The 56,100-nt window shown below is 37.9% G+C and overlaps 2 protein-coding genes across 3 annotated transcripts in view; one reads left to right on the forward strand and one right to left on the reverse strand.

The window, feature by feature from the left end:
- The first annotated feature begins 36,259 nt into the window (after positions 1 to 36,259).
- Positions 36,260 to 49,151, forward strand: rab4b (RAB4B, member RAS oncogene family). 2 transcript variants are annotated; one of them, XR_005281940.1, is made up of 8 exons: positions 36,260 to 36,434; positions 40,158 to 40,238; positions 41,425 to 41,539; positions 42,212 to 42,274; positions 44,699 to 44,853; positions 44,984 to 45,079; positions 45,194 to 45,368; positions 45,448 to 49,151. XR_005281940.1 is itself a non-coding variant. In XM_038298592.1 (7 exons), exons 1-7 carry the CDS (start codon positions 36,419 to 36,421, stop codon positions 45,307 to 45,309), a joined length of 642 nt encoding a protein of 213 aa, XP_038154520.1. In that variant the 5' UTR covers positions 36,260 to 36,418; the 3' UTR covers positions 45,310 to 49,151. The 2 variants fall into 2 exon arrangements, 1 of the variants encoding a protein (XP_038154520.1); XM_038298592.1 differs by having other exon boundaries at positions 45,194 to 49,151.
- A 1,717-nt stretch (positions 49,152 to 50,868) lies between these two features.
- Positions 50,869 to 56,100, reverse strand: part of ap2s1 (adaptor related protein complex 2 subunit sigma 1) — a 5,353-nt gene continuing 121 nt past the window's right edge. Inside the window, exons 1-5 of the mRNA XM_038298604.1 lie at positions 56,059 to 56,100; positions 55,447 to 55,596; positions 53,967 to 54,080; positions 52,832 to 52,891; positions 50,869 to 52,192 (exon numbers count right to left, since the gene is read on the reverse strand). The exon at positions 56,059 to 56,100 is cut by the window's right edge and continues 121 nt beyond it. Of these exons, the coding sequence (XP_038154532.1) occupies positions 52,091 to 52,192; positions 52,832 to 52,891; positions 53,967 to 54,080; positions 55,447 to 55,596; positions 56,059 to 56,061 (429 nt within the window). The 5' untranslated portion in view covers positions 56,062 to 56,100 and the 3' untranslated portion in view covers positions 50,869 to 52,090. The remainder of the gene's footprint in view (positions 52,193 to 52,831; positions 52,892 to 53,966; positions 54,081 to 55,446; positions 55,597 to 56,058) is intronic.

Genomic DNA, 56,100 nt, shown 5'->3' on the forward strand with positions numbered 1-56,100 from the left:
ATATAGAAAATGGGTCATGCCAGTTCATACCAGGGAGCACTTTTTTTTTTTTAAAAAGCTTTCTCCACTACTTTGGAGGAGGTATGTTAAACATTGAAAGCTTTTTTCCTTTTTAATCTTAACATTATAGACAGTTGACAGTTCCTTGCTTAATGATTTTTAGCCCATTTTAAGCTCGCTTTTTATGTTATATTTTAGGAAAACTTTGTTTTTTGTTTGTTTTTTTTTTCTAAAATGATGAAGAATTTGGATAACTTTAGTGTTATCAAACTAAACACAACTGGAAGTTCATTTATGAACTATAAGCAGTTTGATCCATATATCAAATAAATAAGCAGTTTGATCCATATATCAAATAAATAATTCATTCAAAGGACCAGTATTCCGTAAAGTTTTTTTTCTATCTTTGTTGCTCTCTTTTTCCCTGTAAGTCCTCATGAACCACCAAGAATTTTATTGGAAGTTTCTCTGTCAGTACCTAAAGTTAGTGTCAAGGCTCAGAACAGAGGACTCGATATTCAAGGCAGACAGACAATATGATTACTCAAAAAGCATTAGTTATAAAAAACGATCTGCTGTAGCAGCGGCTAGGGCATCTAAGTTACGAACTTTTGGTTTAACAATTCAGTCTGTGCCAAGAGAACAAGGTAGGATCCAGCCGGTGTGCTGCCAACAGGATGCGATGGACGCTGCACAGAGAGTCCCAGACGCTGTATCCCCAGAGGACGGAGAACAAGCAGAAGACCAGATCCGGAGAGACGATGGAGGGCAGGAAAATCCAAAGGGCGAAGCCAAAGCCGGGGTCGAGGACATGCTCAGGATTCAGAACCAGGAGATCAGAAGTCAGAAGGGGTTCCGAAGGGATATCCAAGTCGGTGCAGTTACAAATTAGCAAACAGGCAGAATCCAGCAGGAGTCCAAAGACTAGTCAGGCAAACAGATCAGAGGGAACAAGCATGCTCAGAGGTTGAGAGGCAGAACAGGAACTCAGAAATAATCGGGCCCTGATGACTTTTAGAAGGTAGTTTAAATAAAGGCAGGAGCAGGTGAATCAAATGAGCAATAATCAAAGCCGGGCAGAGTTAGACAGTTGAATAAAATGAATAATTAATCCAGTCATTAGTGCCAAGATCATGACAGTTACAGCTAAAACTCAAGATAAAGAAACATATATTCAGGTCTGATTTGGACTCATCTTCATATCCTCTATCTTAACTTGCTCCATATTTAACAGTAGTTGACTGAAAGAGTTTATCAGATTGCATGCAAATGCCTTCATTTTTAATATGATAATAAAGTCTTTATTGATGGTTCAAGTTTTTCATGTATACCTGTCTGAATTTCTAAATGTAAGTCAACAAACATGAACATATTTAAGATTTGTGTTTGTTCCTGTTAGCTTCTTCTTACATTTGGCATCAAATATTCATCTGTGAGAATACAAGATTATTAGTCATGAATACAGGTCGCACAATTACAACTTTGCCAATCAGGAAGTATAAATCAAATATTTATGAGTACGAATCTACAACCCAGATGAAGCTGATACACCCCTTACGAGCTGGTGGTGGTAATGCACCTGAAAGTTGTTCACCAGCTGACTTTTTACGAGAAGAAGACAAAAAGAGAACCATCGACAGAACGCCCTACTGGGCTGTGCTTTCGTTGAAACTAACATTTAAGCAAAAATATAATATTTGACAGTTTTCCTACAGTTTTATATTACTTTATAACTTTTGGTACAACTGAATTTTGATTTGTTTTCATCTTATTTTTAGTGTTTTTTTTTTTTTGTTTTTTTTTATTCAAAGCATTTTTTTGTTTCTATCTTACTGATGGAAAAGTTGATGTGACAAATAAAAATATGTGCTGTTTTATTCTTGGCTCACAACAGTTAGATAATTTCAAATGAGAGCAATAGAAAACGAACAAAGGATTCCACTTTGCAATGGAAAAATGACATCTCTCTGTGTGAAAAGGGCTTTTGTGGGTTTTTGCCTATGAGTGGATGGAAAGTGGGCAGGGTGTGATGAGTGCTACTTTACAGCCTGTGGATTGACAGAGGCCCTGAGGCTGCAGACAAAGACAATGACATAACCAGGGGGGTGCAAATAATAAATGATGGGTACACTAGTGCAACTCCAGGCACAAAACACTGGAAAGGAGACAGTAGAGAATACAAGAGGGAGGACAGACAAAGAGGGTATACAAAAGTAAGAAGTATGTAAGATAAAGTGTGGAAAAAACTTGGGTAGAGATAGAGGATGATATGGGAAACAAAATGGTAAATCTTCTGTTAGAAAAAAATAGACAAAGGATATATATATATATATAAAAGTTTCTGTGAAATACCCTCCTCAGCCTCGTTGGTACTTTCGTAGCTTTGACGTCAGAGCCTCTCAGTGAGAGTGAGAACAGTAAATATCAGGCCATCTTTGGAAAAGGCTTGTGGGGATTAGACCCAACAAAAGAAACCTGCTTACCGTAGCTGCTGCAAAAAAAAAGGTATTTACTGGAAGCCGGGCACATAGAAGTTCCCTTTGAAGGGTTACTATGGAAAAACTAGTGAACTTTGTTCTCTTGTGGGGCAGACGAAGGCCCTTCCAGCCCTCTAGATAAAAGCGGAGGGGCTTTTGTGTCAGTGTGATCATGGGAGCATGTAATAAAAACAGCCCTGGAATGCTTGTAGATGTGCATTTGTTTGTTTAAGCCCACTCTAATACATGCCCTGCACACCTGAACAACTCCAATTTAACCTGACCTCATGGACTCAACTGTGACTGACAGAAATTGTTCAGTGTTCAGAAACTCAGTGACGCATGAGTTCAAAAGAAACAAAAGCTTTTTTTAAAACTGAGTTATTAGGGATATTTCAGATTTGAAGAAGTCGGGTTCTTTGAAGTTATTAACTATGATAGCTCCTTTGCCTTACCAGATCCACATGGCAACCAGCAGAACTTGAGTGGAGCAACAAAGACACTGCTGAAAAAAAAACAGTAACAAACTTAACAATGATCCTCCATGAGATTAATTTTTAGAACTCCAGGAGAAATAGTTGTATATTTTAGCTTGCTGGTGATTATTGATCTTAACCTAAAGGGATATTTGAATTTTGTCTTTTTGTTATTGAGTAAGAGGATTTTTTTTTTCATAATTTCTACCTTTAAAATGAAACTGCTAGTGCTAGTTAAACTTGAAATTCTGCACTAAACAGATGTTTTTTTTTAACCAGAGTTTGAAACCTTAAATTCAGCAAACTCTAAAAACCTTTGTGTAAGCTTTTTAGGTTTGTTAACCTTCCTGTCTCATTATCAGTTTGGCCTGCCACTGAGTGATATATTTTTTCCAGAATATTGTTGTCCTTAAGGGGAGAAAAAAAAGAACCGATTCATGATTTTAGGTGGTGTCATTGAAACATAATACAATTATATTTAAATCTTACGTTTATTTGTTGCTTGCATTTCATGTCTTCTGGATTAGTAAAAAGCACCACTTTGTGGACTATAAAATTCTTCATCTTGTGCACAGTCCAACAACTGCAAGCAGGGGATGATCATCAATAAGAAAACATTTTTGTACACGGCTTTAACTGGACAACAAACAAAAACAAAGATTTAGCACAGGCAGATCCAACGTTTCACCCTGCTGTAGCTGGATTTGGGTTTAAACTGATAAAATACTTGTTCATAGATGATAAAATCAGAGTAAAACAAAAACTTTGTACAACTGAATAAACAAGAATAAACCTAAATGTCTCATGCACAAATGTAATGGTTTAAAATAGGGCTGCAACCAACAATTATTGTGCAAATCGATTAATCTGTCTCTTATTTTTTCGATTAATAATCGGATGGCAAAAGGTTCCTTACAGAAGACTTTTTACAGAATTAAACCAGGTGAAACTAAAACCTCCCCACTTGAGGAGTTCTGTATAGAGCTTATTGACAGACAGTCTGTATACTCATACTTATCAATAATCGATCAATAATCGATCAATCACGATTAATCTGATTAATTGTTTGAGCATAAGTTTAAAACCTGATGATATTACATTGGGTGCCCTTAGTGTGAACTTCTTGAGTTTGAATAGTTTAATAAAGGTGTAAGCTGCTCTAATGAAGGCCTGTCCACAAGACATTCTTCTGCATAGAGATTAGTCTCTCTTTCTCTCTGGGAACCCACTCTTACGATCTTTTTTTTCTAGTGCACATAAACCACTGACTATCTACTCTTCTACAAACGGGTGAAGAACATCCAGGCTATCCCCTCATGGAGATTCCTCTGGTGTTTTGAAGAACAGTAAAATATAATAAGCACGTAGTCATTATTTACCACAATTTCTTTACCACAACTATACCACAAATTACCCATTGTGGAACAATAAAGGGATTTTCTATTTCTATATTTTTTTATGTATCCAGCTGAGCTGTAGGGTTCCGCTTATAGAACTCACATATTCCATGTTCCTCACATATTCCAGCCTGAAACAAAGATGCAAAAAGTGTTTTACTTTTTACTTACAACCTAATTCATTATGTACAATGCAGCCAGGGATGAAATAGAGTGATTACACCCCCCCGGATGGGGCATGAGGGCAAATAACTAGTATTTTTCCCTGCTGAGAGTAGAATCCCTTTAAGCTCCGTTTTAAAGGTTTAACCCACAGCTCAGAGCTTTTGATCATGTATAACTCATACAAAATATTACATTTAGAGCTCATGAGCCATGCATCTTGCTAAGCGCATTTTTTGGTATGTTTTTGCTTTTACTGATTTTTGTGAAGCAACCTTCATCAGCTAGCAGTTTGTTTATTCTTTCCAAATTTGCATGCATTTTTAAAGACTGTAAAGGGGATATATTTTTCTAAACCCCATAATAAATCTGAATTCATTTATTTTTTTCATGAGCTTGAACGTGTTTCTGTTCAAATATGTGGGTATTTCAAATGTTTGGCTTTCAGGTTTGTAACTGTGACATCTTTCCCAAGCTATTCTGCCTCCATCATCTCATTAAAGCAAATAATCTGTTCCGATAAACAGAGTTTGCTGACTGAGCTGTTTGGAAAACTGGGATTACATCAGCACCTTCCTGTTTGCATCTTCATCATCACTTATGTGACAGAGACCTCTCTAAGTTTAGAGAAATGTATAAACATGGACATGTAATGAAGACTGCACCTACAAACAGGGAAAGAGCTGCAAGAAGTGTAATTAAATACTTGTTTTCATGCAACAGAATCAGGGGGATGCATGAATCAGTGCTGGTGTGCGTTTGTTTGGAGACCACCTGCTATCAGTATTATGTAAGGAGTTTGAACTTGTTAACTCCTTTCTGTCTTTTCACTCCCTGGTTGTTATAGAGTTAAACATTTGGACATTTAAAATATGATCCTTACAGTGAATCTTACAGGCTGAAACCTCAACAGGGATTTTTTCATAGAGACTGACAGGCGACATCCTGCTGCTCTGCAGCTGGGGGGATATCGCGTCCCATAGCGCAGTGATTCCCAACTGGGGGTACGCATACCCCTAGTGGTCTGCAAGTGCACTGCAAGTTGCGCATGAAAATATTTTATTTCTTAGGTAGTAAAATAAAATAGGGCTGGGATCTATTTTGCTTTATGAAGACCCAATTTAAAAAATCAAACAAACTTTTATCAGCCAAAAACATGTTGGAGTTAACCAAAACAAGGGCTGAGAAACAGACTGGAACTAAAGACCAGCTTGGTATCAGCTGTTTTCCAAACTGAGCTATTGGAGCCCATCAAAGCAGCTCGGTTGTCTTGATGAAAACAGATAATACTAATTAGGTCAGTCTGACTATAATTTGGTTCTGTATTTTGTTTCCAATTCATCAAGTTTGAATATGATTATAAGGGAAATACTCAGAGGAGCTCCAGGTATATAAATACAGGTTTATAAAATGATTTTATTTTGTATTGATTTTGATTCCTTACTAACTTCTAGGCAACATGTTTATGTTTTTTATTTTTTTATTTTATTTGATTCCACAAGAACAAAATGCCAAAGAATTAAACTCAGCTCAGGTTAAAAGATTTAGTGAAGAACTTTTTATTTTATAATCACTGTTGGACAGTCATCAATACTTTTATCTGAGAGGGGTACTTATGGTAAGACGAAATGCCCAAAGTTTTACACAAGTGAAAAAAAGGTTGGGAAACACAGCCATAGCAAACTCAACAGTTGATTAATGTGCAACATACTCATGAAAGCATTTTTGTGCATATTTAATGCGGTTTAATGACTACATTTGTGACCTTTGTCAGTGTATATTTTACCATTATTTACAGCGGAGATTTAGCCTCCTTAGTATTTAATGAAAAATTGTGAAGCTGACTCCATGAGCTGCTTATGACAGATTCTCAATTTAGCATGATTATCTCCTGACAGCTGGGTCCTTTCTGTCATAAGTCACACCTGTATGCAACATACTTATTATATTGTATAGGGCCAATATCTGTGTGAGGCTGTTTTTTCCCTAGCTGATGTGAGTCACTTGTTTTTGTAAGTGTGACCTTTGTCTTGAAGTCGAGCTCATCTCTGGTTACTCTCAAACATCTGCCACAGCTGAAGATCTTATTGCCTAACATGTCCTCCTCTCTTTGTTCCACACCATTTACTAATCATTTCAGCTTGTTTCAATCAGTGTCTTGTAGTTGTGAAATCAAAATCAAATCTTTGGCTCGTTAGGGATGGTGTTCTTTTCTGTTGGAAGACGATTTCAGTTGTGCAACATTTTTTTAATGCTATAAGCATTTAACAAAACAAAAAGACACCAAAAGGAAAAAAAAATATTGAACTGACTGAGGTTGCAATTGTATATTTTTTTTACCATAATATTAAGGGAAAACTCATCCCTTATTACTAGTAATCCATCACAATTACATCCTTGTATTCCAGCGTGGTTCTCTTGAACACCTTTTAATAGCTATGGATTTACTGCCATAGTTAATAAATCTGAATATGTGTTCCAATTAGGTTTTTGTCAAACTCAAAGTACCTTTTGAAAATAAAAATCTTTAACCTGGAAACAAACATACTATAAAATTCATTTTACCCAAATTTACATTATTTTGTCTGATGCAATATCCTGATTTTAAATTTCATGTTTTCATTAGCTGTACACCAAAAATCACAATAAACTAGTAAAATAGGCTGCAAAACTATGAGTGTATATAATGCATATCAGGTGTTTCCTTCATTAAACTGAGTTACTGAAATGACTAAATACATTGTAATTATAGCAACACTGTCTAACTTTGGACCCAGGTAATAACTTAATATGAGATATAATAAATGATTTTGCAGGTCAACATAAAGCAGTTCACACGTACCGATGGTCTGTCTGTGCTACTCTTCTCCAAACTCGCCTGTGTAACTTGAGAGGGTCGGATCCATTGCTGAATGAGTCATGTGACCCAGAGCTCCATATCTCTAAAAAGTTGTTGTTCGGCAACCAAATATGACATTTGCCTAATCAGATACATTTTTGGTTCTCTGACCTGGGATTTAATCTAAAGAATTTAATGTGATCTTGTCTTTACATGTAACTCCATGACTTCTCAACCTGCTGGTCTGAAGTGATCCGCTATTAGACCAAAACATGGAGGGAGACTGTTTTGCAACAGTACAATGTTGACAGTTGCTCCCTGGGTTGCTCAACCTGGAAGTTGCTTAATGTTGTTTTATTATTCTGATCAATTAGATATGACTTCCTAAGATATGCTGTATGTTTTTATTCACCTCGCTTTTATTGTGCTTTATTATTAGTGAACAGTCTTGTGAAACACTGATTTTCATCTTTAGAGTGTCTAATATCAGTATTTCTCATTAATTTTCTGATACATTTGATATCTTTTTATTTTTTTAACTTCTGCCCCCTCTTTGCCAGGACTTCCTTACAAAAGAGATTTTTAATCTCAGCGAGTCTTGATAGATATTGAATAATTGAACAGTTACGAAAAAGTCAACGTGAATACATAAGTTCCAGCTTATCTTTAAAGGTATACACACCCTCAACTGTTCTCATGTCTTCACTGAGATGTTCCCAAATGGCAATAATAATAAGATGGTTCAAAGTAAGTTTTAGTTTTTACTTATCGACTTTTCAAAAGACGTAAGAGCTTTAAAACCAGTTCCAGAGCGTATGCTCAAATTGCAATATTGCAGTCTACCGTTAATGCAGTTTGTTTACAGAACATACAATACATCCTGGCAGGGACAGTTAAATGACTATCTGTATTTGTCTTAGAAAGTCTAAAATATCTGGAACCACAATGTGAGCTTTTATTTTTTCAAGCTCTCCTTTGTTTCTGCAGGAAAATCCCTGCTGCTGTGAATCCTTAAAGCAAACAAAACCCTTTCTTTTAATCTAAGGTAACCATAGAACTCATGTAACATGATCCATTAAATCATACCTTCACTATCACCTGTATAAGATCTTTACAATACAACCTCACAGATTTTACTCATAAATATACCTGATTTTTTTAAAGAAACGGAATTCTATTAATTTACACTTTTACTGAAAGTTTAAAACATATAAAAGAGTCAAACAATTGTTTGTTTCAAATTACAAATAAAATAAGTCTGACAGATTTCTTCGCTGCCTTATCTCCACATCAGTTAATCAACAGCTCGTGTCTTTTAACAGACATGCTTTCAGACCTGCATGTACGCACATACATGCATTCCTGCGTTGAAATGAATAGCAGCTATTGATGTGTCTTCCTTTGAGGCCTGCTGCCGGAGTTCGTGTTGTGCCAAGCGGGTAAGTGGTGGTTGGTAAACTGATCTCCCCATGGGCTCCCCTTTACTCCACCTTCTAACCCAACAGACACACATGCAAAGACCCCCTTCCCCCCTGTAGGATTCTTCCCTGTCCACGTTTTCCCATATATTCCCTACTTCCTGGGCCTCACCTCTACCTGCCGGCACATTCTTGCCCCATCCCTGTCAAACCTTTTTTTTTTGTATTTGCACTCTTTGTTGCTTTGCTTCCTCTCTGTCACTCTGTCTTTATTATCTTGTTTGTCTAGTCCTCTCTACCCATGTTACCCGTGTCTTATCTGTTATGCTCTGTGCATGGCTGACCTGAGTTTCTCCACCAATCTAAACATGACACATTGTCAGGACAACAAGACAGAAGCTGCATGCAGGCTGAAAGAACAAAGCAGAAGTTTATGGAACATAAAAATGTATTAAACATAGAAAAAGTTAATTGCAAAAGAATTCATACTGATACCCTTTTCATCGTTTCAAACGTTTTTGAAGGCCATCGGAGACAGGTCAGGGAGAATTTTGGACAAGTTTAAAGCATATTAGGTTCTAAGATAATATCCTAATCTTTGACTACTAGACAAAGCACTGTTAAATCCATCTCCCAATTGAAAGATTATTGCATAAATGAAAGCCTACCAAGACAAAGCCTCCTCCTAAACTGGGAATTAATCAGAAACCAGTTGACCTTTAGTTTGGAGAAGAGATCCACAGTTCAGGTAGGACAATTTCTTAACATGACAGCTTAAGGGTTAGATATAAGGAACAAAGGGAGCCCATTTAAAAAAAAGGCCATTAGAAGTAAAAACAATAAATGCGGAAAAAGGTGCTTTGAACAATCAGGTCTGAATGAAGCTTTTTGACCTACATGCAGAATATTGTGGGCTTGACTTACTATAGGTTTGCAAATGTAATGAAAAACCTTTAAGTGGGTGCAAAGCTGATCAAATAACTGTGTACTAAGGATAATGTTTGTCATATGAGCAAAATAAAAGGGGTTATTTTACGTGTTTGCCTTCATGAATATGTAGCATATATCCTGATTATCAGAATGTGCAAAATACTGCCAGAGGGATGTGCAGGATACAGCGAAATAGCACCTACACCATATTTTGTTAAAGTTGGAACTGATTCCGATTGCTGTTTTGCTGTTTATATTTAGCACAGTTGAAAGGTAGATGCAGACTGCCACATGGTGATAAACAATGTCTGTGGTCATTGTGGCAAAAAGAAGGGCGAAGGAACAATGACAAACAATAGATATAAAACTTTAGGTGCAGGAGTCAACATATTTGGACTGTCAGAAATTAAATCAGTAGAGACATATTATATATCCAACAATGCCATTTATGAGCAGCTGGGTGACATGCTACACTTGGTCCATCAAAAATGAAGTCATCCATATCTTCTATAAAAAAAAACTCCTAGCAACACTCTTGCATCTAAATCATTCCAGGGTTTAACTGCATTTTCTAACAGTCAAAAGCAAATGCAGCTTGCTCATTCAAGTAAATACGGGGGTCCATACCATGTTTGAAAATGTTATAAATTGTACAAACAAACTTACTAGATTACCTGAAACTCCCAGGAACAGGTGAAACATATGCTATGGTCAAACTGCAGACAAATTCAACCCAAATCCTATCCTCTAGCACATATGAGACTCTTATCCAACTTTTTGTTTGCAGTCTTAACCACCGAATTCCGATCTTTTCAACTCCCCAAAAATCAGATTTCAGCCACTTCCATATGTGGTACTACACTGGATATGTTTCTATAGTTTTTAAAGCCTCTACTAACTAAACAATAATGTCACATTCTATCTGACTTTTACATTATTACTTTTCTGCAGCTGCAGCATTACTGATTATACTGATTATTCTGCAAACGACCGTTGTTAATTGTTGTGCTATTTCTTCTTTGTTATTATTGACATGAACATTATACTGTCAGCTCCAATGGAGCTCTCCAAGAGGTAAATAATAACATTAAGATACCAGCATCTACTATTAATTTACTTTTCTTAAACAAAACTTTATTGAAAACATCCAGTGACGGTCACACTCATTAGTAACTTGGTAAACAGTGTGTGACTGTGTGACGTCTACGTTCTCCATCTGCTCGTGCAGCTGGCTTTGATGTACCAAACTGTTCAAAGTTAAGTCTTGTTTTATATCACCAGAGGAAGCAGTTTGATCTTTAAAATGGAACACTGGTCTTGAGAAAAAAAAAAAAAAGCAAAAGGGTTTTATATAAAATAATTTCTTTGAACAAAGCATCCATATACGTTCAGTAAGCAGCAGTGAATCCTTGATCTGGTAGGTTGAATAAATGAATGTCCAAAGAGAATGAATTAGTTTGTGATGATGAAGAGATTTTACAGCCTTGAGACAATTAATCTATCTGAACTTAATCAGTTATACCCACCCCTGTGCTAATGCTATGACTCCACATTAGCTGTTGTTGACCTAAATCTGAGTATGTGCTCCAGTATAAAGACAGATAAATGGCATAAATCAGACGAGAATGTTCTTTAGCATGACGTAAGAAAGAGGGAGAGGATTTTTCCAGATGTCAGTATTTAGTGTGTCTTTGTCTTCTGGTGATTTACTGAAACGCTGTTAACCTCAAGCCTCATTTGTGAATTTAAAGCCCCTATCGTCCCTCCCTCTTGTTTTCTCCCCATTCTTTGTTGCCTGAAGCACCCCCCCTTCATTCACCATCAACAATTAGGTGTCTCTGATCTCCTTCCCTGTCCCCTAACCTGCAATAACGCTGTCCCCTCAAGTCTTAACCCCACACCCCTCTCCCATATCATCCGCAGGCATCCCCCTAAGAGCTTGACTGGGTGGTCCTCTTCGCCCCTCCTCCTGCTGCAATTTTTTTAAGGGTCAGAAGTCAGAGGTGAGCCTGAACAGTCTGTGGGAAACGTGCTGCACCGTGTGCTGTGCTTAGTCACGTAAGAGAAAAAGAGGAAGGAGTTAAGGCTACCCAGTTTCCTCTCATGCTGTCTTAATGGGATGCAGCGTGGGTCAGTGGGACAGAGAAACATCAGTGTAGTGCTGGTGTCAGTTACAGTTGTGATTTATTGGTCCAGTTTCTCCCCTAACGTGAGCATGTTTGGGTTTGGAGGGAGGCAGGGCAGACTGGTTTAGGCTGAGGGATCATGAGAAACGCCGTACAGGATAATAGGTGGCGGGGCTTGTTCATGTGCCTATGTGTATAATTGTGTCTGATATGCATGAGGCAACCTAGATCCCGTGCTGAGTGTGTGTTAACTTGAAGTATTTATTAGGGACTGTCTAGCCAGTACTGTGTCAGAGGAGCTTACAGTGATTTATTAGAGGGGCTAGTAGAAGCTGCTTATTTTACTGACAAATCTCTGTGTATTTTGGAGGTGATGGCCTTGATTTCTGTCCAGTGGAGGATAACAAGTCTGGTTGTCAATATCCGCTCTCTGCTGTAAAAATACATGAAAATAAATTTTGAAAGGACACATTAGCTATAGTTTGCTAGAAATGTACCCCTTTATATTTTGACTAAGTGAAAAATAAAAAACACTGAATGATACACACAGTCCTGAAATGAGGACTTGAGTACACAAATATCTGTTATAATTAAAATGGTGACACAGACAACAAAAAGGGTTTTCTCTGCATTTATTACTCTTATCTCTATCTAATGAAATGACATAAAAAACTGATAAGATTGTGGAGTTTTGTTACGTGGTAAGAAGTTAGTATTCATTTTTAAGAGACTGAGGTACTGATTATTACTTAGGTGTGGTTTTGGACAAGAACATTCTATTCTATTCTATTCTATTACACCTATTATATACAGGAGAAAATAAGATTATATTGTACATTTTCAAATATAGGTTCTACTGTGGATTGATGATTGGGTCCGGACATTTACTGTTACTAATAACACGTTGGGAATGAAACAGGTAGCATGGAGCACGTGTTTGTCAGCGTTCCAGCTATAATAATATGATCTGTTGCAGCGGTAATCCTTGGCTCCCTGTTTAGTTTTCTTGGGGGTTTTTTAGTTTTTTTCAGTGTGTGTTCCTCCTGCCCTTCAGGCAGCAACATAAAAATCAGGACATTGTGTCTCCATACAGGATTCAGATTAACTCTTTTATTGCCCGAAATAATCTTTGCATATATAAATGTATTAGCGTTGTGTTTCACTTACACCCCAAGACATGAAGTTATAAAAAGCTATCAGCTGTATAAACTCTGCATTAGTATACCTAACAAAGACAATTATAATTTTTATTGCCACATGAAATAGAGTTTAACTAGATTGACACTGTATTTTATGTTGTCTTGCACCAATTGCTTTCCACAAAGTAACCTCTTGTGCTTTAACAATGTGGCTTATGTACAAACAAGGATTAGTGGGAATTCTTTACTTTCTAACTCAAGTTGTGACCTTATCAATCTTATCGACCCTAAAACTAAGTTCTTCTTTTTGGTGCAAACACTTTTTCAGGAATGCTCCGCTGACATCAACAATGGTTAAATAGAAGAAAAAGATAATTATCAGTAGAAAGTCAGATAATATATTCCTAAAACTACCACTCTAGGTGTTATATACACATTATCATACACAGTGTATATCATGTTGTGTATAATATAAATTTAAGGATTAAGCCAATTTTAGGAATATTTTTCGGGGGCAGCTACCTTCCATCCAATTCCATTGAGCTTCTCTCTTGTCATAAACAGATATGATTGATTCTCTTAATGTGCTCATTCTGTTTTTGACAGAGTTGAACAGAGATTTAAACTAAAAACTTCCATTAAAAAAAACATAAACCACTACTTACCATCAACCACAGCCTCAACTGCAAGATTCAGCTTACCCTCTGGGTAGAGCTATCATTTCCCACCAAATGTAAGACAACAATTGTTTCCTCTTCAGTAGGTCATTGAGTTTTTTTGTTCTTGCTTCAAAGGGGGAAAACTTTTAGTTACAGTCTAGTTCAGCACTTTTAACACATTACAAATAATTAAAGATTTCATGAAATACTGTAATAGAAAGATTAGACTCAAGATTGTATATATATGGATATCTATATTTATATATGTAATAGTTATTGCACAGGGTGTCAAATATAGAGAAACAATTATTGTACCGGGTATCAAATAGTAATTGCAGTTTATACATTGCACAAGTTATTGCTGTTTTAGTGTAGCATTGTAGAGTCTGGTTGCAGCAGGGATGAATGACCTGCGGTAGCGCCCCTTTTTACAAACAGGGTGTAAAAGTCTTTCACTAAAGGAGCTGCTCAGCTCCTCTACAGTCTGGTGCATAGGGGGGAAGGTGTTGTCCATTATGAATGTAAGCTTGGACAGCACCCTCCTCTCAGTCACTTCCTCCACTGAGTCCAGAGTGCAGCCTAGAACATTAACGACGTTTCTCACCCGTTTGTTCAGTCTCTTTCTTTCCCGCTCTACGCTGCCAGGGGCCCAGCAGACAACAGCGTAAAGGAGGCATGATGCCACCAGAGAGTCCTAGAAGGTTTTAAGCAGGGGCCTGCTCACTTCAAAGGACCTCAGCCTCCTCAGGAGGTGGAGGCAACTCTAGCCCTTTTTGTACAGGGCGTCGGTGTTATGAGTCCAGTCCAGTTTATTATTGACGTCATCTCCCAGGTATTTGAAACTCTCCAAAGTTATGTCATGCCCCTGGATGTTCACATGTCTATTGGTTTAGTTTGTTTCTCTATATTGACTTTAGGTGTGTGCCTATGTGTTTCTGGCGACCTTTCAAGGATGCACTCTGCCTCTGACAATAGGCTGCTAGAGATGGGTACCAACCTCCAGTTGACCCGGAAGAACAAGCTGTTGAAAATGGAGGGTATTTGTTGGCTGTTGTATCAGGTGGAACTGTCATCTTGGGACAAACTGTCATGATCTTGGCGCTGATGATTGGTCTGATCACTTATTTTATACCCTGTCTAGCTCTGCCCAGTTCTCATTACCGCTCATCTTATCCACCTACTCAGCCTCTATTTAACCAGCCTTCAACCAGTCATCAGTGCCAGATTATTTGAGAGTTCGCTAGCATAAGTTAGTGTTCTGATCCTGACCCGTTGTGCCACTGGACCTCTGAGCCTACCTGTCCCCATTCTGATCTGTTTGCCTGATCTGTCCTCAAACTCTTGCTGTATTTCTGGCTGTGTACCGAAGCTGGAACTGACTCCTGTCACCGTTCTTGATTTCTCTTTGGTACCTCTTTTTTATTTATTATCTCCTGGCTCTGACCCCCGAGCATGTCTTCCACACCAGCTTTGGATTCACCCTCTGGATAATCCTTCCTTCCTCTGTCTGCTCGGTTCTGATCGGTTGCTTATTCCCGGGCTAATTGTGCATGAAGCACAGAGGTTATAAAAGTCACTTCTACTTTTACTATGTTCACTTCGATAGAAACTGCATCACCTGGCAGAAAAGACGTGCAATAGGTTGTTGGAAAGGTATTAGTATCTAGTTTTTATAAAAATACCAGCTATGAAGAGCAGAGCAACAACTAATTTGTGCCCTGAAGTATTTTTCAAGAGTAGTTTGATGGATCCTAAAATTGCATCTTTTGTGTTTAAGTTGTTAGTGAAAATATAGCAACTTTTTACATTAAAGTTTTACCTACCTTTACAGAGGTTCAAAAGTACCCAATACCAGGTCCATTGGGCTAAAGGGGACAGATAATTTAGAACAAATCATATACAAATTAAAGTGATAGTCAAAGATGTGTTTCATTAATTTGATCCGTGGGTATAATGCTAGTCCATAATAAATGCAAAACGTGATAAAACAAATGAGGCCATTTCACCTTTTTACATATTGGGATGTGAACCACAGTCCACAAAAATCCACATAAAAACAAATAGCTGAAAAGATCTCAAACAGATTTCCTATATCATTGTATTTTCCCCTAAATTTTTTGACAATCTTCAAGGTCAAAGTTGTGGGTTGGTGTGATGGTTTCTGATTTTGGACTGTTTTGTGTGTATTGGATAATTCAAAGACGGATGGGGAGGGATTTAGAATTAGGAAGTGACATCATGGAAAGTGACTGCTGTGCAAACAGAGGCTGCACCCCTCAGGTGGGCTCTATGATTAAAAGATTACAGAGGAAATGAAAGAGCCTCACACAAACACACACACACATGCGCCTGTGCAGTAACTCAGCCAAGCTTGGATGTGTGTATGGTTGTCTGGAAAGTAACGTGTGTGAGTCAGACATCTGTGGATGTTTCCAGAAGGTGAAGGACCTCAGGTAGCTAGAGGTTGCCCCTTCCTGGAGAGCGGCCACTTGATCAGCATAGTTACAGGCAAACAAATCCTAAATAATCCTCCATGTGCAACCAGTCAAGCACACATTAAAAGAACTTGTCACTCCCCAGTGATCTGATGACCTCACCTTTGGTTTTTCAGGCTTCACAGTTGAATGTTCACCTCCAATCCGGAATGCTACAGAGAAAACATTTATCCTTTACTACATAAAGTTAAATCAACTTCACATGTTGTGTACTTTTACTATTAGGTACATGTGTAATGATCAAAGAGAAGACCTTACTCACTCTCCACTGCAATCACATCAAGGCCAAATCCTCTGGCTTTATAATTGATGCCACATTAACATGGGTGAAGAGTAATGTTCTAGAGACGAATATCTTTGCATTTGAGGCCAAATAATCAAGTATCTTGTGAGGTATGCATCAATATGTTCTCCATATGTTCTTGAGTTCACAGCAAGGTAAAGTCGCACTTTAGCAAAAGGTTTTCACACCTTTTTCACAGGCATTTGATCGGCACCTCTGAAGCCTCCTGCTGAGAAACCTCATCAGCAGAGGTTATTTGCTTGTGCCCCAGGGTGGGGGTGATGGGGTGTTGGTCACTGTGTGGCGAGGAGGGATGTCTTTCTCTGGGAAAACTGTCACTGCCTAAAGGCCTGCTTTTGTCCTCAGAGTTGAGCAGGTTAATCAGACACTGACCCTGTGAAAATTCCCAGTAGAAGTGACAGAAAGTAGCTCAAACCAAAGCAATAATTGAGGTAAGTAAACTGTAATGCATGTTTACAGAAACATGATTAAAGGTTTGAAAAATTGACACTTTCCCAGGTGACTCCCCCTCCTCAACTAATGGCATTCATACAGAAGACAATGTTTCCATTATCTTTTGTGACTTGGTCAGCCTTGATTTAATCTTCTGGAAATGTACCATGAGGATGTGAGTCAATCTCAGGCCCTGTCTACACAAAGCCAGGTTTGAATGTATCCAACAAAGCCCTCGATTGGAAAGAGCGTCCCATCCATATGAAGCACACACAGACTTGATAAGATTTGCAGAATGGGAAAAATAATCGAATCTCCTCATTATTGGTCCAGACAAATGTCTCTTGCTTCTCTCCTGGGTTCATTGTTTTCACCCTACTCTTCCTTCCTTCCTTCCTTCCTTCCTTCCTTCCTTCCTTCCTTCCTTCCTTCCTTCCTTCCTTCCTTCCTTCCTTCCTTCCTTCCTTCCTTCCTTCCTTCCTTCCTTATGTGGCACAGCAACCTCACCACTCACTGGCATGGCATAAGTATTACAGAGCCTCTATGGCTCCTCCAGCTTTGAGGCTTTAATCTCTATGCTCAAATGTTTCTCTGCTGATATCAGCTTTGGCTATTGTAACCTCAGCTTCCTTCAAAGACAACTACAGGTTAAGGATTAAACTTTGTTAACTGAGGCAACATCCACTCAAAGGCAAATAAAGATAAAACCACCTTAAGCCATATTATGTTTTGTAATAGTTTTATCACACTAGTAGGTGACATGGTAACGCTGTCACAGAAGTAAAAGAAGGAAGCTGGATGTAGACAAGGAAAGCAGAGGAGGGAAAAAGAGACATCTGAGTGGAGTAAATGCATCATGGGATTTGTTGTCACTGTGGCCCGTCGCCTATGGCTGCTGCTTGAATCCAGGATGTCCACACATTGGACCTTTTAGTAGGACCTTGGCTACTGCTTTGGTGTTAAAAGATCCAGTAATTCTTACTGCTGAGGGGTTTTTGGACCAGTGAATGCACCGATTCCTCTTTTCTTGTCTTCACCTCTGCAGGGGCCTGCATTCAAATGTAAAATCCACACTAAATTCAATAGTGGGAACCTGTAATTCTGTGGGATGATGGGGTTGAAAGCTGAACTGAAGTCTAGGAACACCATCTGCACATGGGTGTTCTTCTCATCCAGGTGTGCTAGGCTCAGGTGAAGAGCAGAGGAGATGGCGTCTTCAGAGGAGCGGTTGCGTCGGTAGGCGAACTGGAACGAGTCGAATGTTGGGGGGAGACGAGAGGATGTGTTCTTTAAGCCTTTCGAAGCATTTCAACAGACATGAAGTACAGACATGCTGTACCAGACCATAGATGTTACAGCAAATTAATGTCTACGGGCCAATCAGTTACAAAAATATAACTAGATGCCATCTAGAGAAGATGTAGAGCGACCCACATGAGTTAATAATCGTCTCCCCCTAGTGGTTTGGAGATCTTCCATTATGCTGAGGTAGTTTAAATCTTTCCTGCTTTTTTTTTTTTTTTTGAAACATGCTCAACTTTATCCCTTTGTATGTGTGTTAGTCCAGCTCTCCAGGTTTTGTTTTGTTTTTTTACAGGCACTTTTTTTTGTTTTTATTACTTCTTAAATCAACTTTTTTAATTCACAGACATCACTTTGTTTACACCTTTTAGTCACTATACCATAAATTCACTCATAATCATTTGTTAGTTTTGCAGTTGATCCATGTTCTGCTTGCAATAAAAGATCAATTCTCCAACTTACGTGATGATTTATCTTGGCCTTTGAATGAAGATGAAAAGTTAAAAAAAGACTCTGAGAGAGGTGGAGTTTGGGTTTTGTTTGAAGCTTTTCAGGCTGGGGTGTGGGCTGAGAGCATAATTAGAAGAGCTTAAAGGAGAGCTGTGGAAGAAGGCGGGATGGGAATGAGCCACACGCTCACCTGCACAGGCTGTTCAACCCAGGTGCTGCACACCTGCTCATCCCTACAAGCTACCAGGTTTACTCACCGACCAAGCTCAATGACCCTCTCTATTATTCCTACACACAGGAAGGGGATTTTATAGAACTCCATTAAGATACGTTGAGAGAGAGACATTGTAGGCTTTAAAACAGATCTAATTTATATTAAACTCCATTTTCACAGAACTTCAAAATAGCCAGAATTGAGTTATTTCTTTTCAACAAAAGTCTTACATAATATGGATGATACTTCATTTTTAGTTTTTCAAGAAGCTAGGAAGGACTACCTGTTCAGAAATCATTATTATATTAACGATAAATTAAGTCAGTTTAATAAGTGAAAAAATATTCAGAATTTCGATTTTAAACATTCCTGCCGTCAGTAAGAGAGCGATTATTTTAAAGGGATTCAGAGATTCTTTCAGTGAATTTTTTTAGAAACATTTATGTGTAGCTGATATCTTAGCTGTATTAGATAGCTTTTTTCTTTTAATACAGATTATTTTGTTCTGGAAAGTAAATCTTATGAAATTTGAAAACTTCTAAGACTAAAGTTGCAATCCTGAAAGAACTCCAACCCCAAAATGTAAAAGCAGTGAATGCATACTCTAGTTTGTGAACCTTTAGAGCCTTGTTGCTCTGCATAGAAGTATTTATAAAAAAGCTAATGGTGAAGTACACGCAAAATATGGCTACATATCCAAATCTAAAGCCATCTTTGGTAAAAATAGTTTCAGCATTGGGATTTTTCATCATTTGATGGAGAAAATAAAAAGTATTGTAATAAAGTCCATCTGGATGAATCATTTTTGGTAAAATGACCAGAATTTAAAACTGATCAAATTTAAAGGAAGTTTTTAAGGAGATCTGTCTACAGATTTCTTCAACTGTAATACATGAAAGGAACCTCTACTTATAATAATAACTTCACAGAACTTTACTGCAGAATTAAAGGGAACTATGCCTTTAAGAAAACCATAGTGCAGTGTCTTCTCTTTGATTTGTGACTATGTGGCTGCTGTGGTCAGTTGTGTCATCCATCAAAGCCTCCTGACATCATTCTTTTTGGGGCGACTGTTATCTCTCACTGACACATGCTGCAGGACAGGCCAGTATTAACTTGCAAGAATGCAGAAACGATCACCAGAACTCAGAAAACAGCTCCTCTTTACACAGATTTCTTTTTTTTGATGTCTCCAGTTTTTTGTATTTTTTGGACCCTTTTTAATGCCTAGTTCTTTTTCTTTTTTAGTCCTAATCTTCTAATTCACCTCATAATTAATCTTTTTGTTACATTCAATTATAACTAGGCATTGAATTATAAGATTAAATAAACATGGGATCAAACCTGTGTAAAAAAAAAAGGGTCAAGCCTTTTGTCAGATGTGTGGGGAAGATGGAAGATAGAGTATAGTCATGCCTGGAGGTGGGGGGGTATATATAAAACAAAAGAGTGCGTGACAAACCTAGAGATAACCTCTGAGACAGGAAAGCTGGTGACAAAAAGGCAAATAAAGGAAGGAAAGATAACATCAGCTTTTGGGATTGAGTAGCTAATAATTAGTTTGTAATGTTTTTGAGTTGTTTTTTTCTGAAAGGAAGGTATAGATGCATCTCAGGGCGACAGATTGGAGGTAATGAGGCTTAAGTAGCAGGGATTTTCTCCCCCTATGGAGAAGCAACATATTGGGACATAGGAGACTTTTCTTTCAAAAAAGCATTTACTTTTGTCTGCATACATTTTGGTCTGCTCATGAAACCCTTAACATTTACTGATGTGGTCTTTCTGTTGAAGACAGAGGAAATATCAATTTGTCTTCTTCAGGGCATGAGAGGGGAAAACTGAACAAGCATAGACAGTTAAGAAGTGAGAAGATAGTCTCCCCCTGACTCCTGAGAATCTGTATGAATTCCTCACATTGGGAATGACATCATGCAAAGATTCCTTAACAAGTTGCATCCAGCATGCATGCATGCACTCCCAGGCTCTGATTGATCATTTTCACAAGGCCAGAAAGCAGACAGCAGGGACACATTGGGGCATGTTTCTAATCCAGATATCATGTGGTAGTGTTTTGCCCTTGCAATTTCAGCTTTAAGCTCTGCATGATGATTCCGAGGTTTGACAGATCTAACTGATGCAGCATGGGAAAGTAGGAGTTTGTTCTTGGATGTAATTGAGGAAAAGTTTGGGAATATAGAGACCATTTTGTGTCATAATTCCTTTCCCTTTACCAAGAGATAAATATCTCTTAAATAACTCTAAAATATCTGAGCCATTTCATTTGATCTCATTTGATATATTGCCGAAACCTTCTTGTGGGTCTTTGACAACAGCAAAAGTAGAATTTTTTTTTTTTCAATAAAGTTAAACACAACTATCTTCCAGGTTTTTATATGTATAGCACATTGAAAGTGTATTAATACCATGTGACCTTTTTCAATACTCAATTTCCAGATGGCTGTCTGGACACCACCCAGTGACACATCTGGATTTTAAAATATTGTTTTATAACCAAACAGTTTAAATTTCTTCATAGCTGTAATTTGTCTCCATGTTTCTTGGTCATCACGTCTGTATTTGTTCATTAATGTTTATTAACAAACCTCTAAGGCCTCCACAGAGCAGCTTAAATTGCTGAGATTAATCCACAAGTGGGTAGACTTCACAGTGACTTTTAGAAATAATTATTGGTATGGAGTGGGATGAGTCAATTACATTATCTTTTTCAAGTGATGTAAAATAATGAAAGTCTCCCTTTTTCTGCCCATTTTCTGTTGATGCTTTATAACAAAATCGTTTAAAGCTACAGTGTGTAATTTTCAGCGACATCTAACGTCCAGACTGCAGACCGCAGCAACATGAACATCTCCCCCACACCGCTTCTCCCCCCAACAGTACGGCGAGCGTTACGGGACAAAATGTCTTCCACGACGTCCGCATCACCTACCTTCTCAAGTGATGAGGTTTGTTTACATAGATAATTTTACAGATAGTATTTCATTAGTCTGTGTAGGGTATAGATTTCAGTACCGTCTCAGTTCATTTCTCTCAACTTGCCGTAGTTACTTTCGAGCTCTGCGCTGCCGTAGCGCAAAGATGTCTGCCTCCATGGCTGCGAGACCCGCTCCTATGTAATTATAAATAACGAATTCTAAGGCAACGCAAATATTAAGGTTAAGAGGCTGAGCTCGTAGATGATGATAAATAACATAGTTATGTATAATATATTACATTTCTGACTGTATATCCCTGTAATTATTGCACACTGTAGCTTTAAATTCTTTTTGCCTAGTTCCAACCCCTGACAATCTCAGATTACTGCTCTGTGAAGCAAGGAGGGAGAGTTTGACGTTGGGGGGTTGCAGGAAAAGACATCAGTCACGTCTTTATTTGAGCAAAAGATCCGTTTAGAAAATAATCAGCCACCAAAAAAGGGTCACAGGGATTTCCCCTAAGGTACACAAATTGAGCTTAGGTCTTTCCTTTGCACATTTATACTTTCAACTCTTTGAATGACAAAAAATTAAATGAAAGGTCACAAAGACCTTTCTTTTTATTCTTTGTCCCTACTAATAAAATCTAGTGGATTTTAGCAGCACACAGTTGCATAGTTTCTAAGGATAAAAGTTGTGGTCTTTTGTAATATCCTCTCAATGCTTGAATTTACTGCAGCATTCCTTTAATGGATACTAAACCCTTCTTTTATCCAGCCAGCTTGTATGGAACAGATTCTGTGCTGTTATGATTCATTTGTGAAAAGCTGATGTCCCCTTTGTTAGTTCAGGCTGTATCATTTGTGCAGGAGCAGAGCAGCCAAGGAAGAAATGTGGATGAGGGTGATTAGACACCAAGCCAAGAGATCGGCTCACCATGTTCATCTCAGCCAAGTCAGAGAATCTGATCCTGATCTAAAACCATCTGAGCTTTCTGCACAGAGTAAAAGCTTGGGAGGTATCAATGCTGGCTTAAACAAGCTTTCTATTTAAATGTGTATATAGAATGGAAACTATAAGGATGGTAATATGAGGTGCTGAAGAATTAACTGAGGAAATATGCTGGTAACCATCTTAATGTATAAGAAACTCTTACAATAAAGACTTTTTTTTTTAATGAACATTACTCTTAATTTTTAGCAAAACATAGACCAATTTTACTCTAAGAAATTACTTGATATTTATCTTGTACTGATTTTTATTATTTTTATGCAGTAAAGAATAATTCATTTGAACTTTCTGGAGTTTGTCTTTTATAGCAATAGTTTTTCTATAATTCATCACAACTTAGTTAGGTGATTAAAGCCAAATATATGCTAAAAGAATGACCTATCCTTATCTCTGACAGGATGGTACCTGTTCATTTAATGGGTTGGTCTCAATTAAGATATGATTAGTCAGAGGAATTCACACTGCCTACTCGTCTCCTTAGAGTTACACAATAAAATACTAATACTTATGAAATAAAAGAAGTAAATTTCATAATCAGAAGTCAGAGGAAAACTATGAAGATTAGCTCTGGAAGATATTAGATTAATAATGATAGAGAATTTTTATTTGGTAAAACTAATATGTAAAAAAGTTTTATCAAAATACAAGACAGTGTGATTCTGTTTTATTGTCTTATATGTCACATTTACACTTTCTTTTTAGCAATCAGAAAACAGATTTAATCTAAAGAGGGAAGCATTATCTCCCCCTGTACAGATTTTCTTACTTACTGTATCAAACATTAGCAACAGACAGTTTTACCAGGAAAAATACCAAAAGCTGTTATCCAATGATCTCTGAGTATTCACTGATGCAGAAAATACAGTGCAGTGTTTTTATCTGTGTGGTTGGTCCAACTAAATCAATCAAAGAGAGCAACCATCTCTAACCATCAGAAGAACACAAATTTGCTTGAATGAAACATTCTGATGATACCTGAGGCATTGGGGGAAATATTCTATTTATACGATAGAAGTGGACCTTTTTTGAACACTTTTTAATGATAGATATAAAGCTAACAACTTTTCAAAAAACATCGTCCATTGTTTACCGTTTTAAACTCAGTTTAGTTTTGAATCTGTTAGGATCAATTAATTTATTCTTGCTTGCAATGTACCAGCTTAAATGTTCTGTAAAAAAATCTCTTCCTTTCCTTTAATTCTCAAAGTTAAACAATGAATAATCTGGAAAACTGTGTCCGATAGTCTGCCCTAACCACTATACAGGTGCTGGTCATAAAATTAGAATATCATGAAAAAGTAGATTGATTTCAGTAATTCAATTTAAAAAGTGAAACTTGTATATTATATTCATACATTACATACTAACTCATATATTTCAGATGTTTATTTTGTTTAATTTTGATGATTACAAATGACAACAAATGAAAATCTCAAATTCATCATATCAGAAAATTAGAATATTGTGAAAAGGTTCAAAATTGATGGCCCCTGGTGCCACACTCTAATCAGCTAATTAACTCAAACCACCTGCAAAAGCCTTTAAATGGTCTTTCAGTCTAGTTCTATAGGCTACACAATCATGGGGAAGACTGCTGACTTGACAGTTGTCCAAAAGACGACCATCGACACCTTGCACAAGGAGGGCAAGACACAAAAGGTCATCGCTAAAGAGGCTGGCTGTTCACAGAGCTCAGTGTCCAAGCACATTAATAGAGAGGCGAAGGGAAGGAAAAGATGTGGTCGAAAAAAGTGTACAAGCAAGAGAGATAACCGCACCCTGGAGAGGATTGTGAAACAAAACCCATTCAAAAATGTGGGGGAGATTCACAAAGAGTGGACTGCAGCTGGAGTGAGTGCTTCAAGAACCACCACACACAGACGTATGAAAGACATGGGTTTCTGCTGTCGCATTCCTTGTGTCAAGCCACTCTTGAACCACAGACAGCGTCAGAAGCGTCTTGCCTTGGCTAAAGAGAAACAGGACTGGACTGCTGGTGAGTGGTCCAAAGTCATGTTCTCTGATGAAAGTAAATTTTGCATTTCCTTTGGAAATCAAGGTCCCAGAGTCTGGAGGAAAAGAAGAGAGGCACTTCATCCACGTTGCTTGAAGTCCAGTGTAAAGTTTCCACAGTCAGTGATGGTTTGGGGTGCCATGTCATCTGCTGGTGTTGGTCCATTGTGTTTTCTGAGGTCCAGGGTCAACGCAGCCACATACCAGGAAGTTTTAGAGCACTTCATGCTTCCTGCAGCTGACCAACTTTTTGGAGATGCAGATTTCATTTTCCAACAGGACTTGGTACCTGCACACAGTGCCAAAGCTACCAGTACGTGGTTGAAGGACCATGGTATCCCTGTTCTTAATTGGCCAGCAAACTCTCCTGACCTTAACCCCATAGAAAATCTATGGGGTATTGTGAAGAAGAAGATGCAATACACCAGACCCAACAATTCAGAAGAGCTAAAAGCCACTATTAGAGCAACCTGGGCTATCATAACACCTGAGCAGTGCCACAGACTGATCGACTCCATGCCACGCCGCATTGCTGCAGTAATACAGGCCAAAGGAGGCCCAACTAAATACTGAGTGCTGTACATGCTCATACTTTTCATGTTCATACTTTTCAGTTGGCCAACATTTCTATAAATCCTTTGTTTTTATTGGTCTTCAGTAATATTCTAATTTTCTGATATGATGAATTTGAGATTTTCATTTGTTGTCATTTGTAATCATCAAAATTAAACAAAATAAACATCTGAAATATATGAGTTTGTATGTAATGTATGAATATAATATACAAGTTTCACTTTTTAAATGGAATTACTGAAATCAATCTACTTTTTCATGATATTCTAATTTTATGACCAGCACCTGTATAGTGGAAGAAAGAGTAGTGGGCTCGAAATTTCCCACTATGCACCTTGAAAAGTAGTGATCATCCGTGGTTACTAGACAAGCAGATATATCCTGGAATGCTTTGCAAGAAGAGTTCTCCTTGCAAAGCATTATGGGATTTGTTGTCACTGCAGCCCGTCGCCTATGGCTGCTGCTTGAATAAAGGATGTCCACACATTGGACCTTTTAGTAGAACCTTGGCTACTGCTTTGGTGTTAAAAGATCCAGTAATTCTTACTGCTGAGGGGTTTTTGGACCAGTGAATGCACTGATTTCTCTTTTCTTGTCTTCACCTCTGCAGGGGCCTGCATTCATGGCCACACACAAAGTCAGCTAAGATTTTCAGGGATTCTTAACCTAGTTGGGTCTGTTTCCTTACTGTATAGACATGCAGAGTTATGACTGGTTTTGGAATTTGTTTTCATGGCCTAAAGCATAATTTCAGACAGTATCCTAAATCTTCAGAATAAGCTACTTTTTAAGAGAAAATAAAAAGTTTTATGTCTTGGAATTGTAACTCTTAAATGTTGAGCATTAGTATTTAAAATGTCTAATTGTCCTGGTTAAAGAAATACATAACCAGTTTTAAAGTTATGTCTACACATAACATAATGTATTTAGTTTCATAAAAAAAATATACATTTTTATAATTGCTTTTAATTGATCAATTATGTTATTTTATTTTATAAATCATGATTTATCAAATAACTTCTTATCAACTTAGATTAGCAGTCTGTAATCAGACAGCTTTTATCTTTACAACCCAATTTAATGTTTTCATTTGCTACACACATTCAGAATTTTAACACATTTTCATTGCAGTTACATCCATCCACCCACCCATCTTTCCATGATCCATCCTTCTACCATCCAACCATCAGTCCACCCGTCGATCATTTAAACTTGATGCAAGAGCTTTTGACTCAAGCAAACTTATTGAATCAGTCTCATCTAACTAAATGGACAGTAAAAACTAGGGGTGTAAATAATAATCGTTTTGTGTTGATGCATCGATCCAACAGCCGATGATCCAATGCATTGACACGTCCGCAAGAGTATAAATTCATGTTTTTTTCTCTCCGGTCTATTTTTATCCATTGGCTCCTGGACATAATTCTGACTCCCGTCCTGCAGTGGCACTTAACCTATTTTGCCATCCTACCTCGGTTCCTTTAGCCACTACCCTTTTTTCGCTTGCAGTATTTTTTGATGCAAGGCCTTTCAGAATCTATAACGCAGAGGCATTATTATTTTTCAGTAAATTAGGTTTTCACAGGCCTAGGTGGAGTACAACTTCTGTTATTTGCTGTTGTTTCTCAGATATAATGCATAACCATATTACAGCTTTCATTGATTTATTTCAAATTTGAAACATTGTCTAGCCTGCAATGTAAAAAAAAAAATTATAAATTACCAATTCTTGAGTATCGAAAATAATCGAAATACATTCTGAATCCAATCACCATGATGGGTGTGTCTTACACCCCTAGTAAAAACCAAAAGGTTTAGTTATTTTCTGAGTAAGTTATGATAATTCGGATCTGGTTTAGATGTATTATCCAGACCTGCTCTCAAATCATTAATATATGTGCATGTAGTTTTGTTAATGTATGATTCAGCAGACCTAAAAGGAAAATACCTAATTCCAGGAGAACACCATAACTTAATAAAACTGTTTACTCTTCTGCTTTAATCAGAGGTGTAACGTACAGGAAATTGGACCCAGGAAACAACTCAGGTCAGTGGAATGCAACAGATTTTATTGATGAGTGTGTGGGACAGGGAGCGGGCAGGCGGCTCTTAGTCAGGAAATCCCCTGTGGCGGAGACAACAGGTTAGTGATCAGCAACAGGAAAACTAGAGAGAGAGTGAGGCTGGATCACTAACCTGTTACTGTGTCTCAGAGATGGTGATTGGCTACGTGTTGGGTCCGGGACAGGAGTTCTTAAGAGGAAGGGACTTGTGGAAGCAGTGGCCGTTGAGCGGCGGATGGTTTGCTGAGGACTGAGGCCGATGAGCTCCAGAGACAGTCCGTCCAGTGATCGGGTCCAAGCAAAGGTACAGAAGGGCAATCCAGAAGAGAGGTCCAGGTCCGATCCAGGGTCCATTAACTGGCAGGTTCAGAGAAGCAGAGGGGTTAGGCAGACTCGTTACTCACTGACTGAGTGGGATTCAGGCTCACAGGCAGGCAATCCAAGGCAGAACTGATGCGGGGGTCCAGAGGCAGATCTGGTTTGGATTCAGGGCAGGCAAACAGGATCAGATAAGGGATCAGGCAGGCTCGGTGAAAAAAGGCAGAAAACAAGTCAGGCAACAGGTAGGCAGGCAAAAGATTCAAAAGCTGGAAGGTACTCAATGTTGGTTTGAGACGATCTGGCACTGGGAACAGATCCAGATGAGGTATATATAGAGGTGTAACCAATTAGTGATAATAGCAGGCAGGGTGGAGTGAGCAGGTGTGTCGGATTGGGGATTAAGCCAGTGCCGAGATCGTCACACAGAGGTATTTCTTTAAAAAAAAAAACTAAAAATATTACCAAGTTGATTAAGTATCATTTCATTGTATTTACAGAGTGTGGGGGGGGGGTTAAAATGTTATTTAAATGCAGCTAACAAAACCATCTATCCATTTTCTGTCAAGCTTATCCCTACTGGGATCGCAAGGGGTGCTGGTGATCTCCAGCTGTCTATGGGTGAGAGGCGGGTACACCCTGGAGAGGTTGCCAGTCTGTCGCAGGGCAACACAGAGACCAACAGGACCAAACAACACAACCATTCAAGCACCTAAGGACAATCTGGAGAAGCCAATTAACCTAACAGTCGTGTGTCTTTGGACTGTTGGAGGAAGCCAGGGTACCCGGAGAGAACCCAGGCATGCTCTGGGAGAAAATACAAACTCAATGCAGAAAGACCCTGGGCCGGGAATCAAACCTGTAACCTTCTTGCTGCAAGGCAGCAGTGCTACCTACAGCTCCACTGTGCAGCCCAAACAAAACAAAAAAGGACAATTTACATACAGGTATACATTAAATATATAATTAATTCAAACCACAACTTCTGTAGTATGACAAACAATACAAAAGCAAAGACTCCTTCAACTGCTTATTTATACTTGACTTTATTTAAAAAGGTCTGAAAAGTTGCGCCAAACCAGAGACTGTAAACGATGGATGAAACGGTTTCCTTTCTAGTTTCCTGAACATTCTGTACAAAAGCGACACGTACTGAGGGAAAATGTTTCCAAAGCCTGCCCCTGTGGCCTATTTTCATCCGTGCATCACTCCAATTCCTTTACTTACCTTTACTTACTTGTTCAAATGACCTCAAGTTAATTCTTTCAGCTTATCTGATATCTGCCATGCAAAATAAAACTGTGGGGGGGATCTTTAGGTAAAGTGGGTGGATTGGTGTAGAACTGTTGCACAAGCAGTCCAGTGCAAAGTAGGTAATCATATAAATACAGCCCCTCAGTCTGAATGCAAGCTCTGCCCTTTGTTTTCCTCTTCAAATACAAAGCACCCCATCTAGATTTTTGGTTCCTTCCATCATTTTTATTTATAAAAGTGCATAAACACATTAAATTCCAACTATGAGAAATAATTTTTTTAATTAACTTTGATTGATTTCAACTGCTGATATCCCTGTTGATAACTCATGTAAAATATAGCTGAAGTACTTTTTTATTCATACGGCAGTGTTTCTATTATTTTTTTATCAGTATTCCGGGACTTACTTGGTCCCCCAGGTGAAGATATAAAATAACACGGAGACATTTTAATTTTAGCTACTCTGTTAATAGGAAAGACAAGAGACATGTCATTCAAATAGCCTAAGTCAAGTGTGTGTTGTTTTTCATGAGTCAGGACATGGGGCTTAGAAAATTTCAACAATCTAAAATTGGTGCTATCTTGAGTCAAAACAACTGCTAAATCCAGTAGAACCGAGACAGACAAAGATCCAGGATTATTCTCCCACCAGACAGTCAGAAAAATTATAAAGAATTGGAAAAAAAACAACAACAATCAAACAAATATCCTAAGCTCACTGTTAGAGAACTGAAACAGAAAAAGTATTTTGAGTTCAGTAAGTTTCTAACGAGTCCTTATATCTACATCATAGATTAATATACAGGTGCTGGTCATAAAATTAGAATATCATGAAAAAGTAGATTGATTTCAGTAATTCCATTTAAAAAGTGAAACTTGTATATTATATTCATACATTACATACAAACTCATATATTTCAGATGTTTATTTTGTTTAATTTTGATGATTACAAATGACAACAAATGAAAATCTCAAATTCATCATATCAGAAAATTAGAATATTACTGAAGACCAATAAAAACAAAGGATTTATAGAAATGTTGGCCAACTGAAAAGTATGAACATGAAAAGTATGAGCATGTACAGCACTCAGTATTTAGTTGGGCCTCCTTTGGCCTGTATTACTGCAGCAATGCGGCGTGGCATGGAGTCGATCAGTCTGTGGCACTGCTCAGGTGTTATGATAGCCCAGGTTGCTCTAATAGTGGCTTTTAGCTCTTCTGAATTGTTGGGTCTGGTGTATTGCATCTTCTTCTTCACAATACCCCATAGATTTTCTATGGGGTTAAGGTCAGGAGAGTTTGCTGGCCAATTAAGAACAGGGATACCATGGTCCTTCAACCACGTACTGGTAGCTTTGGCACTGTGTGCAGGTACCAAGTCCTGTTGGAAAATGAAATCTGCATCTCCAAAAAGTTGGTCAGCTGCAGGAAGCATGAAGTGCTCTAAAACTTCCTGGTATGTGGCTGCGTTGACCCTGGACCTCAGAAAACACAATGGACCAACACCAGCAGATGACATGGCACCCCAAACCATCACTGACTGTGGAAACTTTACACTGGACTTCAAGCAACGTGGATGAAGTGCCTCTCTTCTTTTCCTCCAGACTCTGGGACCTTGATTTCCAAAGGAAATGCAAAATTTACTTTCATCAGAGAACATGACTTTGGACCACTCACCAGCAGTCCAGTCCTGTTTCTCTTTAGCCCAGGCAAGACGCTTCTGACGCTGTCTGTGGTTCAAGAGTGGCTTGACACAAGGAATGCGACAGCAGAAACCCATGTCTTTCATACGTCTGTGTGTGGTGGTTCTTGAAGCACTCACTCCAGCTGCAGTCCACTCTTTGTGAATCTCCCCCACATTTTTGAATGGGTTTTGTTTCACAATCCTCTCCAGGGTGCGGTTATCTCTCTTGCTTGTACACTTTTTTCGACCACATCTTTTCCTTCCCTTCGCCTCTCTATTAATGTGCTTGGACACTGAGCTCTGTGAACAGCCAGCCTCTTTAGCGATGACCTTTTGTGTCTTGCCCTCCTTGTGCAAGGTGTCGATGGTCGTCTTTTGGACAACTGTCAAGTCAGCAGTCTTCCCCATGATTGTGTAGCCTATAGAACTAGACTGAAAGACCATTTAAAGGCTTTTGCAGGTGGTTTGAGTTAATTAGCTGATTAGAGTGTGGCACCAGGGGCCATCAATTTTGAACCTTTTCACAATATTCTAATTTTCTGATATGATGAATTTGAGATTTTCATTTGTTGTCATTTGTAATCATCAAAATTAAACAAAATAAACATCTGAAATATATGAGTTAGTATGTAATGTATGAATATAATATACAAGTTTCACTTTTTAAATTGAATTACTGAAATCAATCTACTTTTTCATGATATTCTAATTTTATGACCAGCACCTGTAGAGGGGGGAAAATATTTTCAGTCGTACCATCACAAACATAAACACAAAACTTTTTTTTTTAAGTCTTTAGATGGAAGCCTGCTGTCTTGTGAAAAGTGTAACCAGTTTCCACAACAGACAATTTAGATCAGTTTGGCATGTAAAACACTGTGTCACTAAGAAACGCGGAAAAAAAAAAAGTTCTTAAAGCTATAAGAGGACGATCTTTTATTTCTGGGTGAATGATCTAAATAAGTGGTCCTCCTAATTGTCATTCATCCTGGTTTTCATAAGGCCGTCCTAGTTATCTTTTTCTGCACATGCGCACTTTCTGGTGTATATGTGCGGTGAGCTACGGTTTCAGAGAGTCATTGAAGCTCACCTTTCACATCGTGTGTCACAGTCTTGATTCTGTTATGTTTTACTTTACTCCATGTTTTATTGGTTTAATTCCTATTTTGTTGTATTTTCTGATTTCCAATGTTTTTATTTGTTTCCCTCTGTTGCCCTCTTGTGTTAGTTTTCCCTAGCTCCTTCCTTTGTTGCTCTGTTCACACCTGCTCCCAATCTGCTCGTTAGTCCTCTCTTTGTTCAGTCTCCCATAAATACACTCCTTGTGCAGTTCCTCAGTGCTGGTTCCTCGTCTTACTTCACCTTACCTTGTCTCACCTCGTCTCACCTCATCTTACCCTGTTTTCCCCTGATATCTCCATGGTTCTGGTTTGTTTTATATTTTTCATGTTGGATTTTGGATTTTTGGATTCCCGCCTCTGTTACCTGTGTTTATTTCATTAAAGCTACAAAGACTCACCTCTGCCTCCCTTGCCTCTGCATTTGGGTCTTCTAACCTCAACCAAAACGTGACACCGTGTTTCCTTGAAAATGGCCGAGGGTCGTAAGAGAAAAAGTGTCTATGAAGTGTATGAAGAGAAAAGAAAGGCCTCAGAAGAGGCTGATATATCCTAGAATGCTTTGTGTGGAGACCTTTCCTCGCAATTGTTATAACTAGAAATTTCTGGGACCAATGGGACTCAAAAAGCAGTAAACATCTGTCCGAAGTCCAGTTATCTGAGTTCGCTATGAAGTCCACTATATCGCCCCACTCTGTGTAGTGATTGAGAGATTTAGACGTTAGAAGGGACATTCGGACACAGTAAGCTTGTAGGAGCTATGAGAACAGCAACTCTTAAACAAAGCATGCACAAGGAGAAATGGGCTTGTGCATGCTCTTGCACGCATTTAATAGGCGTTCCCTCTAGGGAGCGGGTACAGGGTTGTGCATGTGCCTTTTTTTTAAGTGGAGAGGGTGGGTCTTTAAAAAAAATCACGAAAAATTCTCCACAATACCTTTAAGTACAACAAAAGATCTGTGATGCTGTTGGTCGGTAATCTGTCAATTACATCATTCACAAATCTTTGGAAGTTTTACAGGAGAAAAATTAATCTTTTGGCAAAAAGTTTTAGCAACTATAATTTTGCTTCTGGGATTTTCTATCATTTCAAACAAGGGTAAAATAAATTTTGCCTGCACAATATGGGAGTTGGACCTCTGCAGTCTCCTTAGCCCCTTCTGTAAAGTTTTTTTGTTTTTGTTTTTTGCTCAAATAAATACATTTTCTTCCTAAAGAAATTCTCACATGTGGTTCAGCTCATGTTCATACATTTCATCTGTTCACACCATATTACATCTTAATAGCCCTCAAATAACAGCCATAGCGTCTTTGTTCTCTTCGTAAAACAGCAGGCCATCAAAAATCCCTCTGTGTTATTGTATAGACTGTGAGTCACAACATGACAAACACTTTTATAACAACATTCATGTTGTCTAAGAAACAGAGCTTACCTGTTTAAAGAGGTGATTCACTCAAATTATGCTCTGGAAAGAGACTGTTTTCTGTAAACACTGTAAACGGTTTATGTGGAGTTTCCCTGATGTGCTCATGTGTTGTGATCTTGTACAGAGACTGTTGTATGTGCAAAGCATGACATGTTATCATCTCAGTTCCTAGTTTCCCTTTGGGTCCCTTTTTTTTTTTTCTCTAAGTGTTTAAATCCAAATGTTCGGCTTTCATCTGTTAATCTGAGCTGTAAATAAATCAACTGTGAACACCCACAGATGTACATTTGTTTGCCATACCAGCCAAACAAATATCTTCCCTGATGCAAGGAGACAAGAAAGAAACAAGAGAAACAAAAACAGAATGAACATCAAGAGACAAAGGAAGCACCTAACGGAAGCAAAAGCCCCTTCTTGTTGCACACCTTTGTAGGCAGCCTTTTTTGCAGCCCACCTTAGAAAAACATCCGTGCCCCCACACGATGCTGAGCCTTGTGTTTCCTTCTGTCTTTAATCTTTGTGAAAGGAGCTTTTAGCTAGGCCAGGGAGGATGAGTGGATCTGTCAAAGCAGAACAAAGACAGGGAGGAACATTGAAGGATAACAGCAGAAAGGGAGGCTCTGTAATTTATCACCTGTTGCCCTTGGGCTGCCCGGCACAAGCTCTGGGCTTTTTATTTTTTTTTGGTAAGTTTGTGTGCATGTGTATAAACGAAGGCATGAGGAGATGATGAATGGATACAGGAGAAAAAAGGACACAGTTATAACTCGCTCCTAAAAGGAAACATTCGACCAAGGACATTCTGCATTCCTCCCTCTACCACAGGAGAATCCTGACATATTTATGCACTAGTTTGGACCCAACACATGGAGCCAAGTGGAGCAAAAATGGAAAAAAAAAAAAAAAAACTGCTGATGAGTTCCCATTATAGAAAAGAAAATAACACACAATTTTGTGTAGGAATTGTATTTTCTTTTAAATATGCACTAAGGCTTTAGTGCTTCCATGTTTACACTAGGTTAAATCCACAATGTGTTTCATTGTGTTTTCCTGCCACCCAGTGGCTTAGATATGAACTCATGAGAAAGACCAGTCAGACAGACAAAGGTGCAATTTAAATGCATTTGTTCTACTTGTAAAACTTTAAATTTGTCAACTTATTGATTTTATTGCATCTTTTTGTTTGTTATCTTGCTTTTACATTGGGGCTGCTGAGGGAGCATGGAATCCTATTGATGCTAGGCTGGTTTTAATATAACTTAGATGTGACTTGTGTCCCACTCTGGCTTCTATTTAGCCTTCCTATTTGCACAACTAACCCTTATCCTGTAACAGAATAGGCAATACTAAAACCCACTAAAAAAGTAGGTTTTGTTGTATTTGTTATTATTATTTGTTTAAAGCTGTTTATCAGTACCTATCTTTACATCTACTGAGGTGCTAAATATTACATGTTTGAGAACATCCTGATTGCCAATTCGTTTAATGACTTCAAAATTATTGATTAAACTTTTATAGTTCTCTCTGCTTTGTTCCATTATGAGAAGAATGTCAGCATAACTTATAAATTATATCTTTACATTTAATTGGTCAGTCTACAAAGCATTCAACTCCTGACAAATCACCATGTCATAAAGATTGTTAGGTCCTCAAACTAACTCTGCTTGGGAAAACCTACAGGTAAAATAAATCCCAAATATAATGCAAACCAGGACTAGGATATTCTTTTATTATTATCTGTTATTAGGCTACATATTGAATATAAATGTGAAATTAATTTTCTTGAATTACTAAAATGTTCTCAGAAGATTATGTCCAGAAATTTTAATAGTAATCAACATAGAGTGGCAGTTCTTGCATGTGTACACAGATGTTTATACAATGCATGGTGCCGTAATATCTTTGGCACACCGTGTTGACTTGACTTATTTGACTAAATTGTTAAGGAATGTTACAGTGAAATGCATTTTACTTTTGATCCCAAACCCGTTTTCTTTCTGAAATGAAGTTGGAAGATCATTTAAATCTGGAAAGGTGGGTGACAGCCAATCAATACCCAGTGGTGGAGCTAGATGGGGGGCCAGTGATGGCCTGGGTCACCCTTAGCCAATCATTGGCCACCCCTGCAGCCACCCCTACCATTTTTTCCCCTCTAATACAGACAGTAGCAGCAGTAATACTCTCAAGTGGAATATTCAAAACATTTCAAATTGTCAGATATTAATAATTACTTGACAACAAAAACACTGTGGTTAATTATGCACATTAAAATACTAACATTAAAGATGATAAGTACAGAATTCATGCTCTTTCCATAACTAGATTTTGTGTTTCTTAGGCCAATGAAAAAAATGATGTGTCTCAGCTAGGAGTCTTCAGTATAATCATAGATAAATAATTATTTTGATTTAAAAAAAACTTATTAAATAATCAATTTATGTAGACATTAGTACTTGTAAATAACAATTTTATCCGGAATGATTGTTGATAAAAGTAGGTAAGTAAAGACAATGGGAAAGATGTTCACCCCAGAACTCAAACCTGATTTTATCCACTATACCTTTTATCTAGAAAGCACGGAAGTTTAAATATATGCGTCTATTTGTTAGCAAAGGCTGTAGGAAAGTATAGTTTGTCTTTATTTATAAAATATGGATGTTTTACTCATTTATTTTCTTGCTGGAAGAGTGTAGATTGACCCTGAGGTTTTGGTGTCACCCCTCATTGTACATTGGTTATTGCCTAGCCACCCTAATAAACATTTTCTAGCTACTCCTCTGTCAATGCCGTCTAGTATGGCTCTGTGGCTGTTATTCTTTAATCGAAGCACTCCAAAAAAAATCACCTTTTCCCACCTAATTTGGAGATATTTATATATTTGTGTACAACATTTTACATACAAATCTTTAAAGTAGACATTACACTTCTGTAACTTTGCTTGACATACTGACAAAATAGACATTCAACAAAGTTCCAACTTTTCCACGATCACTTGAACGCAACATAGCTGGGACGTTCGTGACGTAAACACGCAAAGCACCGTGTATGGTTGTAGTCGCTACCGAGGAAGCTAGGAAGGGGATCAAGGAAACCTCTAGCATCTTAGATAAACACGCCGAAGACGTGTGAACCCGGCGGTCAGACAGCGCTAACAACACCAAAAAAAACCATAAAAGGGTCCTTGATACAGCGAGGGTCAACATGTCTGAGACATACGGTATGTTTGTGTATTTTAAATCGTGCTGTTACATGTTAATGACTGTCCTGTGCTCATAACTGACAGGTCGGCGCTTAGCAACGTCGCTAGCTAGCTCTGTGCGAATTGAACCTATGAGATGCTACCATGTTTAGAAGGAGTATTTTAAACGTGTAGCTGCCTTTTAACCGAATTATATTTCTACTTTGAGAGTTCTGCGCCTGTTAGCTGACACTAGAGTCCTGCTTTGAGGGATTCTGTTGCTCCATTAAGCAGCCAGTGTGATGTGAGTAAACATATGGTGAGACGTTACATGGGAAAGTTGACCAAACTTCTGCTAACAGCTATTGTCAGGTCAAAAAGAGAAGGTTGAGAGAATCACGTACGCTGGGTGAATTGATTTAAAGCCAAAGGTGTGGTTAATATTAGCTACAATGATGCTTACAGCATTTCGAGTCGTATCATTTTGACAGGAGCTAATATTTAGCTAAAGGCCGATAAATAGGAAGTTCAGTTACTGTGATCAGTCTGCTGAGTTACCTGTGGATCTGTAGCACCTCAATGTGGTGCGCATCAGTTCCTCTTTCTCTTAAATTGGGTGTTGTTGTTTTTTAAAATCTACTTCCAATCCTACAGTTTTAGTTGCTTAACTTTTTGTGCAAATATTGTCCATTATTCTTTTTTACTTCAAATCTAACCCATACAACAAAAGCACGATTTTTGTTTTTCACATGAATTGTTTTAAAACCATCACCTTCTCCCTTTGCACTCCCACTCACTCTGTATCCACTTATATTTCTTTGCTCCCTCGTTTCTTGTATGAAACTTTATCCATGAAGGCTGGATATATGTGGAAAATTGCCAGCACTAATGGTAGCTGTAATAGCCTCTTATTGATTTCTGCTCCAGTCTCACTACCTCGTCTTCTCTGGAGGATCAGTTGTGCCACTGGTGAAAGTATCATGAAGCAATAGAAACATTTACAATGTTTGCAGTTGGAATTCATGTCATTTTTAATTGCTTCTGTATTTCCCTACATCTGCACTCTTATGTTAGGTGGGGATATTTAAAAATGCAGCTTACAGAGAGGAAATCAAGGTTTCTTTACACTGAGTTAGTTTTGAAGTAGGATTAGAACAGTAGAAAAAAAAGGAAAAATCTTCGTAGTTTGACATTTTAACTCTCATCGGTTATCTAAATATTCTCCCCATCTATCCATCCATCCACTTGTTCATCTATCCTTTTTCCATTCACTCCTTTATACACCTATCCATGCACCCTTCTTTTTCTTTTCGACATCCATCCATCTATACATCTATCAATACATCGTCCATCAATTTACACGTTTTCTGTCTATGGCATTTGCCTGGCATCAGTGAGCCACTTATCTCTCTGTTTATTCGTCTATCTTTGCACGCTTTTCTTTCATGAGTGTCCTCCTTCTCTTTTCCTGCCTTACTCCTTCCTTTATCTGTACATCGTGAAAAGTCTGGAAAATGTATGACATTCAAACATGAAGTGTGTGTAGGACCTCCAAAACATTATTTACTGCATTTGTTTACGGTGGAAAACGTTAACTATTTTGCTAATGGTTAAGTTTAGGGCTAATGTTAATTGGGTTAGGGTGAGGAATGCATTGGTAATGGTTAGGTTTAGCCTTAGTTTTAGGGTTAGGGCATTGAAAGGTTTGAAAATGACTGAAAATCAGTGGGAGTCAACACATAAAAAATGAGGCATTTATTAATATTGTTGCACCGATACGATATCATTATCGGATGGGGCCCTGATCCAGCACTAATATGGTGGTATTGGCGAGTACCAACAAATAGAGCACCAATACCATTTTGAGAGCCAAAAGTTTATTCAACTATTGTCACCCATTCTAGGTTGGCAATAAAAAGTTCTACTGGATTCACTTTGTATTAGTCTGTTTCCTGCTTCACAACGGTAGGAAGCAGCTTGACGAAGCCATGATGGCAATTATTTTACATCCAAGTAGTATGCAGTTCTTCATATATACACACACATCACTTTCAAATAGATGGTATCGGTATCGGCCAATACTGCACAGCCAGGTATCGGTTTGGGGGCCAAAAAATGGCATTGGCGCAATACTATTAATTATTAAATCATCTTTATCTCTTATCTACCTTTGCTCATCTTAAAGGAATAGCACACCCAAAACATGATTAGCCTTCATTTTCTACTCACCCCCATGCTGAACAACACTCTGCAGTACTTTTTTGATATCTCAAATGCATCTGGAGATCTGGGAGGCTTCTTGCTGTCTGCTGACATTCAAATAATGGAGGTCCATAGCGCCCGAGGCAGAAAGGTCCATAAAAGTCTACAAAAAACGTGTCAATATTCCTCCATACTGCTCGTCCAATGTATTCCAAGTGGGTAGCGTCCATAATTAACTCGAAACGAAGTCATTTAGAATGTTTTTAGAGCATAAACAGTAGTTTATAGGATTTCCTAAAAGCGCGTTCACGAGTCTACGGAAACCGCGGCAGACCAAACCGGAAGAAAGTGCGCATTCAGCGTCTGCTCTGCCGATAATGCAAGCGTAGAAGAAGAAATGTGCTGTTTACCTGTGCAAAGAAAGAAACAACGAAAGAAAAATGTCTGAGGACTTCAGTGTTGAGGAAGAGCATGAGTTCTTTGCCGAGCTGAATGCGCACTTTCGTCTGGGTTGGTCTGCCACGGTTTCCGTAGACTCGTGAACGCGCTTTTAGGAAACCCTATACACTGCTGTTTATGCTCTAAAACATTCTAAATGACTTCGTTTCGAGTTAATTATGGACGCTACCCACTTGGAATACATTGGACGAGCAGTATGGAGGAATATTGACACGTTTTTTGTGGACTTTTATGGACCTTTCTGCCTCGGGCGCTATGGACCTCCATTATTTGAATGTCAGCAGATAGCAAGAAGCCTCCCAGATCTCCAGATGCATTTGAGATATCAAAAAAGTACTCCAGAGTGTTGTTCAGCATGGGGGTGAGTAGAAAATGAAGGCTAATCATGTTTTGGGTGTACTATTCCTTTAAACTCAGACTCTTCAATAATCTACAAAAGAAGCACCTTAATAACTAAATTCTAATAGAAATCCTAAATTGCTCATGTATTCTTAAGATTTTAGCATAGCTAAACTGCTGCTCTGTTTTCTGATTTTTTTTTAACCTTTTGTTATGTTGAAACCAGACTTCAGTATAATTCATTCAGATTATTGAAGCAAACCACCAAAGTGAAACCACCTGGTAAAATGAAAGTTAAAATGAGAAATGGCATTCAAGATATTTTAGAAATGAAATCTGAAAAGCATGAAGTGAAAATGTTTTCACCCTTCTATATTGACCTGGTTTCAAAACAGAAGAAAACCTGAAAGCAAACTTGGGGAGGAGGCCCATGTAAATAACTATAGACCTGATGCTAGGGCTTTAATTAAATAATTTAAATAAAAAGTTTACTCATGTGTTAGTTTGGCTCTGTCAAATCTCAGACCAGAGCCATTTGGTTTCCCACTTCTGAAATATTAACCAAACCTTGTAGAGTCTAGCTTACATGCAGTGTTAATGGATTAGTGGGGTAACTGGAGTTTAGTCGATGCTGTGAAAGTTCTTGCTTTAACAGGATTAGGAGTTTATCTCAAGATTGTCTTCCTGGCAAAGAGCAGCAGCAGGTCTTTCACCTATATCGATACGTTGCATTGAGTTCTACCTCTGCTTCTCTTCTTGCAGACTTCCTGTTCAAGTTCCTGGTGATCGGCAGCGCCGGGACGGGGAAATCCTGCCTCCTCCACCAGTTCATCGAGAACAAATGTAAGCCTTAGTGAAAAGAGGTCATCAGCCCGATGTGAGGTTACACAACTTCCTTCTGGGGAAAAAGTATTATTTTGCTGACTGATATGAATGAAGCTACAAAGAAACCATCTGTGCCAGTCTACTAAGCATTTAGTGCAGGTTACTGTTAAATTTATATATATATATATAAAACAGCACAACTCAATGGCCTTTTATCAGAGTTTTCTGCTCTGTCATTTTTATGGTATTTTATGAAGATTAATCTTTTTATCATTTAGAGCTCAATAAAGTTTCCTGAACGTGTTATTTCTAAAACTACAGTGACTGCTTTGACAGAAAAGAACATTATAGTGTCATAAAAGTCAGGCTGTGAAAGAATGTTTAATAAACCCGTCATTCAAAGAGCAAGAGGCTCTTTGTGAAACAATATATGAACTGTTGAATGTTAAAACTGTCAAAATAAGGTTAGCAGAACAGTCCGCTCCAAGATTGACACTTAAAGGAAACCTGATAGTTGAAACTTAAGATTTTCCCTTCATTTTTTGAATCAAAATAAAGAGATGTACAATGCAAAAAACTATGTTTTGGCTTTCACAGATATCAGATTTGTTTTTTACACACAGCAGATTTGGATGTCAAAGATTAGCAGCATAGATGTTCTCACTGATTGAAGGTTGAGGATTCTTGGCTTCCCTTCTTTATTCTAGCACCTCAAAGCTCAGACTTGGACTAGGCCAGTCCAAAAGCTCTGCTATCATTTTGATCCACTCCTATGGATACAATTTGTCACCTTAAATCATTAACACCGACTTTTAATTGGGTTATTTAAGGACTGCACTGCTTTTAGGATTATTTTGGCTAGGTTGCCACTTCAGGACTGTTCTGTGTTTCCTCTATTGATACTGGTTCTCAGTGCTGTCCTAAAGCTATATGACCCCTATCCACATTTATTTATGACTATTTACTCAGTTTATCTTTTTCTGATATTGAGGTTTGAGGATCTATCAATCTTCTGTCAGTTTCCTGCAGGCTCTCATGTGAATAAGTGTTTTTGAAGGTTGCTCTTCTTTTAAACAAACACGGCACATTCAGTAGTGAGACGGTGGGAACCCTTGTAAAGTGGTTGTCTTTCTTTATTGCTCCGCAAACTAAATAAATGTGTCATGTTTTTGTTTTTTAAACTCTTGTCGTTCTACCTGTGCAGTCAAACAGGATTCCAACCACACCATCGGCGTGGAGTTTGGTTCCAGGGTGGTTAACGTCGCGGGGAAGACGGTCAAACTGCAGATCTGGGACACAGCCGGGCAGGAACGATTTCGGTAAGGCGTCAAGAAATGTCCTGCTACAACGTAGCCAGTAGTCTAGTTGTTAAAAAAAAAAAAAAAAAAAAGAAGAAGAAGGGGGATGGTGGATTTTTTTTTTTTTTGGGAAGCATACATAGCCTAAATAATATAATCTACTAACCTAAAGCAATATGCATGGTATGGTTGTTACATGTCAGGCAAACCGGTCATTTACCTTGACGAAGGAACCTTGTACTGACATGGCTATCACTGCCTCTACATAGTTAGGGACAAATTTCCCACTGGGATCAGCTTTATAGTCATGGTGGCCCACTTCTTTGATTTTATTTATTTTGCTCAGGCTACTCGTAAGCCCACAGCCCGCCAAATGTTGAAATGGCAATATTATTGCCATTACTGTTAATATATAGTAGAAATTCTACACATTCAGCAAAGAAATTTCAAAGATGATGGTATGGGGGGATGGTCATTTAAGAAGGGGGATGATTTTTTAGATTTATATAAGAAGGAGAATGCCATTCCCCCCCTCAACTCGAGTACTGAACATAGCCAGTATGTCAGTGAGGTCAAGGCCCAGCGTGACCGTTTGATTACTGTCAGAAATGACTTGTGTAATTAAGTCGATGATGATTTTCAGGATGTATTAATAAAATTTTTTTTCTGGATCTCATTATTGTATCTCCACAGGTCTGTGACACGTAGCTACTATAGAGGAGCAGCTGGAGCACTCCTGGTGTATGACATCACCAGGTACAAAAAAAATAAATCCTGCACCAGTACGAGTACGAGTACGAGTACTGCTTTTTGTGTTCTTTTCAGTGACGGTATGTGGAAATGAAAAATGCGTAACAGCTGCAGAAACTGTGTTTTTAAAACATCTTCACCTCCCTAGTTGTACATATAGAATATTGAGTCAGAATATATCGAGAGGGAACCCCGAGTCAGCGCTATTTAAAAATGAACCATCCCCCCGCCTCGCGTTTCTCAGACTCAGAACTCAGATTCACTTTGACTGTGCTCAACGCTAGAAACTACCAAGGTCGTCATTTTGACGGTTCTGAGATTATAAAGGAAAAGTTTATTTACATGCATCACATGTTGCTCATGTTATCTGACTTTTCATGTTTTCTATATTTCCTTCGTTTTCACGTATCATTTTTAATCAAATGAAAACTTAAAAAATAAATATGGTTAATTTTACTTCAATCTCCCACAGCCGTCATTTTGACGGCTCTATTAGTGGCATTATAAAGTCTTCCCCCGGATGATTGACGTTGGATACCGTTGCCTAGCAACCAACATTCTACCTAGAATTTCTTGGCTAATATGGAAAAATTGAAGAAATTTAACCGTGAAACGGGCTTTAGAAATGCTTCAAAATATTGACAATAGTGATTCGGGCAGAGAGGGAGAGACCGATGATGATGAGTGGTCAGTAGGAAGTGGCTTAAATTCTGACAGCGTGTCCAAGGATAATCGTCCACCCACGGGAAAGTGCAGACTGTATCAGTGACCCATCAGACAATAGTGAAACTTTTGTTCAAGTTTTGGATAGCACTGCCCACACCTGAGCAGGTCAGTGGGAGTTCTAGTCAGATCAGAATTATGGGAGTCCTAGTGTTTAAAAAACAGTTGAACTGAGGCTCTCCAGCCTGCCAGCAGCAGGATAGTGTCCAGTTTGGAAGAATAGCTTAAAGGTTGTTCTGTCAAGCCGAAGCGGCCAATAGTAAGAGCTTTTTTTTTTTTATTGCACATATGGGAGTTATGAACCTCCCCAATGAAGTAAAAAGCATTAAAAAATAGGAGTTGGTTTAATAGGAAAGGGGCAAATAACAGTATGGGTGCAGCAGGGAAGAAAAACTAAAGAAGTAACCTATGAACTAAGATTCAGATTGAGTCGCCTTGTTTCATCACTTTCTGGCGTTACATCAGCCTGTGCGTGTCAGTGAAAACAGCTGTTAAACATTAATACGTCAGCCTCCTCCCTTTTCCTCACCTCACTGACCTCATGTTACCATAGAAACAGGCTGTTTCAGAACAGTGTCAGGGATGAATATTTACAGCCTGACATGTCAAGTTAGACATAATCTTTGTTTTGTTTTTTTGCGCTGCAGTGATTTTCTAAAGTATTCACAACCTTTAAAACTTTCTACATTTTTCACTAGACCTACAAATGTATGGTGTTTTATTTTGATGGGAAAGTGACATTGCTCTGCAAACGCAACTGTAAGTAGTTTCAGCAGAGTAGTTCAGGCTCAGCCTTACTAGATGGGTTTTTTTGCTGAATTGAATATGACTCATCTGACCAGGGCAGCTTCTTCCACTCGTTCCAGGATACCAACAGGGCCAATTCTCCTGCCTCCCAAAGTCCCTGACTAGATTTATCTTTCCTTCACCTTTTTGTTTAGATGGACAACCATGTCTGAGAAGGTTTGCAGTTCAGCCTTACTCTTTTATGTCCAGATTGCTAATTAAAGATGGCTAATTAAGGTTTAGGATATTGTGTAATCAAACTAGGGCTCTACAATTTGGCCAAAAACCAAAATTGCTATTATTTTTCAACTCATTTTGCAAATACAATTTTATTACGATTTTCTTAAGCAGTAAGAACAGGCATGTAGATGTTTCACTACAGGGAGTCCTTTTTTTCATGGCCTTGAAAGCTTGCTTGTCCAGAGTCCATGGTTGCAGGACTTTACTCTAACCTGTGCGTTGTTACTTCTATGATCATGAAAGAATCGTCCCTTCCGGCTGGAGGCAAACCCTCTTTAAGTGCTGTACTGCCACCTAAGGGGCTGGAGAGAAAAATGTAATGACTAAAACTGACTCCCTTTATTATTTGAAAATTGCATTCTACTAAATTGTGATTATATTGCTAAAACAATTAATTGCAGGGTCCTAGTTAAAACCATGCTAATTGGTTAACTGAAGGAATTTTGTTCCTATGATTTTATGCAAAACACAAAGGGCGAATGGGAATGTATTGCACACTTTAAAAAAAAAAAATAATAATTTGCATAACTACATTCATGCAAAAATGTTTTGTTTGTGGCATAAAGTGACAATAGAATACAAGTTTGTAGTTTTAATCCAACAATATATATATAAAAACATTTGATCATTTAGTATTCTAGACTGACACTAAACATCAACCTTCAACTTTTTGTGTTGCAGCCGTGAAACTTACAACACACTGACTAACTGGCTGACAGATGCACGGACACTGGCAAGCCCCAACATCGTTATCATCCTGTGTGGAAACAAGAAAGACTTGGATGCAGAAAGAGAGGTGACCTTTCTGGAGGCCTCGCGATTTGCTCAGGAGAACGGTAACCCACCTGGCAATAATCTTCAAAGCATTTTCGAATATGTTTGTCTTTCATGATCTGCCTGAACACTTTTTTTATTTGCCCCTCTTGTCCTGTTTTTACCTTGTATAATGTTCCTGTCCGTACACAGAGCTAATGTTTCTGGAGACGAGCGCCCTGACAGGTGAAAACGTGGAGGAGGGATTCTTGAAATGTGCTCGCACTATCCTCAACAAGATAGATTCAGGTACACTCTAAAGTTGTTTGTTCTGTAAGAGTTTGCACATGTTTTTGTTTATATTTAATTAGATTTTTAAAGCAAGTACTAGAGAGTTTTTATCATTTTGGTTTCCTTTTGAAGGGGAGTTGGACCCAGAGAGGATGGGCTCAGGTATCCAATATGGAGACGCATCACTGAGGCAGCTTCGACAGCCGAGAGGCACGACGACACAGAACAAGCAGCAGTGTAACTGCTAGGGATGGACTCCTTGCTTAGTTGATCTCACAGGCCCAAACAGACAGCATGCCTCTTCCAGGTAGGTAACGCCATGAACCGAGGCGCCTCAGTGGAAACCAGCTTCCCCTGAAACTAACGACGATCTGTTTCTTATGCAGCTCATCTCCAGGTGTTTTTGGGTGTGTGTGTGTGGCTGTGGTTTCACACACTTTAGATCACCTGGATAAGTGTTGGTGGGAGGACTACTTTGACCTATGACCTCTGGTAAGCCTCTTAACCTGAGTGGTTCAGGTTTGAGCCTGCATCTCAGAGTGAAGACGGTTGGATATCAGAGAAGACGCTCCCTCATGTCAGAGGTTGTCTGTATGAGCTTCTATGCTGTTATTCCTTCTCTTTGCTGTTCCACGCTGGTTTTAAGCAATCCTAAGATATTTTGGGCGTTTGCACATCACTGACTATAAACGATGATTGTGAAGCTACTTGAAGCATTTAAATCAGCTGATATGCCTCGTGATTAGTCAACTAACAGTTTGTAACAGATAGTGATTCTGTGATTAACTGTCTAAATGTGCACTCTGAAAGGAGGTCCTCTTCTTTCTAGTTTGACTTCTTGCGTTCAGGTGTCAATCACATGCAATGCCCCAAGAAATCCACACAAAGAGATCTGTGGTTATTAACGAGTAATTATCTTTCCTTCCCAGAAAATCAGAAAATTGAAGGTGTTTATCAGTGGGTTCAGGTGGATATAAATTGTGCAATCATAAAGAGTTGGAAGTGGAAACTGCTCAGGTTGTTCGTTCCAAATGTGATGATGTAGAGGTGTGGCTTTTTGTTATTGTAGATAAATCGACAGTTTCGGTCAGAAGTTTACATCCTTTCATCAACCGCCTGTATTAACTAGGATCTTTTTTATTTCTTGGATAGATTCCATGTAATCACACAATGGCAACAATTTAAAAAAAAAAATGAAGAGCACAAGTTTGGATTTTTATAATCCAGACAGGGTTGGAAATGTTTATAAGAATAAACCCTGTCTGGATTCTAAAAATGAAAGACTCTATCTGGATGTTTCGTTCCTCTTTTTAGAAACGTCAAAGCTAATTTAATTAGCACAGATTCAGCTTTGAAGGACAGCTAATATGTTTTCAGTAGGGTTGAAGTCAGAACCATTCCCGAAGCTTTATCCAATCCTGAACCAGTATTGATGTGTTCTGAATCATTGTCCCATTAAACCATCCTGTTGTGTCCAGGTTTCAACCTTCTAACTGTTGATGTGATAAAAAGTTAAGGAATTTAGGGCTAGTCAACAATCTTCATTATTTAATCCACTTTAGGGAATGCATCAGCATATATTATAACAGAACAGACCACAGCACAATGCTGTCACCACCATTTTCTTTGGTTTGTAAGTCTCACCATGACTTCTTTAAACATGCTCCTCATTAGAGGTCAAACATTTAAACCCGCGGCTCTAACTTCAGATAAGCCTAAAAGTCATGACGCTGCTGCAGGAGTTCGTTTCTTAAACACTGCTGTACAAGCTGCCTTTAGATTATAGCAACCCTCTGGAAAATTCTACCCTTTTCATTTCATTGGGGCTGACAGTTTTTTTCAGAACTTTTAATACAAAAGAATATCACAAATAATCATCAAAAGTGGGTTTTAAATCAATAAAACTTACAAATACCTTTTTTTTTTCACTTTATCACTTTCAACCCTATTTAAAATGTATTTTATGTGCTTGGATCTGTACCTAAATGCGCTCTACCAGATCAGCCAAAATGAGCGGTCCAGTATCCAGTCCATGTTGCTGCAGAAGCTTGTCGATCTTTAGAAAGTGTGCAGTCTCTGCAGCTTTATAAATGACAGTCTTTCAAATATTATTTAGAATACATGTATATATGTGAACCTATATGTACAACTTAAATATGTACAGATTAGACAAAAACTTAAGCTCCAAATGATTTTTTTTTTAAGATCCTTTAAGTTTTATGTTCTAAACATGTATACTTGTATATACCCTACAGGAAATAGTTGATTTAAATTATTTTGGGCCTAAAATGAAGGATCGTCATGCTAATGTTGACAGTATTTAAATTTCTGACCTAAGCTGTTTTTATGGCAAATTGTCGCTCCAATTTAAAGCAAAAAGCACAGCAAAAAAGGAAATGTTTGATTTCCAGAGGTACAAACATCCAAAGATTGAGCCTCATTAGAGAATGACCTCGTCAAGACAGTATTGCTGCTGCTCTACATGCTAATGCTGGACCAGGAATGTGATGATGGTAAGCACAGTTCTGTCATAGAAGCTCAGATTCTGCATGAGGCTCTGCCATCGTTTAATAATGCCTGGTTGTGAGGGTGCAATGATAATTTAGGATTCTACGTGTTTGCAGGCGTACAAATGATTAGCTGAAGCATCTGATCCGCACTATGAAGAACTATTACAGTCATCTGGACAAAAAAAAAACATTTGAGAATAGAGTCTATGTATATTTAGAAGTGTGATAGGTTGGTAAAAAAAAAAGTCATATCTTGAAAGTTAATTTTAAAAATGAGGGAAAAAAGATAGAATATCGAGAAAAAACAAACTGTATCAGAATTATTTTCAAAATCAATGTACAAAAAATACTTTTTGCAAAAAGACCAAACAACCTTTAAAGTAGAAATATTAAGAACGGACTAGAAATACAAAATGCCAAAATTGCTTTCCAAAGAATCTGAAACGAAACTAAGATTAAGAGTTGAAATCCTGGAGGGGGATTTATTTCCCAAGGAAAAAGTTAAAATAACGGAAAACAAAAATATGTTGAGACGGTAATCGTTTAACCAAACAAAAACCAGAGCTGCTTTAATTCCACACAGCAGTTCCAGCATATTCTCTCCCCATTGCAATCAAGACTTTACATCCAATTTCGAGATATTTTAACTTGTCTGACTCTTAAACAAATAACCCAGCTTTAGAGAAAAACAGTTGTAGAAAACATCTTTGCTTTTGCAGTTTAAGTGAGCCAACTCAGGTCATTCATTACTTTGTGGAAAAAGAATTCCTGACTTTCCAGGGTAAGTGGCTTTCCTTGGTCATAGGATCACTGAGTCAGATATCATAACTTAATAAACGTAAGGTTAAAGGTGCAACCTGTCCTGAGGCTAAATCTAAACATGCTCCCAGCTGATATATTTCTTTATCCTCATTTGTTTTTGGGGGTTTTTCCCCTCTAGCCTCATAGTAGACATTTATCCCAAAGTGAGTCTTTGCAAACACAATGGTTTTAGAATATCAAAAGTCAAACAGTGAAAATGTGTTGCTTTACATCAGTCGAGTCTGTCCTCTCTTGAAGTGCACTTTTACAGTTTTATTTCCTAATATGCTGTAACTATAGAAATGTACATTTTATTTTACTTGAAAAGTATACTGTAATAAAGATTTTAATGTAGACGCTATCAGCTCATATTGTAAAACAACTGAGATTCCTAACTTCGGTCTCCTTGTATTTGCTGACTCCCCTTGTTGACTGTGAGAAAGCAGCCAATTCCTCCTGTTTATACACATTTATTATTTCTTGTTTTAATGCAACTAAATGGGAGTTTAATTTGCATTTATACGTGTTTTTTATTTCTTAAAGCATCATCAGAAGGACAATGAAAGCATAAGTTCTTGATTAGTCTGGACTTGCTCCATTGGTAAACACAACCCTGACTCAGTTGTTTTGTAAATGATGTGATAAAGGCTGCCCAAATGTGTACATTTTAAGTATAACCTAAGCTGTAAATAAGATTTGTCTATTGTCTTATGAGGTTTGAGTATTGCTCATTGTTTTAATTATGCAATTCCCAATAAACTGCTTGTTTTTCATTGAAAGCGTCATTTGATTTATTTTTCTCTTTAATGTGAATGAGTTCTGGGGCATAAACCAGTCCCCCTGCAGCCGCCCTCCCCCTGGATGAAGAAATGTGAGCAGCGTCTACAATTCAGATTTATCGGCAGTTGGCTCGATGGTGCATGAAATTTCACAATGGAGTCTCAGTAGTTGATTCATTTGCTCAGCCTGCCATTCTTCTTCCGAGTCGTTTCTCTCAAAGGCCATCAGGTTGAGGTTAGGATATCAGAAGTCGCACACGATAAAGAGTGAATGCCCTCCGTGTCCAATTGTCTGGATTTATGCTCCCAGGTCGATAGTGTAACGACTAGGGGGAGCTTAATGTTGTTGAAGTGGGTACATTGACTGATATATTGATTGTACACCTGCTGTCGAGATGACCTCATAACCATACAGCCTGATTTATGACATGAGGTTTGACCACTAGATGGTGCTAAATGGTATCTAGAAAAATATCTGGTACCTGATTGTCCTTTATCCTTTTTTGCAAGTAAAAGTAGTTAAAAGCAAACAGTTCAGTGTATTTAAAAGACCTTTATCTTAAATGGGATGAAATTTTGTTTAATTTTGCCAATTTTTCAATCTTAGCATTTGATTTTTATTAAGGCTAACGCCTCAGCTGGGTAGTTAACCCTTTAAAGCCTGATCTAAGAATAAAACAAAACAGAATATTTTTTTTGGTTTGAAGTCCTTATTTGGCCTTTTAACAAAATAAGTCAAAAGAAAAAACAGAAATAGATTTTTGATATTAATTTATTACTATGTGATAAGTCAAGATTATTTTTTTTTGTAGTCTTCTGCCCTCTGTTATCAGGTATATCTGATTCTGTACAATAGGATTTTGAGCAAAGTTTTTACCATTAAATTATGCAAAAGGTGTCAGACGCAAAACATTTCAGAAACCGTATGTATTAAATATGATACATTTGGCATTACAGGGTTAAAACATCTTAGTTGTGGGATTGGGAGTAATGATAATGAAGGGAGATCCTCCACCTTAGTTTCAAATAATTCAGTCAAGATAGTTTTTTTTCTATTACCCGATTCCAGGTTTGCTTTGTGTCTAGCTCCATCAATCTTCAAATCAAATTTAATCAACTTTCTCAGCCCTGCTCAATTAAAGCATCATGATGCTGTCACCACCCTGCTTTATTATGTTGATGTGCAAGCTTCGTTTTCCATTATACCTAGTATTTTACATGCTGAAAAAACTGTTTAGTTTGACCAGAGAGCTGGTTGCTCTGTCACCTCCATGACCCAAGGCAACATTTCAATTTGAGTTTGCCTGGATTTTTCTACAACTCTGCATAAAAGCCAGACGTCGAGTGCAAAACTCTAAGCTGTTCTGACCAGTTACCTTAGATGGATTCTTGGTAGGTTTGTAGTTGGGACGTTCTCATTTAAAAAAAAATGGATTGAATATTATTTATAAAATACAAATATAGATGTTTTAATTTAGACAGGTGTTTTTTTTTTTTTTAGATTTGTCTGGTAAACAGCAAATAACAAAAATGCAATCCATGTTTCAGATTTTCATTTGAAAGATTCAAAAGAAAATGTTTTAGACCAGCACTACAATGGAGATAAAATGAACTGAAGAAAATTTCTGTCACCTTCACAAGAAGTAAAATTATTTCAGATGTAAGAATGTGTGTTTTATGACAACCAATCACCCCGACTCTTCACATACACCAATGAAACAGTCTGATCAATTTGTTTATTTACACGAAAAAAATGGGCTTACAGATGTTCAGCTAGAGACATATAGGTTCACAAGTAGGGAAGTGGTACATTGTTCACTGTTGTTTAATCAATAATAAAATGAGATCAGGTTTGCAACTAGATATGGTTAAAATTAGAATATGACATTTTCAATTTCATATATTTAAGTCCAGCAAAGACACATGTATAAAAGCAGATTGTTTTATCCAACTTCACAAGGGAGTTTAAATGTATTTCAGCTTTATGCAGTGCCAAAGGAATGTATGGATCCATAACGTCAGAACAACTTTGTTATGATTAAATTTCACAATAATTCACACAAAATGCACTGTATTAACACACAGACCATACCAAGCTAACATCACATAACTGCCTTATGTAAAATACACTGCATGTCCAAGTTTCATCTTCATTGAAGTGTTTTAAGAGGGACCAACAAGCACCTAGTATTTAAATGAAAATCGGTCACTGATAAGCCATCATATCATCTTAGAATGATGCCTGACAGCTTAGGTTAGCATAACTGTTCAGTGATAAACTGGCTGTGCTGGGTTAATTGCTCTAAGCGCTTTCTACTTGAAATGAGAGTTGGATATAAATGCTAATGAGCCTTGAGGAGCACTGTAACACTCTCACGGCCATTTCATTTTGACTGCAAGGCTACAGCAAGTTTTCATTACACAACCATCATCTGTGGTCCACATTTCTGGTGCTTGTTAGCTAAAGTAGTGCCATTAGATAAATGTTTAGGTTAATGAGCAACAGAAGAGGGGTGAAGCTTTTCATACTAGTCTCCACAGTGCGATAACATGAATGTATTGATTTTCTGGTTACTACATATGTTTTCTGCACCCACTGAATGAGAGGAAGCAAACAGAACACAAAGAAGACTCCCACTTGGTTAGGATTTGAAACATTAACAAGTGGAAGGATACTCTGTTCGCTTACAAACCATGACAGCTGTTCCAGGTGCAGAATATTGCAATATATATACGTCTATGGCAAACAGTGTAGTTTACCTTCAATAACAATATGTAAACAATATTAAGTATATTTTCTAAATAGCTCCTGCTTGGGTTTCGGTTAAGAGATGGCTCTGTGGGAGCAGGGGCGTGGTTGCTTTTCGGACGAATAGAAACAGAAGAAGTTAGGGTTGAATGCCAGGGCTGCAGATCGGTGGGCAAGAGGGAGAAACCTTTTACTCTAGAGACTGGAGCATGAGGAGCTGCTTCAGGACCTTGGTCTGACTGGTTTCCCTGATCTCTCCTGCCAAGAACATTTCGTCCACCACAGTGTACACCTTGAAACACAGAAAGTAGGTCAGACCCTGACACAAGGATACTCAGGTTGATGATGTCATAATGCTAACAATACGATAAACAACGTGTGGCTTTGGCTAGAGACTATGTCCTTGAGCCACTTATCAGTAGTAGCAAAATGTCAAACAAATGACTGATATATAAGGAGGAGGTCATTGGGTCACTGTATGTACCAAAGGTCCTAAAAACCCTGATATAGCAACCATTTGAAATACCAGGAGGTTTTCATTAAAAGTCAGGTGGTTCCTCCACAGAAACTGAACCCCAGGATATCTATCCCCTAACCTAAGAGACGACCCAGGTCTCTGAATGTTCCTGTGCCAATAGGAATGGTTAAAGGACCCTCTGCTCAAACCTTGCAGAAGATTTGGTAATGTTTAAATACTGCAACAAAAATTTAATGAGTAATTTTTAGAAATCTTCAATAAACTTTAAAGCAGTGTAATTTCTTCCCTTTGTTCCCAAAATGTTACAAACCGCACCGACTAACAGCCCTTTTTACACAGTGATAAGCTGCAACAACTAAAGGAGTTCAAGGATTTTAGCTTCAGAGTTGGATTCTGATATCTGTAATAGCATAAACAAATATCACCACAGTATCAACGTGAAAATAATCTTACCTTGTAAAAGTTGAACACAAGGTCCAGTTCACACACATTGTGAAAATATTCATTCAGCACCTTTAAGAGAAACAGAGAGGAACAGGGAAAAAATGTCAAATCTATGTGCTTATTAAAATAAGCCAAGAATATTGAGGAGAAAAAAGATCTCTTCATCAATCTGCATAAGTGCCGATTGCGTTCCTTTCATATTATACTTTAATGCCGCTATTCATCATAGAGAAGTGATTGAAAAGCTGCAGCACACAGAAAATATCAGCGCCTTTACAAGACGGCACCGCATCAAGTGGGCTATAATGCATGATTTAGTGTAAATTATGCAAATGGGACAAAATTATTTTTCAAATCCAAATCATTTTGGGACAGCAGTAATCTGCTGGGTTTTCTTAGATAGGAAGTTTTTAAACAGTCTGTTAGTATGATTTTACTGGATCTACTCCCCTAAAGAGCCCAGTGATGAGAAAAGAAAAGAGACAGAAAAAAAGAAAAATGAAAACAGAAGAAACATAAACAGGAGTTAAGAGTTTGATTTTATACATTAATAGAGTGTAAAGTTTTCTAACCATGTTATTGTTAGACTCTAAATTTACATTTAGAGTTTTAGAGCCTTTACAGAGAGAAAAATTAGTTTCCCCTTCATTCTTTTACTTCTATGACAATGACTTTGCAAGGAACAGAACGAGGCTGATAATGTTTTCTTCAGGGACACAAACATTTCTGGGGTGTAACATCAATCGTTTCTCCCCTCTTTTAGATTTTTTTTCCTGGTTGCGTATTGTAACCGTCCCGAGGTCTGAGTCAGATATTAAGGCCTGCAGCACCTGTTCAGGCATCAGCAGAGTCCTGTGCAGCAGTTTGAGGTGCAGCTAAGACCCTGCCTGAAAAAAAGAAGGAGTAAATGCACTTTCCTCTAAATTTTTTGTCAGACAGAGAACCCTTCATCAGCATCAAAGAAAAAAATTTTTTTTTTTAAATCAATAAAAATAGAAAGAAATAATAGTTCAAGTTTTATAGTCAACATAAAAAAAAGGGGGGGGGGGGTTCTCTTGAGACATTCCTGGAAAGCATCAGACCACAACAACTAAATCATCACAGTTCACCTCCTCTGTCTATACACCACACGAGTTTCAGTTACCTCTACAAAGTTGTGGATGGCTTCGAGGTATGCCAGGTTGTTATCCGTCACGTCCACACAGATGCAGAAGTAGAGACCAGCGTACCGCCGGTAAATGATCTTGAAGTTCCTGAACTGTGAGAGAAAAAGGGACTCAATTTTTCAGTAATTAAAAAAGTAGCAAAGCCCTTATTTAAAAAAAAAAAAAAAAAGTAGAATTTTATAAGATATGTTTGCATCCAAATGTTGAAGTCAGTTCAATAATTTTATTCTACATCTCTGCTCAGTGGATTTTTATTTGAACCAAAGTGAAAAAATATATTTTTTTTTTGTACAAAACTGCCGTTACAGGTCAACATGATCCATTATTTTAATCAATGCACTGACATCCCTATTGCTAGACACCATTTAGTTTTAGAAATTATATTTAGAAAACATATAATAAAAGCTTCAAACTAATGTAGTTTGAAGCTTTTTTTCTAATGTGTAACCTCTGTGAGTCAGTCATGTTCACCTCCAGTCACAGAGCGGCTCGTCTCACAGCTTGAGAACAAATAGTGAGGATAAAGTATCCTTTTTACCGTCTAACTGGGGGATAAAAGTTTGTGGAACTTTACAAACTTTACAAAGGCCGATTAGGTTCAAAGTGTTGATGTGCTTCATCTTAGGAGATGAGGTTTGGGGGCAGTGCAAGCAAATCCTGATAGCATGACGCCATACATGACAAGCAGTCAAAGAGCCGACATCCAGAGGACCCCAAAAGTACGTGAAGACAGAGCAGCTGCATGTTTTATTTAAGCTGCTGAATTAACAATATAAAGTTTTGACATAAATTTCTCAATATCTGTGAGGACATTTTAGATTCCTGTTGATTATTAAAGTGGTTAACAGATAAACATTAACAGCAAAAGTTAATAAAAAGCAAGTGGTTCTATAAAAACATATCATCTTTAAAATCTTTATATTTCAATTCCTTGTATGTAAGACGGTTGTCACAATACTAAAATTTCACATTCCCAATCTATTCTAGGAAAATATCCAGTACTCAATACTATTGTTCTTTTAATGCACAAACAATCTTAAATCAACGGTTAAAATAAGCCAACAACACTTGTATTGAGTCTGGGTGATAAGCCTAATTAATATTGTATCCAGAAGCAGTGTTTGGGTAGCAGCATTTTTTACTGTATATTTTTGTCAAAATAATTAATGCAGGTTTGAAGTATAAATACAGCTAAATAAAATGTCATTTTCTTTCAAAAGGAAACGAATTTCAAAGTGATGCAAGTTTTGCTTTAAGGACAAACAATAATTAGTGTCTCAGCAAGAACATGTGTATATTTGCACATCTTAGTTGGAAAATAATAATTATGTTAATCTGGACTGTTAGCCATGATCCTTCAGCAACTAACCTTCAACAAATGTACAGAAACATTGGCCTGATGAAAAGAAGATTGTGACATGAATAAGACATCAAATCAAGCAGAGACAAATCCCTCACCTCAACGAAGTTGGTGTGCTTAGCATCCCTGACAGTGACCACAGCATGCACTTCCTCTATCAGCTTCTGTTTCTCATCATCATCGAACTGCATGTACCATTTGGCCAACCGTGTCTTCCCTGCTCGGTTCTGGATGAGGATGAAGCGGATCTGCACGACAGAAGGATCACAAAAAGATAAAAATTAGTTAACCAGCGTCGAAAATAGTACAAACTGACCACCTCCATCATTCCAGCGTAAAACAAGAAAACATAAATATATACAAAAACCCATTTTAACATCTAACATCATAGGGCAAACAAAAACTCAAAAGTTGTGTCAGGTTTTGAAATTAGTAACGGGTTAACACTATAAGTGTTAGCCTAGCTCTTTATAAATTGCTAGACCCACTTATTCAACAAAACACGGTTTTACTAGAAGAAAATCCTTCAACTCAAAAATATTCTTGAGCTACTTTAGCTGTAGGTGTCATGTTTTAGAATAAAACATTCGCCGAGGTTTTATCTTTCTGTTGACTGAATGAAGAGCTTATAAGTCCAACCCTCCAACGGTAGCAAAATGCTACTAACAACTGAATTTAAGTACAACAAAGCATATAAATCACATATTTACCATTTTTGTCTCCTGAATATAGTCCTAGAAAACTCCAAATTA

This window comes from Cyprinodon tularosa, unplaced genomic scaffold (genome assembly GCF_016077235.1).
Source record: "Cyprinodon tularosa strain WSP-4 unplaced genomic scaffold, ASM1607723v1 ctg41, whole genome shotgun sequence".
Classification (NCBI taxonomy): Eukaryota; Metazoa; Chordata; class Actinopteri; order Cyprinodontiformes; family Cyprinodontidae; genus Cyprinodon; species Cyprinodon tularosa.

Coding starts and splice junctions, on each gene's coding strand:
- rab4b (XM_038298592.1), top strand. Junction 40,239..41,424: donor CCAGTTCATCGAGAACAAAT/GTAAGCCTTAGT, acceptor CTACCTGTGCAG/TCAAACAGGATTCCAACCAC. Junction 42,275..44,698: donor CTGGTGTATGACATCACCAG/GTACAAAAAAAA, acceptor TTTGTGTTGCAG/CCGTGAAACTTACAACACAC.